This window comes from Petromyzon marinus, chromosome 10 (assembly GCF_048934315.1).
Source record: "Petromyzon marinus isolate PM22_M1 ecotype Great Lakes invasive population chromosome 10, UKy_Petmar_22M1.pri1.0, whole genome shotgun sequence".
NCBI classification, from domain to species: Eukaryota; Metazoa; Chordata; class Hyperoartia; order Petromyzontiformes; family Petromyzontidae; genus Petromyzon; species Petromyzon marinus.
Genome location: NC_133676.1, coordinates 7,388,683 through 7,444,005, shown reverse-complemented (window position 1 = coordinate 7,444,005; position 55,323 = coordinate 7,388,683). Strand labels below are relative to the sequence as shown.

General features: G+C 43.3%; 2 protein-coding genes across 3 annotated transcripts; one reads left to right on the top strand and one right to left on the bottom strand.

Moving 5' to 3' along the window:
• Positions 1-10,822: 10,822 nt before the first annotated feature.
• Positions 10,823-34,603, bottom strand: LOC116941011 (ATP-citrate synthase-like). 2 transcript variants are annotated; one of them, XM_032951546.2, is made up of 28 exons: positions 34,462-34,603; positions 30,882-31,072; positions 30,164-30,286; positions 29,588-29,650; positions 28,029-28,219; positions 27,228-27,307; positions 26,815-26,945; positions 22,813-22,931; positions 22,296-22,432; positions 21,903-21,964; positions 20,848-20,965; positions 20,316-20,470; positions 18,805-18,910; positions 18,395-18,539; positions 17,664-17,832; positions 17,415-17,519; positions 17,118-17,314; positions 16,553-16,634; positions 16,022-16,132; positions 15,714-15,841; positions 14,411-14,504; positions 14,060-14,214; positions 13,744-13,894; positions 13,105-13,248; positions 12,869-12,982; positions 12,533-12,615; positions 12,057-12,133; positions 10,823-11,876 (listed from the first exon to the last, which is right to left on the bottom strand). In XM_032951546.2, exons 2-28 carry the CDS (start codon positions 31,038-31,040, stop codon positions 11,782-11,784), a joined length of 3,294 nt encoding a protein of 1,097 aa, XP_032807437.1. In that variant the 5' UTR covers positions 31,041-31,072; positions 34,462-34,603; the 3' UTR covers positions 10,823-11,781. The 2 variants fall into 2 exon arrangements, with proteins under 2 accessions (XP_032807437.1, XP_032807436.1); XM_032951545.2 differs by having other exon boundaries at positions 34,406-34,564.
• Positions 34,604-36,651: 2,048 nt separating this feature from the next.
• LOC116941012 (uncharacterized) lies at positions 36,652-49,093 on the top strand. The gene is made up of 8 exons (XM_032951547.2): positions 36,652-38,990; positions 44,044-44,252; positions 44,476-45,410; positions 45,544-45,608; positions 45,703-45,770; positions 46,085-46,209; positions 46,606-46,678; positions 47,050-49,093. The coding sequence occupies exons 1-8, from the start codon at positions 38,241-38,243 to the stop codon at positions 47,138-47,140; spliced, it is 2,316 nt and encodes a 771-aa protein (XP_032807438.2). The 5' UTR covers positions 36,652-38,240; the 3' UTR covers positions 47,141-49,093.
• The last annotated feature ends 6,230 nt before the right edge of the window (positions 49,094-55,323 follow it).

Sequence of the window (55,323 nt, the reverse complement as noted above, 5' to 3'; positions counted from 1 at the left end):
GTAAATATATAAATGTGTCGTTAAAACCCGCCATCACAAACCCGACACATTTGTATATTTATGCAATCTAACCCCAAAAAAACCCTCTATTATGAATGATATTGGTCGCGAAAGCCCACGTGTTAAAATGTGCCTAGTATCTGGGCACAAGTTAATTTTGTCACGCCGTATTTTGGCTGGAAGTCCTCTCGGATGCATTCCCTCCCTTGACTGCCACTCCATCATTATTCTCGATCACCCGCCATCGTCCCTTCTCTTCAAGTGTTCTTAACAAGCCCACTTTATACATATTCAACACAAAATGAGCTATAGGTGACTATCATTTACATATACTAAGTATTTTTTTTGTAACGTATAAAAGTCAGAGAAAAAAATGCAAAACTCTAGTTGGTCAACTATTTCTGTTGGCAGATATTTTTTTTTAGATTTGATGCTTTCGTGACTGCAAGGATTCAATTGAGCAACCATTGGAAAGATGTTATCAACCAAGTCAAACTTTAGCTGCCTTATAATTGTACAGCCATTTCCATTTCTACCAGTGGGTTGTACTCGCTCTCGTGCAGCGTGCAGAGCGCCACCGCTTCCCCCGAACCCCCTGCAGCATAACAAAAGGCGGCTTAACTTAGCCCTCCCCCCCCACCCTTAACCTGTATATAATCTCGGGTGTCTCAGAGCTCTTCACTTGATACAGCTATTTTGCTGTGACTGTTCCACCTGAAGACGGAAGCTTGTGTTGCCTCCGAAACGTCGTGATTTAATTCAGTTGTTTTCATTTGTTTTATTTTACCTACGTCGTGACTTTACCGAAACAACCAAAGAGTATAGATATTTTCTTGTGCGGAAAATATAAAAACTTCGATCGGATCAGCTCAGCCTTTGGACAAGATCGCTGCAGCTGCCCTATGCCTGCAGATCTCATCGAACGGACGACACTGTGACCGTAGCAAGCGAGAGAAGGCCGTCTGCGAGCGTGAGTCTTACCTTCTCACCCTGGGAACCCTGGGGTCCATCTTCGCCTGGGATTCCCTGCAAAAGACATGCCCTCTTGATGAGATGGGTGTGTGTGAATCCAAACTGGTCTCACGACAGTGGCACTATGTGTAGGTGTGGAACAGAATAATCTTGATCAAAGAATGTCGGTTGATTTGTGGCTCTTTGTAACACACGCATGCAGTGTATATGAATCAACACGGACACGGGCAAATTGTAGCATTTATCACTCAATTTTCAGCCCATTGTCAATACAACCCAGCCTGTTGCCTATGATGAAATCGCTCAACAGGGATCGGATCTCATTGATTTGAGAAGCTAAATAGGGTTGAGCCCGATTAGTACTTGGATTGAAAACTGTATGGGATTACCAGTTGTTGTCGGCTTGGGCTGGTAAATGACTGGAAGATGGCAGGATAACAACACATTTTTAAATGTAACTGTGCAGGTCTTGGAAGTGTTTTACCTTTGCATGTTTGTGATTAATCTAGATACTCTAGATTCCTCCCACATGCTAAACACTCATGAAAATGCAGCAGGATCCTACTAAACATTGTAAGACTTGGTGAGGCTTTCCTGAGTAGAGGGCATTATTGTTGTTATTATAATGAACAAGATGTCTACACTTTGAACATAACTCACCTTCTGTCCCATGACACCAGAAACTCCGAGAGGACCTCTTTGCCCATCAATTCCCTGAAACGGTTTTGAGTAAAGTGAGATTTACGGTTGAAAAACCAATGATAAAGACCGCAAAATAAGCCGTCCATTTACACGCACACTATTTTCATTGAGCAGTGTAAGGTCAAGCGATGGGTGAATTGATCTTACAGGCTCCCCGATGCCTCCACGTATCCCAATCTCCCCACGTGGAGGCTGTCGATGACAAAAATGAAAATTACTTTTACGGATGACAAGGGATTCGAAACGTGTTCAAAAATATAAATTACCATGAACCGTAACATTCATCTTGCTGTACATATGTTATAGTAGCATGCTTTAAAACATTACATAAATTGTCCACACAGATTACATGTGATAATTATATTTTCCTCCCGACGAACAACACTAACTTGTCAGGAGGACATGCTCTGTGTGTTTATGGTTTTTAATAGAAAGGTACGCACCTCACATTCAAATGAGCAACACTGTTGGGAAGAGAATAACGACATTAAGATTTAATTTAGAGCACTCTTTGCTAAGTGTGATTTTTTTAAGTAATATGAAAATATAAACTTAGGTAATTTATTTTTCTCCTTACACATAGCCTCCATATCTTCGTACTAAAAAGGAAGAGAGAAAACATGTATTGACAATTTTGCAATGAAGCCATGTAATGTGTGGGTTGCTTCTGAATCCAGCTCTCGTCGTGTTTTGGTGCTCAGCTGATAGACTGCGCACGGATCTCGTGTATCAGGTCGGCCTCCCTTACGATGATGTCCACGATCTCTTCTATTGTCTTCACATTCTCGGACTCTCTGCTGCTTGTGGCTGTGAAGTTGCTCCTGTACCTGGGCCCCGACACGATGGCACTCAGCCGCTCCTCCTATTCGGGTGGCATCCAACAAAGGTATACATGGACCTGTGTTTATATATTTGGGCAATGTACATGTACGAGGTGCTGTACGATTTTTTTTTATTTCCCCTTCATGATAGCCCTGTGCTATAATAAATGTCTTTCGCACCATTTATTATAGCACGTAGCTATCACAAAGGCACGACGTTTCACAGGCTTTTTTTACCTGCAGTAGTTTTACAACAGGGAGTTAAATTTGCCATGCGACTTTACCCAATTTGGTAATTTACAAATACATTTTCAACCTTCCTTGTGATTATATATTTATAATATATTTTCGAATGAGTTTTCCTGTGTGGGCTCTGGCCAACCTGGTGGCCAGGAGAGATGGCGACAGCGAAGAGCTTGATGCCTTGGTCCTTGGCCATCGTGGCCGCGTGGTCAAGGCCCCCGCATGGCTCCCGGTATCCGTCCAGCGGGTGCCCATCCATCACCACCACCACCAGAAACTGACCGCTCTGTCCCTCGTCACGGCTGTGCCGGGTACACCAAAATTTAATGCCAAAAAAGTTTATTTGGATGACAGTGAGTGCTGTTTAATGACAATAATGTCGGGGTGTTTTGTTTTCTTCCATTTCCATTAAAATTGTTGCTATTGGCGTCAGGTCATAGGATGTTTCTCTTAGGAACTCGTGCAGAGTGGTGCATCATGCCACATGTTGGAGAATAGTCTGTGGAAGCAGAAATCATATAACTATTTCTGAGAGTTGATTCAAGAAACCTCTTGTATCAACATTTTAACAGTGTATTTTCCCACATGCTGTGCATTGATTCGTGTTATTTGCATGGCAATTACATTGAAAACAATTTTTTTTTGAATTGCTTTTTGTGTTTAGTTTATCCTTCCCACACCTCCGATTAGCACAGTTGGCTACGTACGTTACGAAATAAGTTCTATATAAATACAAAGCAATGTTTCGAATTCTCAGAGTTATATTGGCAACATATTATTTTGTGCAGTTAGATCGAGAACCTGAACTCTCTACGCATGAGAACGTGGTTAAATCATGGATGTCTGCACATATTTAAATTTCAGGGATTTCAGCAGTGCTGGCTCAGTATTCTGATCCCTGAGCCACATCAAGTGGAGATTTATTTTTGTTAACTCATTACAGCATTACTATGCGATGTGGAACGCGAAAATGGGCACAAAGGGGACACTGGATCTCTCAGACTCGTACAGATGCACACTTGCGTTTTGGTGGCATTAACGGTACAAGAGCAAGCAAGCAAGCAAGCGGGAGCTTAAAGGTCTTTTGCTGGCACAGACCTGAGCATGAGCTGCTGGCTCGCTGTGGACAGAGCACAGTCGGTGTTAGTGCCCCGCCCGATGTAGGTGGTGGTAGCGAGGTAAGACAGCAGCTGCGAGCGGTGCGCTGGTAGCGCAGCGAGCTCGCTGATGACGTGCACCTCGTCGCTGTACTACAGCGTGCCCACGCTCCACGTGAGGATGCGGTCGCACGGGTACGTTCTGCCAGGGAGAGGATGGGTTGCTCAAGGAGGCTCGCTTGCAAATTGGACAGCTTCACAGTCAAAATTTCCATAACATCATCAGCATAATACGCATAGGGTGTAATTTTGAAGCAAATTATCTAGGTTTGGAAAACGTGGCTTATTTATGCAATGTCCAATGTCACCGGCTTGCCTCAAACATCATCTCAGCATGAATGAAAAAGTTGGTTTATGTACAAGTTTCAAATGTATTTTGTATAACCAGGTAATAACTCATATGATCAGAAGAGTCTCATTTTCGAGAGTGACCTGGGTCATTAGGCTGTCAGTAACGGACGATGATTTCTACGTATAATTCCTCTTGAGCAATTTGCAGACAATTTTCGAAATTGGAGATGATGGACCCTGATGTCGACACACCATAAAACAGACAGCATGTGGTGTTCGGGTTATTCTACCCATCGTAATAATCAGGAGAGTCACTGGATTCCAGAAGGGAACCTCTGCAATTAGTGTAAAATGCGCTACCGGTGGGCCACGGTCACATCACTGAATCTGACACCACGGTATTTTATGAGCGTTTGTATCTGAATTACCAACCTCAACTGGTTGCCCAACTATGCCCGTCTAAAACACCATTTTGGGTTAAAGTCATGATCATCCACACCTTTTACATTTCCTGAAATGTATGCCCAATATTGGAAGAGCCAATAAACAGTGCACACCTGTTTCTGAGGGTCTCGATAAACTTGGCCGCAAGGCTCTTGCTCTTTTCCACCAGATGACCGGAGGGCATTACACGCAGCGCCACGCTCTCCGAGGTGTCCAGAGCCAGCAGCACATGGGCAGGGCATTCTGTGGTCGAAACATGTCAGTTTAACTAAATTCAAATTACATTTAATAACCCATCCTGGCAAACGTATGCTACCTTGATGTAATATCTAGCACACTTAAAATTGGCAACTTTCTTAACCCCCCACCCCCTTCTCCACCTCCGGTCTCCAAACAGTATAAATTGGGAGGCCAATGTTTGTCAACCTACAGGCTGCATGTGGTGGGGTAGTGTGGGTGCTCCAACCAATTGCAAGACGCTTGGCCACCATGGAAGAATAGGCCAAAATGCCATTGAGGGGCTGCCTACAACTTCCTCGAGCAGAGGCAAGTCTACCAGCAGGGCATGGGCAAAGTAATTGCACAGCTGCACCCTGACCTTTAACCACCGACGTGACCTGTAATAATGGAAACAAAACGCTGGCTGTGTGATGGGTTGACAGCAGCGTGGGTAAAAAGTCACATTTTGCAGTCTGTGCTCACCGACAGGGATGGACCTCACCGGCAGGGAGTGGCCAGGAGGCTGAGCCAGGATGCCCGATGGCCCCAGAGACAGCAGAAGGAATCGTACCCACACAGCAAACATCGGCAGCGGCAGTCGGAACATCCACTCCTACGTGCCCTTCCTGCAGCAGCATCAGCAGAGTACACGACGCCACAGTGTTCGCACAACAAAGCCCCCTTGTGCTCACACTGGCCCAGACCGATTACATTAACATTTTGTTTCAAAATAAATGCAATGCTTGGATTATCTGACCTGCGGTCATGAATGACAACAAGAAGTTCAAAGAAGGTGTGCTGACAGACAATGAGTCCACAGGGATTGTTGAGAAGGCTGAGTTTGAGTTTATTTGATTCGTTGCACGGATGATTTCGTTTAGCCGGTTTCCCGGCTTTATTACAAGGGAGATCTCTAGTGCGTAAACACACCACTAACAACAGAACAAAGACAAAAACATCACTATTGCAGAGAACGAGTACAGAATCCTTAGGGAATATTGATGGGACGTAAGGTAGTGTATGCAGGAGATATACTTAGAGGGTCGTCTAAAAATGTAATGAAGATGATTCCGCAAGGGGAAATGGAGAGCAAGAGCAAGGAACCCGATCAGTTGGTGGGACAATGTGAGCATTTGGATGGCACTTTCCATGAGAGACCCCAATTGTTGCAAAAGATAGAGCACTGGCATTTGCCGCTCCGTAATGAGACATTGTTGCTTGTACGCATTTGACTGGCCAACATTAACCATTGACTTGCGTAAGGAATTAAGAGTGGCGTTGGACAATAACTCTTGTTTTAGAGGACTAGTTTCTACAGTTAAGGCAAACAGCACAATGCGTGTTTGTAACGAAATGAATCTGTTTAACACGTAGGCTTTCGCGACCGATATGACCCATAATGCAGGTGTTTTGGGTTAGATCGCGTAAATATATAAATGTGTCATAAAACACACAAATCTGGCTGTCGCCTGATGAAGCTAGTTGTAATTACTGGCGAAACGTCGTACTCAGATTGTAAATGTTGTGGCTTGGCTCTCCAACACACCGGTGTGCTGTACCCATAACGAATTGGCATGTTCTGTTTACGTGACAACCCTTACTAGTTGGCTTTGTCGGGTGGTGGCGGGTTTAACAACACATTTATATATTTACGCGATCTAACCCAAAAACCTGTATTATGGAAAATAATATGAACTCCCTTTAGATTCCCTACTTGTAAACGTCCGCTCAGCCTGCGTCACCCGATAGCAGTGAATGCGCCCTCTGCTGTATAACAATAACAAAGCATGCACCAAACAAGGCATATGCATTGACAGCCAAGTATTGAGGATACGTTAGCAGCGCACACGTACACGTAACACAACTCAACACATTCGTCAATAACACTGTGGCCTTAAAAGGAACAGATATAAGACGCCGATTTAGGCGGTTGTCCTTCATAGTACATACATGGAGAAGTCAGAGATTGTTTTTTTTATCAAGCCCAGAGTGCAGTCTCCAACTCTTACCCACGCTGAGCTCTCGAGCCTCTTATGTATGTGCGATGAATAATGGTCATTGCCTGAAACGTCGACTGTTATACATTTTTCCTTTTAAGGCCAGTGTTATTGACAAATGTTTTGGCATTAAAAGCAGCTTAGCTGACTACTGTATATCATATAAAAAATAAGGGGAAACAGCCGATATGTATAAGGCCGCAGCTAATGTAGAATAGGACAAGCTGTTGTGGTACACAAGTAATACAAGCAAACACAAAATCATGAACGACATTCACATCTGTACAACTTACATTTTACCTCGGGGTAGAGAAGCACACAGCACGGTCCCTACAACGTAACAGTGTCTGAGATAGGAACCCTGCAGAGGTGCACGGATGAATGTGGATGTCATAAGCTCAGTTGGTCATGGTCAAACATGCGGCAATGATGGTGAAATATAATACCGTTCCAGGGTTCCTCATAGGCTGACACAAGTTTCTGTTAAAATGCTGGGCGGGAAGAAATGTTGAACATCTAATAGATATCATACATATGTTTTAAATAGTGGCACGGCTTGGGCTCTTGAGCTCTTACATCTGGGCGAATCCACTAACGGGATATTAATGGTTTGTAGGCACTTAAAGATTACACGAAAATGATGTGAAATGTGCAATTGCTTGTGCACGTCTATGCTGGCTTAGAATTATAGTGAAAGAATGTGAGACATCTCAGCATTGTATAGGAATGAAGTCAGTCGTGTGAATTTAAAACTACGTATTTTTCTCAAAATTATGCAATGATTCCAAATTAATGTTTACTAAAATAGTGTGCATATAAATAATTGTTTTATCACCAGTCTTGCCCCAGGGCTACCATCCCTTCGACAACGCCTCCGCTCAATATTTTTCCAAGCGAACAAAATGTCTATAACCTGAATTTGTTCTCGGGTCCCCTTTTTCCCCTCCGTGTACAATAACTCCCAGCATGCATCTCTTATCCGCTCATTTGTATTCGTTTTAGTTTGGTTACATTCGATTTGGCAGTGTCCACGTTTATGATTGAACACGTTCCCTTTACGCACATTGGTATGTTGCTTTTCATTGTGAAAAATCGATATTACAAAAGCACTCCAACCTGCTGGCTTACCTATGTTATCACATTCATCCTGGTCCACCATCAATAGCCCTAGATATGCATATCTTGTTGTGTTTTTCCACTTGTATCTTCAATTTCATGCTCAGAAAACCTGTATATGCATTTTGTTTCGCTCACATTTATCTTTGCAGACTTTTTTGTACAGTTATTCAATAATTCCACGTAATGAATTGCCATCGATTGTAATAAAGACCGATATGAGCAAATCGTATGGCTAATCTTGACCCATGTATGGTCATATGCTTAGTTCTCCAATCCAGTTTTCGGAATATTTAGAAATACCCTATTTTGTAATGATTAAGTGCTCAATATACAGTATGTGTAAACGCACACACTTTTTTCAGGCTGAGATTGTTTGAAAGCTGACCGCACTTTAAACTTCACATCTTTCTACGGTTATGAGAAACAGCCTTGGGCCACCTGCCACCACTTTACGAGTACTGTATTGATCACATTGAATGATTATAGCTTAAGTTCTGTACATTAAGAATAATTATAATGCAAAGAATGCAGTTATGGTGGACATCACTATCAGGGAGGTTTTTTGTCATCATAACAGTTGGTGTATGACCATGCCTATTTAACCTGTATTTAGAAAAAAAATATACGTCAGATGCCCTTGTGTCATTTGGAGAAAGAAAGGTCTTCAATCTTATTTTCAGATGACAGATGTGATTGTCAGGTCAGCAGAACTGACAGACATAATTTGTAGACTTTATAGGGCGGCTACATAATACGGAATTTAAATTGACGGCAAGAACACCAAAGTGGTGATTACTGGGAAAAGTGATGACATGGCAGGGCAGGACATACGTGTAAAGGGAGAAAAACTGCAAACAATGAGCTCTTAAATATCTTGAGGCAAACATGACAGAAAACAGATCAGAGAACGAGATTGATGAGATTGGCCAGTACAACAGCAATGTTAATAAAATAAGGGTATTATGTAAAAAATGAATCAAACTGTAAACAATAAGATTGCACTCCTTGGTTCTTTCGGTAAAGTCACGTAGAAACACAAGCAACCGGTACAAATGAATGAGAAAACAAACCTCAAACTTGGAAATATAATGCAATACAACACAGAGAGTCGGCCAACACAACAGTCAACACTCCACCTGGTTGATTACATTCTTCCAAAGATTGCTCAATTTTAGAGAGAGACAAAACATAGACATGGAGACAGACAGACACACAAGCAGAGAGAGACTCACACACATAGGCACACAGAAAGACAACGTCTCTGTGTCGAGGCCTTAAATAGAGAGAGGAGGGGGGGGGGGCAGAGGGGGAGTTGTGTGGAATTCCTGCCCATAGCGGCCAGAGGAGATAATGGACTTATAAACAAGCACGGTTGAAAGCAAATTTAGTAAAATTAGGAAGTGTAATGCAATGCAACACAGAGAGTCGGTTAGCACACAGTTAACGCATAGCCTGGTTGATTACGTTCTTCCAACGATTGTTAAATTGGAAGTTAAGTGTGAAACAAACAAGCACGGCAAACCCTCCCCGTAGAGGTGGTTCAAACTAGATTCGAAGCTTACTACGTGGGTGTCTCTCTGGAAATATAATGCAATACAACACAACACATAGTAGTAGTGTGTGTCTCTATTTGTCTCTGTGTGAGTCTCTCTCTGCTTGTCTGTGTCTCCGTGTCTTTGTTTTGTCTCTCTCTAAAATATAGCAATCTTTGATTAACGTAATCAACCAGGTGGGGTGTTGACTGTTGTGTTGGCCGACTCTGTGTTGTATTGCATTATATCTCCAAGTTAACTATGTTTGTTTTCTCATTCATTTGTACCTGATGATGGTTTCTTGTGTTGCAATCGAAACGTCGTATTCTATTATTATTTAATTTATTTCTACGTGACTTTGCCGAAAGAACCAAAGAGTAATTCCTGCAGTCACGAAAGCTTCGAATCTAATAATGCAGCTTTTTCTTTATCTCTAAATCTTGAAATGAAGAGACACCAAGAAGCGTATCCAAGTGATTAGGATGTGGTGCTTTATAAGACGGCTTCGAATTCCGTACTCTGCCCATCAATACAAACGATTAAATCCATGGAGGGGACTCAAACTATCGGGGGACATGACCAACTACTTTGCAGTAGCAAAAATAATACAGCCGCAATGGTTTGGCAATGTCACTCAAAGATCAGAATTTTTTTTCTAACACCATCCTGCGAGACCAAGCTGAAAAAATTCGAGACCGGTCAGCCAACGAGCAGATGGATGACAAACATAGCACCTTGGATAAGGAGATCAGCGGCCGACATTGTGCAGATCGCAGAAAAAAAAACCACAAGGTGGAGAGTTGATTGCCAAAGCGTCACCGGTACCCACATGACCCCCACGACCCCCACGTTTTTGAGACTAATGATGATTATAGATCAAGCAGAAACGACGTCCTGTACTTAAGGGAGACTTCTCTCAACACAGATTGGTGGAACCATTTTCTATTACGAAATCGTACCTACACAAGGTAAATAGGTGCAATTGGCAGCTTTTTGGCGAGTGCGAATACGCCGATAACCAGGCTACATTTCTCATTTAATATTTTCTGGGTCGCTGGTAGGCCGCAAATGGCACGTGGCTAACATCCACGGACATAGTTCGAGGTATATTGTATTTGACGTGCAAAGTGCAGAATGCTATTTGGGGGTCGCCCCATCTATAACCTTTAAAAGGTCTCATCCCGAAATGTTTTCAGAGAACAGAATGGCCCACTTATATTGTTTGTATGAAACGTGTCCTGTTAACTCTCTCCTCTTCAAACAAATGTAAACATTTAGACTTACGAAGACACAAGTTGGACACAAATACAAAGAAAACCAAAGTATTATTTGTGACAGTACAGTATTTAATGTGTATTGGCACATTAGTTTGCCCCAATCAAGCTTTAAGCACAGGCATTTTCTAGTTCACACACTCACGGACAAGAAACAAGACATGGACAATTTAAGTCACGGTTGCTATATTGGTACATATTTCAGTTTAACGTCGATATGGCAGTCAGTTGTTACACATAAACAACGATGTAAATTAGTGTTAAACTTTTTAAATCACAATATTAAAAGCTGAGTGTTAACCTTTTAAATGACAATATTAAAAGCAGCTTTGTTTGGATATGTGTAGTATCAGTGTTTTAAAGAAGCAAATGATCACATTTATGTAGTGTACTGCATACTATACACAATACAAACTACAATATGATTACACAAATGGCAAAGGGATCTGTAAATACGACAGTTAATGAACATAGCAGTAGTTGGTGCCATGCAGTACAAGGGAATCATGTAAACAGAGTTCACCAAACTACTGTTTTTTCCCTGCAGTGCACAGCATTATACTCCAAATAATATTCTCCATTTCACAATGTGGACAACTTCACATTACACGATCTATACGTTACATAATTTACGCACTAACATGTATTCCTTGATCACCATGGTGATACTACAGCACACCAACAGGTTGAAGACAAAACTATAAAAAATTATATTATAAACACTGTAACTCACAAGGTACACTGTATCGTAGCACTTGTTTAATGTCAGAATGTTCGCGAAGATTTTAATTGTTACTAAAACCTCACAATAGTTCCTTGCGCAAAACTGTACTCGCACGAAAGGTTATTTGATGCGTTTAATATTCAGATTGGCGAGTGGAAGAGTTAAAATTGGTAAGCGTGCAATGTTGCACGAAACTTTGGCACAAACATATTTATGTCAGACGTCACAGGAAAAGGCTTGACAATACACTTTAGACTGCTGCAGCGCTTGTTAAGCACCAGGACTTTCACATGGTCATGTGTTCAGGCAGCACGTAGGAGATATCGTCCCAGGGGTGGCGGTACAGTCCTTGCTTCATCCTCTTCTGATCCAGAAAGTGACCTAAGTCACAACAAAAACAAAACATTTTCAATAAAGTAGTTTTTAAATATGCTGCCATTTTTGTCAAGTTATCTACAATGTATATCTCATTAGAAATTTTACACAAAGCTATGCAACACTATTGAACGAACTAAATATTATTTAACAAAAACTGTAATAACGCTTTGATGAAGACATTACCAATGAATCCCATGCTTCTGCCCAACACAAAGATTCCATTGAGAGCACCGATTTCCACGTATTCATCGGCCTCTTCCCTACAACGAGAGAGATCATGAACCACAACATGCCAAATCAAGATAAAAACATTTAAAACAAAATTAACTTTCAAACACTGCTGGTATATAAAAGTACCACACTATGAATGACATTAAAACAAATGGAAAAACAATTGGCTAACAAAACAGGTGTGTAAAACAGAATGCAAGGGGCTGTCTTAGAAAAACGTAGAATGAGATGTTAAGGATGAGAGTGGAGAGTGGTGGAGGAAGAGAATAGATGGGAGGATAAATTAAGCAGAAGCTTTCTACATCATCCAACCAGGTGGACTGGAGCACAGGAAGGACGACTAAGAATTACATTTTTATGAATTGCACTTCTATGCACAATATTTTACGTTCATGGTTTAGTACAGAGCCCCATGTTTGCAGATTTACCTTGTGAAGCTGTCACAGTTCCTCAACAGGTCGACAAAGACTACACCGATGAGACCATCCACATTCAGGATCAGGTTTGGTTTCTGCAGGGTGAAGACACAATTATGGATCATGTCGTTAATAAAAAAATATACGACTTACGGCATGTGGTAAAACACATTAATGTAAACTTATTAAAATAACGCATTGTTACTATAACTTAGAGTTTCTACATTTCAGAGTTACTTCCAAATGAACACCTGACACAAGTGCCACCACTGCTGCTGCTACTCGCTATTGGTGCACAGCAGTGGAGAAGAGAAAGGAGCGTTGGTAGCAGAAGTGGCGGAGACTCACCTTGGATGTCGTTATCTTTTCCACCTGCAGGGCGTAGTCCAACAGCGGCGTAGCCGGGAAGTGCTGCTGGGCGAACTCCTTCAGGATTTGAACTCGTGTGTCTGGGTTATTGATCTGAAAAAATTATTCATCAAATTATGAAAAAAAAGTGCTTGCATGTATTAGACAAATAACTGAAATACTATACAGCAAATGTAATATTGTAGAACCAAAAAGGATGTTGACAAAGTGCTTACAGATTTGACACGGTGGCCAATGCCCATGATGAGTTGTCCTTCCTTCTTCATTTTATTGACAAACTCCATGGGGATGAGGCCACTGTCAAATGCGTGGCTGAACTGCTTAGCTGCTGCGTCAAGTGCCCCTCCAAACCGGTCACCCTGTCAGACACAGGATGTGTGCACCACACCATTTATCAGCATTATTTTCTAACGATTTTTTTTTATTAACTTAAAATTCATAATGCTGCGTTATACATTTTGAAGAACATTTCATCACGTCCACTATCTATGAGAGCTTAATCAAATCTCACGACTTTTTCAGGAGGATCCTGCATTCATATTGGTTCTATTTGGTAAAGTCACGTAGGTAAAAAATTAAAAAACCTACGTGACTTTACCGAATAGAACCAAAGAGTATGGATCCTTGCAGTCACGAAAGCTTCAAATCTAGAAAAGTATGAGCCCTGCTTGGTTTCCAAGATACGATGATATCGGTGCATCCAGGATAAATTAGTTGTAGACACGAAGAAAACATGAGAAAAACACAACACTAATATACGTCGAAAATGTAAATTAAATAAAAAAATCGTACTTGTTGGCGTTGAACACATGGCACCACAAAGTGAATCTCAAAAGAATCTGCGCCTTGCTTACGATGGTGAGTAGGCCTGATGTGAGGCTGGACACCAGGTCCTTCCCAGCACGTGCACACACTATCGTGTTGTGGGCTCCAGAAACAGCAGGTCCGTGGTCAGCCGTCACCATCAGGCACATCTCAATAAATTTGCTGGCGTACTTTGGCAGCCTGTACGATGAAAGAAAACGCAGAAAAAACACTACCGCTTACGTCAAGGACAATGTAATGTTAAACTGTTGTGCAACAAAGGTTTTGTCCTGTACAATTAGTCCACATAAAACTGTGAATTTTTTTATAAACGAATCTTTGACAAAGGTTATTAAGGTGCATCACCTTCGCTGGAACCATAGCAGACCCAGGACGCCGCCCAGACCCATATCTTCTTTGAACACCTCGGTGATGGCCATGCCAGCATAAAGAAGCTCCGGTCCACGCTCGTCACTGATACTCGTCATGAAGGATGCTGGTTTACGAATGAGACCCAGCTCCTGCATAAAGTAAACACGTAAGCACGGACATGTGAACATGTGTGCTGCTTGGAACGTGAGCGTGGTTGCATTAAATTATTTTGCTTGTTTTCTGTCCGAACTCAAAACTAAGTTGTACAAGATTGACAAGATCAACACTATTTTGTGAGCCACTCCATTCCTGTAAGGTATTGTAACGGTTTCACATGCAACTGACCCGGGCCCAGGAGAAGTCCATGGGGACGGTGGGAGGGGGCACCTCTGGCACCGGCACAATCACGCCTTGAGACACCAAGTCGTTATACACAGCACTGAAAGAGCAATGATCATCATGTTAAAATCTGCTAAAATCCAGTGCCTATGGTGTGGTTCAAGTGTTTACAACTATAAAAGGTTTATTCCACTCTTAACACTGAATTACGATGGCGATTCTTCAATAGTATATAGAAACAATAATTTGCATTAAACTAAAATTCGGTATTAATAAAATGGTGGTGTTTTTAGATATACACATTGATTGATTCTATAGCAGCTGCGATGTTGGAAAAAATGCCACTTGTGTGTGTTCAACTGTAAACAGGTTAGCCAGCCTTGCCTTCAGCCAACACTACGATGTGCTCTAAAATCACTTGTCTGCAGCTGCAAGTCCAGGTAAGTGTGCTTATGAACCCAAAACAAAATTCCGTTGGCATGAGAGGAGCTGCTAGAATACACAGTGATTACCGTGTTTTGTCATTTCTGAAAGTACATTTTGCTCGTGAAAGCCCCCTGCTGAATTAACCCTCGTATCAAGATGTCCTCATAGCCCAAGCTGTTGATAGCACCATGCCTTGCCAATGCTTTCTACCCTCTGCCAAATCCTGCAGCTGTTGCACAGTAGACACACGACCTCCAAAATCTGCCCTGTATCTCCATAGGGCCCTTCCCACCATCCTGAACATACACCACACCCAGCCCAGTAAATTTTACCCAAATCACATCTACAAAACCTACGTGCTATGTTCTCTTCTCTCGATGTCTGCATTGCTTATTTTGCCTTGCCACAATTCCTAGCATCTGTCTTGGACACCTCAATTTCCAGCAACTTATTTTTGAAATGCTTAATGAGGGTCCACCTCTCTGATACACAGTAATTTAGATAGCAAGCCCATCTCAAATATCCTTTATTTCACATTCAGACTTATCCCTCTTCTCTTCGAAAGTGGTGTCATAGCCTATCAAATACCAGGCCTGCTAAAGCAATGTGCCCCTTCGCCTTCTTCTCAGAGGCCTCTATATTATGGATATCCTAAGTACACAGTACTCTACCATCTCAACTGTCTCTTATCTAAGTGGGACTTTTAATCATAATACAGGAGTCCGGTTTATAACTACCGCCATCATTGTTATCTTCAGAAAGCTTTAACTTGAAACCCTAAAGTCCAGTCTCATTGTCTCAGACCACCAACAACTGAATGGCTCCAGCCAATGTTCGAATCAAACTTCCGTTTTCAAAGTTACAAAATAACCACATTTCTCACCCAATTTTCTCCCCTAGCTCGTCAAAGTTGCGGGGTAAGAAGGCTCCAGCTTCAGCGAGAGCCTTGTTCTTGGCAACGGCCGTCTCAGAGTCCTGATTCGCGCAGGCGCCCGCGTGGCCAAACTGGACCTGCACATGTGCACCATGAACAAACAACGAGATTTTCGAGCAATGCAGAAAATAAAATTACACTCAAAAGGATACAAGTCATTACTGACAGCAAAAAATATACGTATGGCCATGCATATTCTGGACGTGTTTATCTTTGAGAAATAAGAAACCAGACAGGTATGAAAGCTGTGGCCTTGCCTCAGAGGAAAACATTGTGGCACATGTGCCAATGCACCAGGCTACGATGGGTTTTGTCACCCGGCCCTCCTTGATAGCGTGACAGATTTTGTACTCCTCCATGCCTCCCACCTGGAGAAAAGAGAAAAGAAAGGAAACATTCATCACTGCATAGCTAAAATGCATGCCCTGTGGGTGGTTATCATTTTAGGACTTTCTGAAATAACATTACTTCCTCTAGAGCGGTGGTAAAGTGTTTAGTGTACAGCACTCTAACTGGCTATCAGAGTTAAATTCCTAAATGTGGCCAACATCAGTGGCAAGTGATCTCTCTGAACTAGTTCTGGACCCCCATTACAAACCTACACTGACTGGTATGGTGAAGTATGGTCAATCTCCATGAGTGACAGTGTGTGGGGAGGCCATCATTCAACAGTAGATTGACAAGAGGCTGTAAATTATCATTAATTATTAATAAACTGAAAACCTAATATTGAACGTAAAAACAGTGGAAAATAATTTGCTTAATAGGAGAATGTAAAATTTCCATACCTCCCCAAGAACAACCATCATCTTGACTTCTGGGGTATCTTGGTAGCGCAAAACATGATCCAAAAAGGTTGACCCAGGATACCTGTTAGTCACAATATGATGAAAGCATATTTTGGCACCTTAACTTCATTCCGTTTTTAAAACATAGATTTGAAAAAGTGAGCACAAATGACTCGGCATGTACAAAAACAATGCGTACTTAAAGAGTAAAGGTAAAATTTACTGGGCAGACAAAACCTGAAGAGAAGCCCTTCAGGTTGTATGAAGAATCATAACAGATATTCGCTGTGTAAGTAAATCAAAGGCATACAATATTCAACCTAAAATTTTACATATAGCAACGACATTCACAGCTTTAACTTTTAATGTGACTTGAAATCATTAACATGAGCGAGTACTTTAGGAAGGGCATAAAAAAGTCTGTTAGGGCAGTCGAGACGAATGACAGAAATAAATAATTATGCAGATGAATCTTTGCTGCAGCATTTCCCATTTTAAAGAGCGAATGTGTTCAATCATATTCCAGCGCGTCCAGCCACGACCAGCCTTGACTGCCAGTGCTCACCGGTCTCCGCCGATGGCGACGCCCTCGTAGACGCCGTCTGTGGTGCGCGACACTATGTTGTTGAGCTCGTTAGACATGCCGCCGGACCGCGACACGTATGCCACGCTGCCCGGGCGGTACAGCTTGGAGGCGAGAATATTGTCGAGCATTCCACCGGTGTTGCCAATCTTGAAGCAGCCAGGCTTGATGCCTCCCACCTGTCAAAATGAAAGCCACAGTGCACGAAGAGTGATAACCTAAAGCATAGAACGAAAGAGCTGCATGTGTGGTTTTGCGATTGCGTGGTGCTGCTCGTACAGTGGCAGGCCCGATGACGGTCACCCCCTTGGCATCTGCCATCTTAATCAGTCTCCGGGTGAGAGCCTCTGGTATGCCTTCAGCTATGATGGCAATTGTGTGGATCTGTGGGAAAGAATAAGGTATTTTATTCATCGACAACAGTTTTCATAGCCATCAGCTTCTAAATGGTGCTATATGTAATTCTGGAAATAAGACCTTGTGATGATTTTAGGAAAAACTACTCAACACACGTGCACACTCAAGTACCTGTGGGAAGCTCATGGTCTCCACGGTACTATCGTAGGCCGAGCGAAGGGATGCAAAGTTTATGAGCACATCCACCTCCGAGTGTCGCCTCATGGCTTCTGCCATATTCTTGTAGACAGGGATCAGAATTTCCTTGTGGCCCCAGTAGAACTTCTGTTTGTGGTCACCACTGTTGGAACCAGCAAAAAACTCATTTAAAAAAAGACATTACCTTCAAAATAATTAATTTCTACTTAAACTATACCACACAGTATTCACTCACTCTCGTAGACTCAAGGGCCGCGAGGAACCACAGACAAGCAGGTAGGCAGCCACGCGATGAACCGGAGCCAACAATTTGCCCAGGCTCTGCGGTCCTCGATATATTAAGAGTTTAGCATCCAATTAATGAGCGTTTCCATGTTGGATAAAAATAGAGCACCTGGAGAAAACCCACGCATTCAAGCGAGAAACCCTCTATCCCATACAGGTGGAACAGGTGGAGACCGTATTTTTGCTGTACCTCTCCTGCCAAGCAGGGGTATGGCATCTCAACACCCATCTGTGTGATCAACAAACACACACCTCTACAGTGCTGGATTACAGGCATGCATAGCCATTACCACCTAGATATTTTAAATGCCATACTATATTGCGTTCAAAATATTTTTTTTAAAGTTATATATTTGATATAGCTCCTAGAGGATGATGCCATCTATATACAAACTGTGCAAGGAGGGAATTTAACGTACGTAAAAGGGTACACAATGGCAGCGACAGAATGCTCTTTGCGTGAGCACACATAGTCGAAGTCCAGCATGCCCTGCACCGCACGTGTTTGCATTCCCCACACAATTGACTTGGTTTGATTTCCAAAGAGTGTGGTCAGCTTGCCGGCTGCATATCAGACAACGCACAAAAAAAAATAGCAAGATAAGTAAATAAGTAATCATTCACAATCCGTTTCCATTAATCTCACTGCTATTAACCACTATCGTTCTTTCACTTGTGTTTTTTTGTTCAAAACATACAATACGAATAATCAAGAGATGATAATGCAAATACATTCGATCAATATGCAATCGAACAACTCCAACATGCATTTAAGTGACATGTGTGGGTCTTGCATGCTGTTTAAGTGCATCTGTCTGTGCGTCCTCACGTGGTGCAGCTGACCCAGGGTGGTCGCCGGCCTTGCCTTTGCGACTGCTCTCCACGCTCTGGTTGCCCTCTGATGCGGAGCTCTTTCGACTCGTGTCTGGTGTGTACTGCAAATGGCAAAGAACTGTCAAGCCAGAAGGCTGTGATGCATTAAACAACACAAGCTGTCACAGCTCTGAAATCTAACATATATGAATTTAATGTACAGGCCAGGCGGTATGCTACTTGTTAACTCTCAGTTATCAACATTATGGATTAACTGTGAGTGCAAAAATAAAATCTCTATTCCCTCTGGTTTGTTAGCTGCTCCTCCCTTGATAAAGGTCAGTCACTCAGTGCAAACATGTCGGCAAGAACACCGATGACTTTTCAAGTTGTTTAAAAAATATTATGCAAGCTATTTTCACCTTCCAAATAAGGGAAAGAATAAATATAATTATATTTTGATTTAAAGCTTCGTCACTACAGGGATTCATATACTTGGTTCTTTCGGTAAAGTCACGTATAAGGGAAACAATAAAAAGAATAAAAATATAAAACAATAAAATGATCACGACGTTTCGACTTCAACACAAGCAATCATCATCAGGTATGAAAACCACAGGAAGAAAATTTGAAAAAAGTGGCGGTTATTTTTTACGTTAGCACCACGGAGAGCGATTTGGCAGTTATTCAGATGGACTAGTCCATCTATGTTTGGAAAAGAGGAGGGGGGAGACGAAAATAATGGATGCGGTCTGAAAGCCCACGTAAGCGTGAACAATCAATTAAGACCCGAAATCGTTTATCAAATCCTTCCAATGATTGCTAAGCCAGAATCCATCTTCTGGGTTGAAATTGTCTCTGTGTTTGTATATGTGGATAGCCTCACCTCTGAGGTTCTCTGCAAGCCATCTGGCTACCATGAGAGATTCGTTCATGAGGATATCCACATATACAAACACAGAGACAATTTCAACCGAGAAGATGGATTCTGGCTTAGCAATCATTGGAAGGATTTGATAAACCATTTCGTGTTTTAATTGATTGTTCACGCTTACGGTGGCTTTCAGACCGCATCCATTATTTTCGTCTCCCCCCCTCCTCTTTTCCGAACAAAGATGGACTCGTCCATCTGAATAACTACCAAACCGCTCTCCGTGGAGCTAACGTTAAAAAACCTCCACTTTTTTCAAATTTTCTTGCTGTGGTTTTCACACCTGATGATGATTGCTTGTGTTGCAGTCGAAACGTCGTGATAATTTTATTGTTTTATATTTTTTATTATTTTATTGTTTCCCTTCTACGTTATTTTACCTAAAGAACAAAGAATATAATTATATTGCCTAATTTACAAGTTTTTCTTCATGGATATTTTTGCTTTATCCAGGTCACCCCTCTACCCCCATTATCCCAGATAATTGAGAGTTTACTGTACTAAACTTTCCTACATATTTTTTCTCGATAAATTAAAAAGCATTTATTTTACAGTACATTTATAGCGCCAAACAGAACCACCGGGGTACTGCTTACACTGGTACTTGTGCTTGTGTTGAGGAGGAAGTTGGCAGTGTGTGCATCAGCCGGCAGCATGTCTGGGATGGGTTTGAGTCCCAGAGCCATGCCTACAATAGCAGTCATGTGCGTCTCTGTGCCAAACACGTGGATGGGGATCCCTGTTGTACGCCCTGTAACATCAACAACACGTGCCCATTATTTAAGATTCCATCCAACAAATCCATCAGTTAAAATACAAATCCTGTAACAGTTTTGATTCACGGTTGGGGTGAAGTGCACAGCACCAGAAACCACTCAAGCTTACAAAACCATTCACAATTATGGCATTGCTGCATTATATCCCAACTTACCAAATGCTTAAAATGCTTATGGAGCCATATATTACATACAGTGGCATGCACGAGGGATGCGCTGCAAATACATGATACCCTTGACAACATATTAAATCTATTAGACACATACCAATACAAGACACCGGAATTAACCCAATTTTCATATATTAAATCCCAATGTATTGTGGAAAAAGTATTCGTTTGAGATCACGAACCAACTTCTCGCATGACACGCAGGCCCTCTTGGAAGTTGGGGCCTCCACGGCGTACAAACACACTGACGCTGTGCTCCTTCAAACGTGTCTGGAAGTCCGTAATTGCTCGCACAATGCCCTATGCAGATGCACGAATTCAAACGCCAGGTACCAATTTTAAGAACATTTCACAGTCTTTAAAAGCACGTCCGTGCTAATCAGCATTTATTTTCAGATTCAAAGACCTAGGCAAGTACATTAACATGTTTCTTTGTACAAGTCATGCAGAATTACATATAAGATACGTACAATGAATCTTTAGTATTTGTGATATCGTTTTTATTTCCGTGTAATGTAATTGGAAAATTACAATACATTACACAAAATGCAGCCAAATCGGCACGCTATTTGAACACGTAAAAAAATGGGAATAATGACATGTGCAGCTAACCTTTAGCAGCTACCGTTGAATAAAGAAGTGTTTTAAACCATAAATAATTCATGAACCTGGCACACAGGACAACAAACTGGACAGAGATTTAACCCGTAATGTGTGCCAACGATTCTTTAAGGTTTTACTTTCCCATGTCATTTCATGCCAAATTTTAAGGCAGCCAATATATGCATGTTTCAATAAATTTGCTATAAAACATGATTAAATGTGCCTCCAGCCGTTGGCAAGTGACTAGACGATTTAAAAGGTTTGATCACTTTCCAAAGTAGAGTCCTGTAAATATTTGTAGATTCATAAGCATTTTGTCCATTTGACAGCTGTAAAAGGCTATATCAATTTCTTCAGGATGAGCACTTGACAAGTGAAGTGCCGAGGTTAAATCTCGTCGGCACCTCCTACTGCCTGAGACTGTTTCCTTTAAGGCATGTCAAAAATATTGCAATATTAACCGTAGAGATTGTCCTTCACTCCATACCCATACATTTATTGTGACAGCTCTGAATATGATTTACGGTTCAACTTTCCAATTGTTATTCAGTTGAAACTGGGCATCACAGAACTGGTTGACATTTTTTCCCAAATCAAACAATTTTTTTATAAATTTTAAAGAAAATTGCAATACCTTGAATGTTGCAGCAACGTTTGTGAAGTTTGCAATTCCTCCTCCGATAATCAAAACTTTTCCTGCAAGAAAAAAACCGATATACATTTTTATAAAATCACAGCTGCTGAACACAGGCCCCAAGGGCAAAATCGCCAAGCAGCCAGCAACAAACAATACGACTGAGGGTGTAAAAAGATTAGAGTTTATACGTTTCTTGATTGAGCAAGGAAATGAGAATCAAAATAAGCTATGCTTTAACATGTCAAATAAATTCACCGCATTGTAATAAAAAATTTCAGTTAACAAATTCTCAAAAATTACAAAAGTAAGGACATCATGATGCTTACAAATACAGTACAGACATTAAACAGTGGTGCATGTCAACAAGCGCGAACCCAGGGGCAAAGCTACCATCGTCATGCCTCTCGCGGGTCATGAGGGAGAGGATGGTCTTGGCGTAGTCGTAGGTTTGCTGCTCGCTGGGCGCTCCTGAGTACTCGCCATAGTTTGCTAGCTCCTGCACCCCTCCCAGGTCACAGATGGTGTCGCTGGCACAAATGAGAAAACTATAGTCAGCATCATCAGTTTAGTGGGGTTTTTTTATCAATGTAAAGGAATAATCTAAGCATATGTTGTCGAAATAATATTCATATTTTAAAACGTGCGCACTTAAAATAAAGTGCAATAAACTGACTGTTATGCACATTAGTGCCAAATAAAAATGTGGTACTGTAATTATATTGATATTTTTCACCGTTATATTTTGTATTGCACACCTACATTGAAACGCCCAAACTGACGACCGTGAAGTACGGTCAAATTACCTGCTATAACTGTCACTGTGTGGGGAGGCCCTCATTCAGCGATGGATTAACAAAAGAGCCGTACATGTACAATTATGGGATCTCCATGGATGTATCGTGGCTACCTGTAAACAACCGAGGCCCCGCCGCCAGCAACCATGGTCCAAATACGCCCCTTGGGGTTCAGAATGGTTAACTTGAGGCTCGCTCCACTCTTGGCATCCAGCTCGGCAATATAAGCTTCCTGCAGAATTGTAATAAAGATATACCTTTAACACGAAAACAAATTGCAATGGGTACAAAGCAATATAATTTTATCCTGAAAGAGATGTATGCTGTTCTGTAGATTATCCAACATAATTCATAATAAAGGTTTTTGGGTTAGATCGCGTTTATTTATAAATGTGTCGTAACCCTCCACCACCCGACACGGCCAATCAGCAAAAAAAGTGTCACGTTGACAAAAAGACAAATAATTCACTACTTCAGCCCACCGGTGTGTTGAAGAGTTAATCCACATTTACAGAAAGCAAATGCACACTGATGCCTATCTGAATGCAGAATCACATCATCATCCAGCTCAAAAATCCTCTCTTATCAAGACGCTCGTACATCGGGCGAAAACAGTGTCAGATGGTGAGAGTCTAGTGAGAGAGATTAAACACGTTAAAGACGCACTACGACAGAATGGCTACAATAATGCTCAAATTAACAGAGCACTGAATGCCAAATCACGATCGCAAAGCAATACTACTGAAAGCGACCAGATTGTTAAAACAATAAAAATTCCATATATCTCAGGAGTAACTGACAAATTAGCCCGCGTTTTGCAAAAGCAAAACATTACAGTAAGATTTGGTACAGTACACAAAATTCAAAAACTAGTATCTTGCACTAAAGACGCATTACCTAAACTATCAACAGAAGGTGTATATCGGATTAATTGTTCATGTGGCAGCTGCTACATTGGGCAGACGGGACGTAACATCAGCGTAAGACTAAAAGAACATCAGAGAAATATTAAATTATCTCAAACACAACTGTCGGCAGTGGCAGAACATGCTTGTCAACAAGGACACTCAATTGATTTTGACAATGTTGCAGTGGTGTGTAAAACTAATTATTACTGGCAAAGACTAATTAGAGAATCAATAGAAATTGAGAGGAACAAGAATAACTTTAATCGCTCTGACAGCTACCGGCTTAGTGCGGCCTGGAAGCGTATTATTAAATAATACACATTACATTTTTGATTTAAAGAATTACTAATCTACAACTCATTACTAATCATAACCAATGACTGATTACTAATCGATTATATAATTACATTACCCCCCCCCCCTCCGCCTCTAATCACTGCACCTGATGAGTTAAGTGATGACGTCACCCTGCTGCTCTATATAAAACCGGGAGCAAGCGAGGGCTTTACCATTCTGGCGAATTGCCCGATGATGCTGGAAGTATTTACCAGCGAAACGTCGTACTCAAACTGTAAATGTGGATTAACTCTTCAACACACCGGTGGGCTGAAGTAGTGAATTATTTGTCTTTTTGTCAACGTGACACTTTTTTTGCTGATTGGCCGTGTCGGGTGGTGGAGGGTTACGACACATTTATAAATAAACGCGACCTAACCCAAAAACCTTTATTATGAATAATATTGGTCGCGAAAGCCTACGTGTTAAACTATCCAACATAATGCATGCCTAATGTCTTCACGGAAAAATAAAAAATAACGACAGAAGACTATAACCAATATATTTCATTTTAAATCAACAACTGCAATATACAGTGAGGAAAAAAAAGTATTTGATCCCCTGCTGATTTTGTACGTTTGCCCACTGACTAATAAATGATCAGTCTATAATTTTAATGGTAGGTTTATTTGAACAGTGAGAGACAGAATAACAACAAAACAATCCAGAAAAACGCATGTCAAAAATGTTATAAATTGATTTGCATTTTAATCAGGGAAATAAGTATTTGACCCTTCTGCAAAACATGACTTAGTACTTGGTGGCAAAACCCTTGTTGGCAATCACAGAGGTCAGACGTTTCTTGTAGTTGGCCACCAGGTTTGCACACATCTCAGGAGGGATTTTGTCCCACTCTTTGCAGATCTTCTCCAAGTCATTAAGGTTGAGGCTGACGTTTGGCAACTCGAACCTTCAGCTCCCTCCACAGATTTTCTATGGGATTAAGGTCTGGAGACTGGCTAGGCCACTCTAGGACCTTAATGTGCTTCTTCTTGAGCCACTCCTTTGTTGCCTTGGCCGTGTGTTTTGGGTCATTGTCATGCTGGAATACCCATCCACAACCCATTTTCAATGCCCTGGCTGAGGGAAGAAGGTTCTCACCCAAGATTTGACGGTACATGGCCCCGTCCATCGTCCCTTTGATGCGGTGAAGTTGTCCTGTCCCCTTAGCAGAAAAACACCCCCAAAGCATAATGTTTCCACCTCCATGTTTGACAGTGGGGATGGTGTTCTTGGGGTCATAGGCAGCATTCCTCCTCCTCCAAACACGGCGAGTTGAGTTGATGCCAAAGAGCTCCATTTTGGTCTCATCTGACCACAACACTTTCACCCAGTTGTCCTCTGAATCATTCAGATGTTCATTGGCAAACTTCAGACGGGCATGTATATGTGTTTTCTTGAGCAGGGGGACCTTGCGGGCGCTGCAGGATTTCAGTCCTTCACGGCGTAGTGTTACCAATTGTTTTCTTGGTGACTATGGTCCCAGCTGCCTTGAGATCATTGACAAGATCCTCCCGTGTAGTTCTGGGCTGATTCCTCACCGTTCTCATGATCATTGCAACTCCACGAGGTGATATCTTGCATGAAGCCCCAGGCCGAGGGAGCTTGACAGTTCTTTTGTGTTTCTTCCATTTGCGAATAATCACACCAACTGTTGTCACCTTCTCACCAAGCTGCTTGGCAATGGTCTTGTAGCCCATTCCAGCCTTGTGTAGGTCTACAATCTTGTCCCTGACATCCTTGGAGAGCTCTTTGGTCTTGGCCATGGTGGAGAGTTTGGAATCTGATTGATTGATTGCTTCTGTGGACAGGTGTCTTTTATACAGGTAACAAGCTGAGATTAGGAGCACTCCCTTTAAGAGTGTGCTCCTAATTTCAGCTTGTTACCTGTATAAAAGACACCTGGGAGCCAGAAATCTTTCTGATTGAGAGGGGGTCAAATACTTATTTCCCTCATTAAAATGCAAATCAATTTATAACATTTTTGACATGCGTTTTTCTGGATTTTGTTGTTGTTATTCTGTCTCTCACTGTTCAAATAAACCTACCATTAAAATTATAGACCGATCATTTCTTTGTCAGTGGGCAAACGTACAAAATCAGCAGGGGATCAAAAACTTTTTTCCCTCACTGTATTCAGTTAAATAACACGTGTTCTAAAGCATTTTGTGTTGCCCAATCTCCTGCACATCCTGAGGTTAAAATGCCAAATCCGACTGACCGCAGGAAAGCAATTTTTCACATATTAGCAAGATTACATTCCATGTTTGCTGAATGGAAGGCTGCAGCATGTTATTATGTCTGTAATGAGTTTACAAATTACAACAAAATAGTTGTCAGACCATGTTTCTAAATGTACATGTAAACATATACATTGTACTCCGTTTTTATAATTGTTATATGGTATCATTATTCCAATACAAAAGGCAAATTATTTGCATGAGGGAATTAGAGAAAAAATGCCATTAATATCCAAATCTGTTTCATGACGGATCGATTTATAGATCTATATATATAAAAACCCTCACCAGAACCTGAAAACTAAGCAGACTTGAGCCTGTACAATGCTTGGATGGGGGACACAATGCACGTTTGGAGGGCAGTGCAGCAAATTCCATTGTTCTGTGAAATTACAATTCTCGTGCTTTCATTTCTATGGTTCCCCATCTTCAACTCTAACTCACTGAGCATGGTGAAGTATGGTCAGATAACCCCATGACAAGCACGGAACAAGGAGCGACCTCGCCAGCAGTGTTACCTATTATGTAATGTGTTTTGTCATAGTGGCTTTAAAAACGATGCATACAATGAATTAAATCTAGGGACCAAGGTACAAGGTCTTCGTGTAGATAAAAGCAACGTATACTACACCTCTGGGTAGGCTTCTCGGCCAAAGGGAGGAGGGAAATCAATGTCTCCCCACTTGGTCTTGCAGAGGTAGTCAGCGGTGGCATCAATCTTCGCAGCCATGTCCAGCACATACACTCCATTGTCCGTCACAACTGCGTGATGGTATCACAGAATAAGCATCACTCCGCAATTGTTTCGCAAGAAAAGCGTGAATCTAGTTTTAATGGCAAAAATCAACAAAGGCTACATTGATCAAATATTTTATTTAACACACAATGGAGAAAATGTAGATGAACGATGTGAAATTCAAATGTAAACGCAAAAATAATGAATGTAACTTTAAAACTTGCTTGACATTTGGAAACAGTTGTACTTTAAAATAATTTCGAAGAATGTATTAGAGAGAGCACAACGTGCCAATGATCATACATTACCTAAAGGATTGATTTCCAGGTAGGTGAAAAAAAGATCTTCATAAACCTTAAAAAGTCCAGCTATAAATTTTGCCAAAAGCCTAACAAAAAACAAACAAAATTAAATTCATGAAAACATCATTTACATGGATCAAGACGAGATTTATCAATTAAATATATTGCATTCTACTGTAATGGTATCGGACAGAAGTTTTGGGTGCATCAGATAATCCTGAGAATAAAGTAGGTGATTCTTCTCTAAGTAATCTGCCCAAGGGCAGGTCCATGGCTCAAACTCCTTCCATCACATTCATTCAATTTCCCCTAATTCTCAAAGAAACACCAATATTTACACGAGGGTTCTTGAGCCATAACTATGGCATAATAGTGGAGGTGGTTCCCTTGCCTTTCTCATCTGTGTTTGTAGGTGACATCACCAGATGTAATTTAACATTATACAGAGGATGAACAATATAGATGTACATGTACACACCATTTGTCATTCCACTGTTGTATAATAGCTTCCCCATGTCATGTGGGTCGTAGGGGCTATATGACCACACTTCACCATCACGGTCAGTGCAGGTTGGTGAAGGCAGGAGCATAGAAGTACAGTACAAGGATATATTGTGTTGCAGTTCTCTCTGCTTCCGAGCATGTAGACATCAAACATGAGGGTCAAAATTTTTACAAGATGAAGTGGGGGAGCATTCCAGGCGATTTGGTTATAGGCTTGGATATAGGTATAATGACAAAAATTAAAGATAAAAGTGTGTAACTGAATGCATTTTTAAGCACCGAGCAACAGCAACACATACTCACTCTTTGCGCTTTGCAGGTACATTTTGCAAGAGTCGCGCCTTGACACTGTCAGCAGTGAGGCCACCCTCCACCCCCACTAGCAAACGCAGAGCCTTGGTATCCACGTCGCCGACATCTACCCCGCCCTCGTGGTGAAACAGCACCACGTCACCCTCCCGAGTTGCATACACACAAACATAGAACTCTTCCTCCTGCAGCGGACACATATTAGACACATATTACAACATGACTCCGTGTTTTTACATTCGGTGAATGCATTAGGTCTGTCCATCTGTATATCTGCAATGGGGGACCCAATAACTTTCGTAAAAATAACCAATATAATAAAAAAATGTGCATAAAGTCGTGCTGTTATTGGGGAGTTACACCATTAAAAACAGCCAAATCGAAATCCGAGCTATATTTTGAGATGACATCATTACGTATGAATTCATTTCATTGTGCGCCTTGAAAAGAAACATCATTATCGCTCGTGAAATAATTTCAGGAACACGCACATCTAAGAAATCTTTAAAGATTCCATGCATATGCATGATTTTCCATTCTTGTAATTATATTCATAATCAAGAACTCCAGCAACAAACAAAATTATAAAATATTATACTCTTTAGGTCTTTCGGTAAAGTCACGTGATTTTACCAAAAGAGCCAGAGTATGAATTCGTGCAGTCACGAAAGCTTTAAGTCCAGATAAAAAATATTACTTATAAAACTGGTAATTTTTTTTTACTTCACATCCATATCACATGTATAAATTACACGGGGATTGCTGAAGGAACTATATCGTTCTTAATGAATTTGTAATTTGAAAGACAAAAAAAAATATTTGGGCAAACATTTTTTTTAACATCAATAGATCAGAAAAAATAGCAAGAATGGCATTTTAAATAGCGTAAATATACCCGCACGCAATTAATTTGCTTGCTCTGCACACAGCACATGAATGCCGTTCAATCTATTTAAGAGCCCACCCTGCACACGGTGATTTGAAAGATGGCTTGATGTCCTGCCACCAAAACCTGATTGCTACATTCCTGCCTGGTCAGGAAATATTGCTCATCTCGTAAATGGATTGCACTAGGGGAAATGAAGGTTACATTCGTGGTAGCCTAACATTGAATCAACCGTTTGGTAACAGTGGACCTTTACTTACACAAGGTCTATCACTAAAATGTTACTTTAACATGTACATTTACTTTTTCTATAAGCTCACATCATTACCGAAACAAATTAAGCTGGCACATACAGTAAGCATTATTGAAAAATTTATTTACAGCCCCATTGACAGCCACTGCTGGATAAATGAACCCCCCCCCTCCCATTCCATATTGGTTGTGGGGGATGTTTGACTATACTTCACCACGCTGATCAGTGTAGGTTGATGCAAAGGAGCCCTGGACAGATTCAGATCACTTGCTACTCATTTCAGCTGGTTAGCTGGGAACTGAAACCAGGTTAGGTGGGTCCATAGCTCAATGGGCATTCCATGTGACGATGCGCTTCTGTATCCCTTATCTGGCTAGAAACATTATCAGGATAAAGTAATGACAACCCACGTACCTGCTTATGTGGTACAAATGGTTCAATGACAAAATTCTTCAAAATTCCTTTTGCTGCGCCAACCTAGAAATAATATAACAGGCACATGTTAAAATGGGCAACTTTATTTTGAACACAGGATTGTTGACATGTTACAGGTCTCTGATACATAAGTAATTTGCAAAACTAGACAAACATTCGCTGGAGTCGTATATTATCAAACATATTGCAGTGAAGACAAAAAATAAAAATTCCCATGCTGTCAATGACCACAGAGCACATCATGGGTGTGTTTGGTATTATTTTTACGTCCGCATGCCACTTACCACACCCATTGCACGTTTTTACCTGTAAATATTCACATAGCCGATTTGATTTTTTCCAGTAATTATCATTTTTCAATCTTAATATTTTCCATAACTTGCAAAGGAAACAAATACGATACTTTATTTATTCTGAAAATCTTTTTCATGAAACTCAGATCAAAATCATCTGTGTACCAATATATATTTTTGATTTGCATACTATAATTTGCGAAAAGCCGTTTTTAACTAATTAAGTCCATAGACGATGAGCCTATTCATATGTGAAACAAACCTGCACTTCCTTGCCCATGCGTGGTTTCAGCCAATCCCGCACGCCCTTCAGGTCCAGGTTGACCCCAACGAGCCCAAGCTTCCCACGCCGCTTGATGAGCTGATCTGGCTTCACCACCAGCCGCTGATGTAAGAATACAAAAATAAAAATTATCAGACACTTAATTGGAAAATACTCTTAACCTTCCAGATTTCTTGCACAATTACGTAATAACATGGTTCTGTGTACCACTAGCCAGAGATTACAACTCTCAAGTTCAAATTTAACCCTCTCACATACCCCACATACAGTTAAAATTTGTGTGCTTGAAATATTAGGCAAATTCAGGGGTGAGTGCCCTGGTAAAATTTTTTTAAGGAAAATAAATATAAGCAATATAAAAGAAAAGTAATACAACTCCAAATGAAACTACCAAAAATCATAAGCCAATTACAAATCACACTATCCAATGCTACAACAGTTACCGAATAGTGCTAACATAAATTACCTGGCAGGTAATAGCACTTCATGGAGTGGAGAGGAAGCGAACAACAATTTAGAATTGATTTGGATGCCGGTCAATTTTGTGGGCTTCAAGAGTGTGATTTTTCATTTATTTTGAAGGTCGCCCAAAACCCCCTCCCCTCCTATATACGCAAGACATAGTATATCCGAAAATGTTATTTCAAGGACGTACTATTTAAATTGTACAGGTTTAACACAATACATAAAAACGTACCTGTGTGATTAGCCAAGAGTGCTGCTGGATCAGCTTATCCCAGTTCGTATCTGGGCAAACCGTTGCATAGCGAAATTTATTTTGCACCGAGGCCACACTGTCGAGGTGTTTGTACAGCAGCTCCTTGCCGGTCACCTCCAGCACTGCTTTTGCAGACATGGTTGCGTGGGCTTTGCAGTCAGCACAATATCCTGTTAAAAAAAACCCAGCGATTTTAAATAACAGAAGTGGAAATCATTATTATGAAACACTGTTACTCATTCCTCAAAATGCAAATTGAAAATTTCAGTACATTACATTAACTCCGTGTGACATTTACATCAATCCAATTACCAAAAAGCATGCGTTTTTAACAGAAAATATCGATAGAAGGGGGCTGTAGCTCATTTAAAAAATGGAGTATGCATGCAAATGTCACGTCCCGTGCCAATGGTTAACACAAACCAAAAGCACAAAGTCAATAATAGAGGGGTCTTCATGAATGAAAATAGCTTCCAGATACATAAATTCATACCTCCAGCCAGGAAAAAATGCCAAGCCATTTTAATACTAAGACTTTACAGGTCTATATTTTAATGACGCTCTGTATTTACTGGTACTGCTGTTTGATGTTGGCAAAGTACAGACAAACTGCTATACAATGAAGACATGAACAAAATACAAATGCAGAAATGCATTAGATACACGGAATCTGAACATTATATTATTAAATTACCAACAAAGATAGTAAATTACAATGCAAGTGGTATAAAGTGCAGTTGATTGTTTTATTTAAATGGATGACGTCGATTATTTTGATAGGTAAAATAAAGCAAACGGGAATGTTTAACACAGACACATTCTCCTTCCCTAGAATAAGAAATGTGATAAGCTTGCCATGAAATAAAAACACTTATGATTTTAGATTTTAAAAAATACCTTGGTTGAACCATTTTAACGTGAAATGGCAGAGTTAATACTTTTGCAAATACCCGAGCAGTCCTGGAAAAGCATTGCTCTCTCATCCCTCGGGTATGCAAGAGGATAAAAGCTTCATGCTTTTGTGATGCCCATTCATGTGTAACTTGAATAATAGCTTACGGTAAAAAAGCATTAGTTATTGTTCTCTACGCTCCATTATCGAGATGGCACCGTGCCACAGGCTAGGAAAGTACTCAAACTAAAAACATCATATGATTAAATCACATTTCCCTATAAGTCATTACATCAGTCATGAAAATTAGTTGTGTACAAGATTAAGAATATGTGCATGGTGCTATGGAAAGTTAGGTTTGTCTTTGCATGTCGGATTCAAATCAGTGTACAGAGTATAATGTGTTTGCATAGTAAGTTTCTAGTGTTGAACCTATGACCCACGTCGCTCGTTTGTCTATAACCTTTGCCTAAGGCTGGCTACTGCCACATCACTGATTCCTCTCTGTCTGTGTATTGCCTCATACCTTGGCTGATGATATAGGTCTGCCTATTCTTAGTTGCATTGCAACACATGCAAATTCAAATTACATGAATCCCTTACAGCTCGTCGATGGAGTGGGCCAACAGCTAATTCAATGATTTCCCATGAGGGTGACCTGGGTTCTATTCCAGATTCCAATATGCAAATCTTCAACAAGACTTCTTTGTTCTAGGTTTGGCCTTTGCTGTCGTGGCTAAGCATGGAATGTCCACCCAATAGGAAGAGGGCCCTGTGAGAGGCAATGCCCATTCGCTGGAACCTGTCTGTGCTCATGCCCTGCAATACCATACAGTATTTTACATTTGAATTTAGTTGTTGCCGTGCTCACACACCACGGATCTCCCTTTTAAAATAGGCGGACAACTGGCTAAACGGGATTAACCGTGTAACAAATACAATAATAAACCTAAACATTCGTGGTCATCAACACTACCAAGATGGTCTATGGGACCCAGCCAGGCATCCCTTTCGTCAACATCTCTTATGTTGCAAAACTTTCACCACCATCACCACCATCATCCTCATGAGCTCTGATCTATAAAGTGCTGGATGAAGGCCTCCTTTACCCGTCACCATCTCAGTCCTGCGATGTAACAATCCATCCGGCTCTGGCAAAGAGCGGATCTATTAGCTTTATCACCTCGGTGGACACAATCTCGGCGTGATGCAACCTTTGGCTGACACTCCGTCGTTAGTCTTAATCTACTGGAGATGTGTGAAAAAGAGCTTTATAGCTCATCCGATTCCTTCAGTATAAATATTGATTCCGATTAACCGGCCTTTGAGCGACGCATCCTGTCCATAAACCCAGTTTTCGTCACTTTAGGTGTATCAATTTTTTCATGACCAATACAAGTGCATTATATGCATGACCTTTTAAAATGAGATTAGCACATTAACTTTCATTGGTCATTAATATCTTCTCTGGCTAACGCTTTGCCACTTCAGGTGCCATAGATTCTTGTACTCGGGCCCATGGAATGATCATATATGTGGCCAGAAGAAGTCATTGTCCCTAGACAAAGTTAATTTCCACATACAGTAATACAGAAAATATACCCTGGCAGCTCTTGCTTAATGAGCCGAAAACAACTCCTGTAGAATGTCAAGTGCACACCTTTGATACAATTTCAAGTCGGTCTTTGCTCGCAAGTGATTATCTTTTGACAAGTCTAAGCCCAGGCACGTAATGCAAATATAAAACTGAGGAATACATTATTACAGTGTTATAAACCCTGCCCTGCGCAACATCCAGGCTTTTTCCACCAGCATTGTCATCAATTTATAACGCAGACTGCAATGAAAGCGCAGCAAACAACGAACATCGATCCATCTGTCTCGAGATAACACCCACTGGCATCAATCACTCCCCCTTTAAAGTGGGCGACAACCTATCACACAACACAGTTCAATGACAACATTACGCATCACGCGCGCTACACATTGTCTACATACTTTACAACACGCGTGAATGCGTGCGTGCGTGCATGGTAAAAGTAATTCATGCAAAAAAGCGGCAGTAAAGTACAGCAAACAACGCGACCCCAAGCTGGTTAAGACTTTACACATGACGGCGGCAGCAGCAGCATCAGTGAGGGCCCAGCAATTATTGCACGCAGCGTTGAACGCAGTTGCACCCAAGTTCGCTGAACGTCACCAACTCTCTCTCTCTCACATTATTGACCAGCGTGGCGAAGTGTGCCCAAGAACAACTGCTGCCTTCGTCCAGCAGTGGATTGATACACGGAGCTGTGCATGAGCTAGTACAGTCGTAGCAGTGTTAGATGGAACGTGAGCATTGGTAAGCAAGGGCTTCATTTCTCACGGAACGCTGCGATAGTTGGCTTGAAAGCAAGGATTGTCGGCGTAAGACACTACCACTTAGAATATAAGCTCCACAAGTGCAATCATACGTAACATGAGTTTTACCCCATAGTGCGCGAATACCAAATGCACTAAATTCCTATTCATTAAATCCCGACAATTCCCTGAGCAGAATTATACAACTTAAGATGCGCAATATACGGCCGGATGGAACAATTTTCCGGTGAAACGAGGCACCCATTACCGGCTGGAATGAAGCACCGATTAAGTTCTGTAGGTTTAGCTGGCGTTGAGACTCACGGGGATCGACTGTCGGCTGCAAGAGCGGAGCGGAGGTCGGGGACTCGGCACGGCGGAGGCGGTGGAGGCGGTGGGGCTAGTAGCGGGGCGGCTCCACGCACTCGCTCCTTATTTGCCTGCTCCCCCACTGGCCCTCCCCCTAGCCACTCCCCCCCGAGCCCCTCCCCCCCTGGCTCCTCCCCCACTGACCCTCCCCCTAGCCCCTTCCCCACTAATTCCTGTCCTCCCAACCCAGCCACCCCCACCAACCCCTCCGCCTGACTCCCCCAAACCCCCCCTGTCCATATCACGGCACCAGCCCCTCCCCTCACCAGCCCCTCCCCTCACCAACCCCTCCCCCTGACTAACCCCTCACCAACCCCTCCCCTCACAGCCCCTCCCCTCACCAGCCCCTCCCCTCACCAACCCCTCCCCTCACCAACCCCTCCCCTCACCAACCCCTCCACTCACCAGCCCCTCCCCTCACCAACCCCTCACCAACCCCTCCCCTCACCAACCCCTCACCAACCCCTCCTCTCACCAACCCCTCCCCTCACCAACCCCTCACCAGCCCCTCACCAACCCCTCACCAGCCCCTCCCCTCACCAACCCCTCCCCTCACCAACCCCTCACCAACCCCTCCCCTCACCAACCCCTCACCAGCCCCTCCCCCTGACTCCCCAACAACCCCTCCCCTCACCAGCCCCTCCCCCTGACTCCCCAACAACCCCTCTTCTCACCAGCCCCTCCCCCTGACTCCCCAACAACCCCTCCCCTCACCAGCCCCTCCCCCTGACTCCCCAACAACCCCTCTTCTCACCAGCCCCTCCCCCTGACTCCCCAACAACCCCTCTTCTCACCAGCCCCTCCCCCTGACTCCCCAACAACCCCTCTTCTCACCAACCCCTCCCTCCCCTCACCAACCCCTCCCCCTGACTCCCCAACAACCCCTCCCCTCACCAGCCCCTCCCCTCACCAACCCCTCCCCTCACCAACCCCCCCCCCTCACCAACCCCCCCCTCACCAACCCCTCCCCTCACCAGCCCCTCCCCTCACCAACCCCTCCCCTCAACAACCCCTCCCCTCACCAGCCCCTCCCCCTGACTCCCCAACAACCCCTCCCCTCACCAGCCCCTCCCCTCACCAGCCCCTCCCCTCACCAACCCCTCCCCTCACCAGCCCCTCCCCCTGACTCCCCAACAACCCCTCCCCTCACCAGCCCCTCCCCCTGACTCCCCAACAACCCCTCCCCTCACCAGCCCCTCCCCCTGACTCCCCAACAACCCCTCCCCTCACCAGCCCCTCCCCCTGACTCCCCAACAACCCCTCCCCTCACCAGCCCCTCCCCCTGACTCCCCAACAACCCCTCCCCTCACCAGCCCCTCCCCCTGACTCCCCAACAACCCCTCTTCTCACGCCCACCAAACCCCCCTACCCATAACCCCCCCCGCTCCACGTGTCCCCGCCCAAACGCGCGAGCTCACGCCGGCCCCTCGCGCGAGGCTTGCGCGCCGCCGCGCCATTGGTCAGCGGGACCGCACGGCCCCGCCTACTCGCGCGCGGATTGGTTGGCGCTCGCAAGAGAGACGGGGCTAGAATGCGGGCGGGGCGTGGCTTCTCGCGCTGGCGGCGCGCGGATTGCGCGGGAGAATCGCACGTGGGTCCCGTGGGTGGAAGTGGAGGGGATGCGCTCATTATGTATTGTGGTGGTGGCGGTAGTGGGGGATTTGTAAGTGGGGTTTTTTGTGGCCTCCAGAAGCCCAAGGCAAGGAGGCGCGGCCTCGGCCACAGGTCGGCCGATCATGAATTGGTCCACGCATTTTTGGCGTGGAGCAGGGGGTTACAAACGGGCGTTTGATTCCCTTTTATAATTCTGAAATTGCGCAATGCATTTACAAACGTCTCTCTTGTCTGCTGTGTATACAATTGTGAAATTGCATTTTTGCCACATGCTGTTGCATTGTCTGCCCCCCTCTTTGTATTCAATTTGAGGCATTATCTGGCCATTGTACTGTATCCATCACCACTCATGAAGAAATTTCACAATTCCCAACTGGTGCATGTGCAATCCGATTGACAGTCCACTGCTGAATGATGACCTCGTCGTGGGGGTTATTTTAACATACTTCACGATTAGTTGCGCACCTCCAATTAGCACTGGTTGGTTCCGTACTGTGCGAAAGAAGTTTAACATACAGTACATACGCTGGTCAGTGTTGGGATAATGTATGGATAACTTAAGATAATTTGCTGTACTGTCCTCCACTAGTGCTCACGACGCCTACTACGCATGTTTTTGTGTGTCCAGGCTGAAAACCGCTGAGCTTCCCAGGTCCCATATCGGGCGTATTCCAGATTTGGACAGATGCAGGCATAATAGTGCAGAGCCTGTACGCACTCTTTATTTTTCAGGTATTTTTGCATACAAGGGGAACAGATGAAATCAAGTTTCAATGCAGCGTATCTCGTAGACATTAATGCGTAACTATATTTTCCTTAACGCAGTTGCGTATTTGCATTCGTACGCAATTAAATCGCGTTGCGTTTTTTTGGTTCGCACGGGCCACCGTAGTCCAAGCAGTTGCAGGGGGGGGGGTCAAAGGAGCCGGAAGCCAAGCCGCCTCTATTCCGCCTGAACCATTTCAAGACACGGTGGGGGTGGCGGCATTCGAGTGATTGCATCGCATTAAAGAATCGACCTAAATATTTTCACCGCGGGACAAAAAAAACCCCAACAGCTATTTATTGGACACATTTAACAACGTGCTACGTGCCGTGTACTCACCTCGAGATCGTAATACGGTAACAAGTTTACAGAGTGGTCCGCGCGCGGCCCCTCGTGCCTCGCCCGCCCGTGGGGAGATCCCAGCTCGACGTCTGCAGCTCGCGATCCGAGTTGTTGGGAGCGAAAATAAATAATAAAAATACCCGCGTCAACAACGAGGATCACAACAACGACGCGGCAACATAAACTCACCGTCGCACACGTTCACCAAATAACCCCGCAGTCGCCGGGCGGTAGGGCCCCCCACGCTTTGAGCGAGGCTCCGCTCGAGTGTTATTTTACTCGTGAGTAAATTCTAGAGCGCCGCGCCGGGCATTTCCCTCTTTTTTTTCGCCCCCCCCCCTCCTCCTCCTCCTTGCAAAGCGAGGGATGCGAGCGGGCGCCTCCGTGCATGGGAGCGGCGAGGGGACGAGCGCCTCTTGCCCTCGCTGCCTCTCATCTTGCTCCCTCTACTGCCGCTCCCGCCCAGACTGAAGCGGGAAACACGCGGAGTCGCTTTCATCCCCACCCCACCCCACTTCCCTCCCTTCCCACTGATCCTTCTTCTTCCTCTCTTTCCCTTCTTCTGCCGCTGCTTGCTCCGGTTCCTACCTGGACTGAACAGGGAGATGCATTGAGTAGTTCCACCCCCCCCCTCCCCTCCTTGCCTGTTCACTCCGTCTCCACTTCCTCTTGCTGCTCCCGCTCGGACTGGAGAAAAAAAAGAGATCATCCTTGCTGCATCTCTTCCCCTCCCGTCCGTCTCCCCCCTCCGCCAACCCTTGCATCCCCGTCGCTCACCCAAACCGCACCGACAACAATTACAGTATCACAACTGTAAATAACGCAGTGCGCCGGTAGCGGTTAAAACAACGACGACGACGACGGCCGGGGAACGACGGCGGCGTGGCGGCAGCGGCCAACAATTTATTTCAATCGCCGCCGCCACCATCATCACCATCGCTACCACCATCGCTGTCGTCGCTGTAAATAATCACAAGGACAACACCACGAAGGCGAGCACGACGACCACAAGATGTCTGCCGCCGCGGCGCGGGCGGCGAGCGGCGGGCGAGACGTGGAGGGGGAGCCCCGCGCCCCGGCCACGGCCCCGCAACCTCCCGCGCACCGAGCCCTCGCGCCGCCGGGCGACGCCGCCGCGTTGCCCGCCGCCGGCAAAGCCGCCCGGGCGTGCGGGGTCGGCCTGGGCGGCGGAGGCGGCGGCGGCGGAGTGGGTAGCCTCGTCGTAGTGAGCGGAGTGGCCCGGTGCCCCGTGAAGACCGCCCCGTCGAGGCCCGAGCAGCAACAGTTACTGCTTCAGCAGCAGCAGCAGAGGCCTGCGGCGGCTGCGACTGCGGCGACCGCTGCCCAGCTCGGCCCGGCCAAGGCACTATCGGACTCCTCCTCCGCGCCGCCCTTCATCGCAGAGAGCGCAGCGAACAGCAGCAGCAACAACAACAGTGGCGGAGGCGGTCTCGGCATCGTGGTTGGCGGTGCCACCGTCACGGCGGCCCCGGCGGTAGCTGCCGAGGGCGGCCAGGGCAGAACCCGTGGCAGGAAGACGCGGCGCAAGAAGTCGGGCGGCCGTGCCAAGAGCGGCGGTAGCCGGAGCGGCAGGGGCCGCGGCGGGGACGATGGCGGCGATGGTGATGGCGGTGGTGGCGGTTCGCAGGTCGACCACGTGAAGCAGCTGCTGTTGCTTCACCTGGACATGATGGAGGAGCAGCAGCATCAGCTGCAGAGCAAGGAGAAGGAAATACAGGCGCTGAAGACGGAGAAGGAAGCGGTATGTCGGGGCCATTACAATGCGGGACGGGAGGTTGTGCTGGGGATGTTGAGGTTCCGTAGATACATAGCCATGGGCTCTCATCGCTCGTGTTGTGTACCCCCCCCCCTTCCCTTCTTACTGGCTGTGCTTATGTTGTGGATTGACGTGTGTAACTATAAATGTACTGTTATGTGCCCAGCTGTGCGTTTGACTCTGTGGTTTGTGTTTATTCGTGATTGTCCATCTGTGACATGCAGTCGAGTGTCTTGTTTTTACGTGCGTTTCATGTTAACGTCTTGCGTACTTTTAGAAATGTGCAAATTGGACGGGGAAGTACTTTTATAACCATTTCACCTCCGTGACTAAATACGATAATTAGAGCCTTCCAACCCTTTGCAAATACACGCGTGCGCCTGCGTTCACACGCCTCCACAATATACTCCGGACGTTCGTGTGTGAATACACACGAACGCACGAATGCACGTGTCCTGGGATATGAAAGAGATACGCGGGACCACTGGTGCAGCCCAGCCGCACAGGGGTTTCCCTCCCTGTCGTCGCCGCCGCCGCCATGCTGCCTGCCAGGCTTTAATATCTGTGGGACCTTGGTCATTGCGGCCGCAAGCAAAAGCCCCCTGCCGAGCAACAACATAAAAAAAAACATCGAGCGGGGACGGGGGAGAGGCGAGTTTCTGCCTCGCCCGGCGGGAATCCGGTTATGGGAGTAGGAGGGGGAAGAAGCCCCATGGGCAGGTGGGCGGGCTTGGTGGGGAAGGCCCCCTGGGATGTGTAAAAAAAAAGAGACGCATTCCTTCGTCGCTGGGTTCTTGTGTCTCCATCATCAATCTTCGTATGACGCCATCATGATTAGCCCCTTTTATGATGTATGGCCGCGTGTTTGGGAGGGTAAGGGTGGGTGATGTTCGACGCTTTGTCTCCACGCGGCCCGGGCAGCTTCTTCAAGAAACTCAATCCAGCACGTGGACGAAGCTGCCGGGTTATTGTCGACAGGCAAACCATACATAGCCCTCCTTGAAAGTTATCTCCCGGCACACACGGAAAGGGGACACATGCCGTGCGAGTCACTTGGAGTCGTCCGGAAAGGGGGTTACGATGAGTTAACTAAGCAAAGATGAACCACAACTTAACTTGAGCGAAACGAGCGACATGTCGAACGAGAAACACATCTCGAGGGCTTTACGAACACAACCCCCGAGCAACTTGTATAGTCGTCGCCTCTTTATAAATGACCAAGCTTCATGCTTATGCTGCTGCTGGCACGACCCTGAACTGACGGCGACGCTGGGGTTCTTATCCCTCTACCCCGAGAAGTAGAGAATGACGTCTTGCACTGCTCCTCGACACTGTTACCACATCAGAGGGTTTAAAAAAACAATTCTTCCACCAAGGGTCTTGAAACGTCAATGTTTTGTCAGTTCTGGTACAGTATTGCTGTACCATTTTTGAAACTTACAGGGCCTTGTTTTAAAAAAAAAAACTATTATTTTTTGAAGGCTGCGTTTAAGTTGAGTTTTGTTTTAATCGAATCTCCGTCGACCCCAGTGACTCACAGCTGATGTATTTTTTTTTGTGTGTGTATGTTTGAGCTTTTAAGGAAGACTAGTACAGTTTGTCGATAACGATCGGGTCGTTTCGTAATATAAAGGCGGTGGTCTAGAAACTAGCGGGGGTTTTTTTTGTTGTTGCGCGTTTGCATCGTTTACCTTTTTTTAACCTTGAAGAAAGCTGTCAACAACCGGCAGGCGTTGTTGCTATCAACCCACCCAGCAGCCAACGTTGCCGTGCTGCCGCTCACAAACACACGTGCAACTTAAAGGCCAGAAACCTGCGCCACCGTTGCACTGACTTGGTAGGACACGGAGATGGTGGAGGGTGGGCATGGTGGTTAGTGGCGGTAGGAGCAGCATAACACGGTACGAACGACACTGTTAACAACACCAACAACGACGACGATAGGGACTTCGCTGCTGTGCTAACGAGCGTGTGCGCCGGTTCGGACATTTCACAATATCGTCCCCCTACCCCCATCATCGGCACTTGTAATTCTGTCACGTACGGGAACCCTCACTGCGGGTCCACGCACGGCCCGGGTTGGGGGGGGGGCGTGGGTCATGGGGCCCGAAGCAAAATTAACCCGGGAGAATGATTGTGCGTGTGTCTGTGTGTGATGCTGGTGCTTGTTGTTTGTATGGTTATGGGGGGCAGCGGGTTTTGCGCTACTTAAAAGGAGGATACCCAGTGCAAGGTACACACGTATGATGTCGTACACGTACCTGAGGTCGTTTGTGTCATTGTAAGATCGCGGTGAAGAGCACAGTTACTCTGGAAGCCTGTATAGCCCCGCGTTACGCGATTAGAATGCGTGCGTTCTATTTATGTTGTGGATGTTGGCACAGTATGTTATATATATACACACCGCATGCTGTGTATAATCACGTGTGGTCATTCGGTAGTGTGGTGATTTATTATGTAAAGCACAAGTACCTGTACTTTATTTCAGTGTGTATACTGTACGTATGTAAACTTGTGTACTGTACGATATACAGGCATTGTTACAGTACATGTACGTGTATACAGAAAATGTGTCGTTCGCACTTAGTATAGTAGTGTACAATATATACTACTACAATGAAGTATTCTCACTGTACATGAAGCAACGTGCTGTGGAGCAGTCCGTGTACTGTAGTATTACTGTATTTATACTGTCCGCATGTCCATGCAGTACGAGTACTGTACATGTAAAAATACGGTCTGAACACGCAAAGTCTATACAAGTGTGTTGTGGTAAGCATTGCCAATGTTTACAGTACATGTAATTATGTGTATACGCCACATGGTATGCATACTTTTGAAAGAGTACTCCATAGTTTAATGCACGTTCAATAATAAATATAACATCGATGTGTACTGTTCTAAGGGCGTTGTTTACATTATACGTAAGCACGTGTAAACAGTACGGGGGTTTACTTTAGTTGTGTACTATACAAATGCGGTAGAGTTGTATTATAGTAAGAATATTTAATGTAACGGGCATATTCAATTATCTGTAAACAGCACGTCTATATCCTGAAATAAATGTTGTGTTTTTATTTCTAGACGAGTGTGCACTGCCCATAGGACAAGAAAATTGCCAGCGCTGCTTGTGCAAAGCGTATTGCGTCAAAGATTCTGTCATGTGTACACTATATAGGTAGGTAGTGTTCAGAGCGAGTACTGCATCCCTGTCTGCACATACGGTAGCACGTAATCACATACTGTGGGAAGGATGTAAATGTGCAGAGTACTGTAAGTATACAGTTTATGTTGGCGTGTGTACGTGGATTGCAGCGAGTAACGTGTAATCGTGTGTAAATCGAATGTGCGTGACCTAGATGGTGAAAGAGTTGTGTATTAATACTGCGTACGTGCGTTATGCTTCTAAGTAGGGGCCATGCTAATTGCGTGCGCCACGCGTATTGCAATGCTGTCTCTGCTGCCGTTTCATGCGGTGGCCGCGCGGGCCTCCCTCTGCTCCTGCTCTGCTCTCGTTAACTGAAAAGTCCGCGCGTTTCGTTCCTCCGTCATGCTCTGGGCGTATTTAATAGTACGCGTGCTTGTATGCTGCACTCATGCCCGTGCGTGGCCTCGCTCTCTTGCTCGCGTTTCGTTGCCGTCCTACCCTTGCATTTGCGCTATCTTGCACGTAGTATTATCCAACTGTGTGCTGTCGCTTTTCACGCCGATTGGCCTCGTGTGTTTTCCATACGCTCCCTCCTTTGCGTTGACCGTGTGTTCTTTTAGCGCGTGTCCCTTATTCCGTAAACGCTCGTGATGTTCGTGCTCTCATGCTCGTGCAAATTTTAACGTCCGTGGCTCCCGCATGAATTCGTCGTACATTCTCATGCACGTGGTTCTGTGCGCGCGCATTTATACCCCGCCCCTCTAGCTACGCCCCCTACTTCCTAGCCACGCCTTTTTCCTCCTAACCACGCCCATGACTCCTCCCACCCACCCCCGTCTTTCTCCCTCTCCCACCACCACACCTCGCCCATTGCTTTGACGTGCCCGCGTACGCACGTGACCGCGTGTTTTCGCGGGAGTGCGCGTGCTCGCACACGTGCCCGCCCTCTTCCGGGTGCCGGCGATGACGGGAATGCGCGACACGTGGTTCCCCCACAGCTCTTACACTCCCTCCCACCCTTACCCCACCGCCCCCAAAAAAGTGGCATAGTTATTCCTTGCCCTATAAACTCTGGCTTGCAGTAAGCGTCACGGTCAAATATATTAACGAGCCCCGTAACTTACAAACTATTTAAAATCTAATATATTTGACCAGTTACGACCCAGTGAGCTATATAGCTCTTTTTCAGAAGCGACCTGGCCACAAATGATAACGAAGTGGCTTATGTGGAAATTGATAGCCAAATACTCCAAACGCACGTTTCTAAATATGTCTGATACCCTTACACAGAAGTGTGTGTATTAGACTTGTGCCACTTGACCTTTCAGAAACCCACGTGTTTAGTGCTTTGTGGTTGTACTGGCCTGGATAATTATCGTCCGTGTGTACACATTGTAAATGAGCCCCTTTTGTGTTCGTGGTCGCTCTCCCAATTTTAAAGGTGACTTATGTAAGTTGAACTTCTTTTGCACCATACGTACCCAACTGCTAATGTGATCCAGTCTGCCTTTGTTTTTCGTGGAACATTGATATGATTAGAGTTATGTTAACCCCAATGCACAAACCATTTGGTTATCCACGTGTGCATATGGAGGTGCACTCATTACAATAGACTGTTAAAATTTAAAGCATAAAAAAGAGTGATGAACTTGCAAAAATGTAAATGTAACAAAAATACATTTAAAATTTCTATCAGAAAATGCATTCCTCAATTGGAATCATGGCTTTTCAGTGGTCTGTACAAATATTGCTTTCAGGTCACCTGTTACCGTAATTGCATAGTTTGCACAATAGCTTCTCATTGTTGCACTTCATCGTGCCATATTAAATAATTAAGGCAATCGTTTCCCTTGAGGTGCCCCAGTCAATATGTTTTTGTTTGTGGGGCAGCTGCTGTCTCGGTTGGAGCGCATGGAGAGGCGAATGCTGCTGGCACGGAGAGATGGTGAAAAGAATGACCAGCAGATTCGGAGGGACCGCAAGGAGCAGCTCAAGGAGAGGAACGAGGAAAATGATGGCCTGGAGGGTTCTCCGCCAGAACAGCCTCCACGGTCGCCCCTGTCACCACAAAAAGCTACAGATCAGCATGGCCACAAAAGGTGATACATGCTAAAGTTTGGCCAAAATCAATGTCAATGTGGTGCTGTTATATTCTGTAAAATTGGCGCTATATGTTAATTGACATTTAAAACCCAGCGTAAAAATGATCAATGCTGTTGGCTAACATAATTGCAACATATTTTTTGCATATTCAGCGACTTTGTTTTTCTCGATAATCGTTCCAACTTTACAATGATGTAAAACACTTTCACTTTCTCTTAGGGCTCAGAGCCCCGGCGAACATGACCCCGGGCCCACTGCAAAGAAGCTGGCAATGGAGAGTGAGAATGAGAGCAGCCAGTCAGAGGCACTTACGCGAACTCCAAGCAAGCCTGCCAAGGGCAGGACTTATCACGGAAAGAATGGGAGAAAGTTCTCGAGGCGCAAAGGCTGGGCCCGATGCAAAGCATTGACTGCCTTGAACAGTGCGGCAGAGACGACAAATGCTGATTCACTGTCCACAGTTTGCCGCCTGAAAAACAAAACGGACAAGAAAGAGGATTCAAGCCCTGTGCGGGAATCGCCAGAGCCATGTGAAACCCCGGAAATTGTGCGACCGTGGGAACGGAGTAAGGGAGTGAATCGTAAAAAGAATTCATGCGTAAAATCTGCTTTGCCTGCGACACCAGAATTAACAGAAACAGATATTGGCAGCCCACGAACACCTTGGCATAAAAACAAGAAGAAGGTAAACTCAAATCACCTGTCACATTCCCCTGCTGAGTTGAGCTCAAAAAACAGCAAAGCCAAGGGTGGCAATAGGGCAGCATTGGAGCTTGACACGCCAAGGCCCTCACAGTGGTCAAAGGGCAAAAAAGGTTCGAACTCGGCGAATCATTCCCCCAGCTCACCTGCCGAGACCAGCACACCTCAAAGCTCGCGGACAAAGGGTGGCAAGGCCTCATTGCCGGTTTGCCCCAAACGTTCGGGCTGGTCCAAGGGTGGCAGGGCACGGGGGAAATGGAGGCAGGCGCATGCCAGCCCGGCACCCGGAGGCTCGTGCTCGCCTCTGCGCGCGTGCACAGCAGACGATGGACGGGACGAGGAAGAGGACCCTGTTTTACGGACGAGTGAAATGTACTGGTGTTACCAATTTCAGCCACCTGCCGTCTCCATGGATGAGCCCATCCTCACAGAGAAGGACGACACTGTCGCAAGTCAGTGTTTTTAGCTTTGTAATGCAGTTATTTTTTCAAGTAACCTGATATGGAATGTTACCTGTTATTAGATACAAATGTGAGAGCAAATGAACCTGTATACTAAAGCAAACGTGTTTGTAATTTTTTACAGTTCCCTCATGGAGAGAAATTAAACTGGAGCCTTTAGACAAAATCCAGTCTGAATATTTGTTGGAGGTAAGCTACTCACTCAACATTTTTAATTTATTCATTTCTTTTTATGAAATGCCATGACCATCATTGATTGTTTTATTGAATTGATTTTTAACAGAATACTGAAGATGAAGCCTTCAATAAGAGACACACCAAACATGAGCTGGATGAAAAAAGGAGGAAACGGTAAGCCTATCAATAATCACTATATTTAGGTTTGGCTAACTATTGTTTTTCAAACTTTTCAGCCACTAATATGCTATACAGTTTGTGGCTTCATCAGTGTTTTACAATTAAAATGGTTAAGTGTTTTAAGAAGTTGCTTTAACACGTACCCGCCATTGTATATATTTTCCTGGAAAATATGCTTAACACTGTAGTGTGTGTAAAATCATGATCCAAGCAGCAAGAAAATAGCCTACATTCACAAAACGCAAGTTGTGCGTTGGTGTCTATATGTTGGGAAGTGCTTGTGATCTGACACAAAAAAACTTGAACAGGTGGGACATCCAGCGAATTCGGGAGCAGAGGCAGCTGCAACGGCTGCGGGAAAGGGCCTTTCGCAAAGAAGGAATACCTGAACCTGAGCCAGAGATGTTATCCTTCTTCCCTGAGCCTGAGGATGGTGGGAGACTGCACCTGTACACACATGTTCAAGCAAAACTCATTAATTATGGCTTTGTAAGGCTAGTTTTCATAGCTTCCAGCATTTAATATTTTTATTTTGTCATGTTATGAGATGGGCAATGGATTGCATACTTTTTACATCTTGTTCTTTCAATTTGTATACAAACATGTCCATTCTGTATTTATTTCAATAAATACAGTGGTTGAGTAAAGTATTTTAGTGCTGGTGTTTCCTGAAATGTGTTGATTCTGCAAAAATAAAATTAAACACTAGCTATTAAAGGACTATATTGCACTGGTGAAGTATTGTGTTTTTAATCTATATAATTTAGCAGTTTGACAAAATGTTTTAATATTTCTCTTATTTTGGGGTTTTCTGCTATATTTTTTACAGTGGAGGAGTTGGAGGTAACACCATTGCTACCTGTCATTGCTTTTGGAAGGGCTTTACCAAGATTATTGCCACAGTATGTACCACATGAACATCATCTTGTATTTTGTCTCAAATGATATATTTTTTAAATTGTCTAGAAAGTCTAGCAATGGCTGTTGTAGCTTGCTTTAATAACGGTAAACCAGGCTTCACTTTATTACCTTTCTCAATTTTAAATGCAGTATATTCTGCTGAAGGAGTAAAGTTAGCCGTTAACTTTGCTCATTTGTTGCTGTGCTGGGGTCAAGAAACATGAGCAGCCCATCATCATTTGGACTTTGCGATCTATCCATAGCATTGATGAAACAATACGCGTTTTCCTTTAAATATGAACACTTAACGGAACATTTGAGATGGATCGAATATGTTGCATGATCAAAACAACATTTTTTTCTGCATTCGAAGGGACTTTGAGCTACCGTGGCTCGATGACAGAACGAGGCAGAGGTTGGAAACCCCCAAGAAAACGTCACATGGCCGAGGGCGGTGCAGGTGAGGTCTGCTTATCGGCGGGCCCTCAATCTGTCCAGCTGCCAAGGCAAAACTCTGCGATTCTGCACACTCCAGCTCGCTCACTGGCGTGGACGAGTGCTGCCGATCACAAGATTGCCCAGGAACTGGGGAGGGGGGACGGCTTTTGGAAATGCTGCCGACATGCCGGACTTGAAATTTTATGAGACTCGTAAAGAGATTTTGTGATGATGTTTACACGTTAAGGTCCAACGAGGAGACCTCCACATTTGTTTGCTCAGGCTGTTTTTTTTACGTTTTTTATTTTCTGTTTATGAAGGTTGCACCTCATAGTTGTGCAAAACTGAATGATGTGAACCAAGATTTTTTATCTAATGGCAAGTTTTGTTGTTTTGGTTTGTTGCTCTGTTGGCTCCACTTTCTACGTGGTTTGCCTTTTGTCATTCCTTTGTAAGATCTCTTAAAACTGTTTTTATTCGTATAAGCACATTTGCACTTGAGCATGCATACAAACAGCATTCATTTATTTTAACAGTTGGCAATTTAAAATACGGGGTAAAGATGTTGTGTTGACTTAAAAAAAGGCAAGTCTATCTAACAAATCACAAAAGAATCTGTGCAAATGTTATTGCCATCATTTTTTTGTAAGCATTCAAATAATTTGTCCAAATGACTGCATCCATGGTACTGTAACTGCTTTAATTGTGCTGACATGCTTGGTGCTTTGTATTGCCATTGGAACGCAGTGTGATGTAGATAAAAACGCTCCATCTTATAATCTTCTGTAGACATTGGTGCTTTGTGCACAGTGTACCTGACATTAAACTGCACTATGTAAGCTTCTCTATGTTTTAAAGCAGTTCTGGAACATGTGCTTTGCATCCCAAGTAGATCTGTAAAATAGGAATATCAATTATGGTAAGCATACTTTTTTGACCTCTTATTTGCATACCATTTTCGAGCAGTGCTTGAGGATTTGCGTCGTTTAAGTGTTTACAAAAAGGAAGGTAATGTATGTGATTTTTTTTGATGCACTGAGTAAAGAATTTGACAATGTGCAGAGGGAGAACTTACACAAGATAATTGACTTGATGCACTTAAATAGTCGAAAGACCAACACTTACTGTATTGTTGCAAAATATTGTTTAGTACTAATACTACATATGCACAAAATTACCTATTCTCCAGCCAATTTATTGGCCACTTGTTGGTGTGGATCATTTGTAGAGTTTTGTAATCTAAAAGCCATGAAGGTTGATGTTTGGGCATTTAAACGATGACACTTGGTTGTATTTACCAGTTTATTTTTGGCTATTTTTTTGCTATAGAGTCTGGGATGAGCGTCCGAGCAATTTGGTGCATCCAAAATGTCTGATCATTCGCAAATAGTAACATGGTCCATACCATTGCTAAATTAAAGTCTCGGAAAAATCTTATCCATTTATAAGAGGATATGTTTCTCTCGTGTGATATGGTGTACAATACAATTAGTGTCCATCGCCCCCTTCGAGGTGAACAATGCTGAATTATTTTTGACTGCAAGATTTTCTTGTCACCGATTAATTTAAAAGATCCTCTTGTGTTCAAAGCACATGATTCTGATGCATAGATTAAAGAAAAGCCCTAATGTTAACATACATCCATTCTATTCAAGTACCTTGCTTTTTTAGCCTGTGCTTACTGTTTCAAGTGTATGGTGTGTACTGCACCATGGGACGTGGTAAATGTCAATATTGTATTCAGTATATTGTGACCACTGGTTTAACTGAATATTGTCTTCGTATGGAGACGGCTTAGATAATACAGTGTATATATTGTTTAAAACAGTGACGGATTCTGTACAGTAAAAACTGCCATTTAATGCTGAAAGATGTTGCTGGGATGGGCTGTAAAATGTAAACTAAGGAATTTGTTTTGTACTGACAAGTTTGTCATGAATGTAGATAATAAACCGTAAAATGTTTCTTGTTAAAAGCTATTTCATGGCGTTTTTGATATTGTCTTTGAGGAGAGGAGCTACGAGCACTCACAGCATGCCCAGAGAACTTGACCGGAGCACATCGTGGGCAGCAGAGTGAAGTACAATAAAACATTATTGTACTGTATTTGTACGCTGCCATGTCTTTGCTCCCACCTTCAACAATCCACATTGACCGGTGGTGATCAAATAAACTCCACAACCTGCACGGCGTGGAGGTAGTCTTCACCTCGCAGTGGATTGACACGAGGATTGTAGAAGTATGGCACAGTGCCTCATCAGCACTTGGGACGAAGTGTGATTTTTTTAACAGTTTGGATGGGTCGCCATTGAAAAAAACAGAATCTTACGTTAATGTGCATCACTCGAAATAAACTGCAGCTTTTGTACGATGGCATGACTTTAATGTACCGATCATCACAGCGTGTATCGGAGGAAGATGGGTTGCACACTCTCCCATGAACTCAAAAGTTCGCATTAACGAGTTTGCACAGAAGGTGGCAGCATAGGCACTTAAGTTTGTCACCATGAAGACAGACAGGCACGCACGTCTTGAACTGCAGCGTAAAGTCACTTTGTTCGGATACAAATAATACATTGCAGAAGTGTGAAAAAAACGAGCGAAATTAACACGTTGAGGATAGAAACATTTACAAAATGCATCCCGTAACTTAAACAGACGATACGCCTTCACATATCCCTGTCCCTCCACGTAAAATAATATATTGAAGTACATTTGACCCATCCCATCAACAACACAGCCTTGTGGGAGTGCATAATTTTAGCAGCAATTCATTCAATGTGGCAAATGTTTATAGGCAAGGACCCTCTTCCACCAAGCTTGGGTTCCAGCTCGACAAACCCATATATACACAGCCACATTATATGAAGTCTATAACTTCGTGTATGTCCTCAGAAGTGACTAATACAGAATAACTTGTCCGTGGTGATGCGGAGGACCAATACCGTGCTTCCTATTATCCGCGAGGTTATCCGCAAAGAATTACTGTGGATAATTTTGGATAATAGGATTTATAGGGCTGGATAATAATAGGACCTCTGGATTGCAAGTCGAATGTCCGTACCATCTAAAGTGCTGTGCAGTATACGTTTGTGAAAGAGGATAAAATACGCTTCCACGTATGATATGTAATTAAACAGAGTTCCCAACACGACACAGCAGGTACGTTCGATAAGCGCTCAACTGTATGTAATTGCCTCAACAAAGGTCGTTCCAGAGTGTGTATGAAGTGTTAATTAAATGCGTCCTGTGGTGAAGACTGACCGGTGGCTCTCCCGTGTCGTGTCACTTGGCATTACAATTGTGGCAAAAGGGACAAAAAAAATCAAAGCTATTGCTGTTTCACTTGTCTATTTTAAAATACCCAACCCCCACAAGACTCCCAGAGCCTTTAGCCAAGTGGTTAAATTGAAAGGACATGGCAGCGGAAGATCTTCATTCACTGACCAATAAACTGTTTGCATTGCATAGGAAAATGTGACAGCACAATATATGTAAAACGATCTTTAAAACATTAACTCGCAATTATATTGGGTGCTCTATTGATTATATAACAATGTTATGTTTCAGTACCCATTTAAATACAAATAATGTATGAAGTAGATCATTCGTGCAAAAGATAACTTAAAAGACAAAAACAAGCCTACAGGGAGTGATTGCTATCTGCCATGTGATGACTGAAAGGAGAGAGAGGGAGATTTAATAATTATAATTATTCAAATTTGTATTTACCCAAAAATACCTCATTGAGTCTCAAAACTTTTCCAGGAAGGTCCTACATTCGAATATTTGGCTAACACGATTGACGAGTGGCATGTCGGAAGAAACCGGAGTATATTTGAAGAAAACCCATGCACAGGAGGGGGTAACATTGAGCACGATCATCTCCTGGTTACTTTGCGGCCCCTATTTACAACAGCTGACTGGGGCCAGGTGGTCAGCCATCAAAATGCTAACCAGGATTAAACCTTAACTTAAAGCTTTCGTGACTGCAGGAATTCATACTCTTTGGGTCTTTTGGTAAAGTCACGTATCTACGTATCTACGTGACTTTACCAAAAGACCCAAAGAGCAGGATTAAACCTGTTTAGTGTCTAAGATTCTTAAAAATTAGGTGCATTTATGGTCATTTGATGTTAGGCTAAAGCTGAAAATATGAACAATAAAGCTTAAGTTGTCAAATGGAACACCATGGATAAAATGGTAATGTTAGGCATAATTGAAACATGCCTTAGGAGTACCAAAATAATGCACTTTCCTGTTCTTTGGCAGCCCATTTAATGAAATATCAGCATTCAACAAGAAATCCCCATCAATCATGTGTTTTTATTTAAAACATGAGATTGAATTCGCTAGTGTTTAAATATGTTATTCTTCACGTACCATATTAAATCAATCTCTAGAAATACTGGGTTTGGAGAATGGCAAATGGAGACAGTTCATTACATGTTTTTTGCACTAGGGGTCAGCAACACACTGCAATCACATTTTTTTAACATTCCGATTGCAATGAAGTTGAAAATCTGTTTGCAAGAAATTTGCAGCCATCTGTAGTGCAACATTTTTGTGACTCACCCACGCTTCGCTAACTGGTCATCTACAATAAACAGCTACAATATATCTTACTCAACTTTACTTCAAACAGACTGACTTCATTTCTCAAATCAGGCAAAACTCAAGGAAAAAAAGAATAATCCACTTTGTTGCATTTTAAAAAGGCTTGCATTAACAACTGTCAACGCCACAGTACAATGAAGTGGTAATAATGTATTATGTATATGTAATATGTCCTTTGAGTGCATTCTGGCACTGGATGCAATTTGTAAAGCATGTATGGTATGTGAGCTATTTGGTAATACCGCATTGGCAGCGATGCACAAGCACACACAACAGAAAATCTCAACACGTGCGTCAATGACACTGCCTTTAAAGGTGAAAGATATCATAGTAAACGTTTTGGGAACTGGCCCTTCTTCATAGCACATTGATCGTAATTAGTAGAAGCAAGTGTTGCACTTCAGGTAGCAACCAGCGTGCGTGCTTTTTACCCCTCTGCTCTTGCCACCTCTGCCATACACGTGGCAGCACATTTATGTGGCGTACTGGCTTTTTTAACATTAAAATCATCAGTGCATTTTAGGGTTAGTCGTCTTAAGAACGGTTTTAAAAGAAGGAACTTTGAAAAATAAGTTGAAAAACGTGGGAAATGGTAGCAAAGGTATTGTAGCCACAGAATTATGGTCTACTTTTCAAACGTTACTTTGCTGACATATAGAGCATATGATGCAGTTTTGAGACTTATGATCGATACTATGTTGTGAATTCTAACATGTATTTTAAGTACAGTATGTCGGCTGGAATATCACTTTTACACAACGTAATTACTGGATTGTAAAATTATGTATTTAGTGGTACACTCCACAATTTTGGTATTGTGCTATATTATATCACACATGTACAGAGCCATAACTGCACTCATGACCTACCCTGGTATGAAGCTTTCATAGAAGAATGTAATATTTAATTCAGGAGCTGTTCCATAATTATACCGTATTATAATAAAGCCCTTTAATTACGAAAGAAAACTTTAGTGAGTCTCAGGTCTCTTATTTTCATTTGGGTTCTGCATCTGGATCTTGAATTTTTTACTTTAATGAGTAGTTGGCATGTGGGAGGAAATCAGAGTACGCAGAGAAAAGTCCATATATATACAATGTGGTGACACTTAAAGTTCCACACAATGAGATTCAAGAAGCCAATGTCATCCATTCATAAGCACATCATGGCCACCTAGCAGCCCAAGCCAACAGTATTTAATATTTCCAGGCAGTCCCCCATCCACGTCCTCGCGGGGTTTCACCTTTCTTAACTTCAGAGATTTTACAAGATCGGTCGCATTCATGCATGCGGGCTGACAGTTTTTTCCCATGCATTGTGGAATGCATGAGTGTAATGTTAAAATATACGGCAGAGGATAGCTATGATTTTTTCAACGCCATTGTACAGAAAGTATATTCAGTTTAGGCAGAGGCTTTTAACCCAATATTAAAAACTTTGGTTGTTAAATTTCTGCACATAGAAAGCTTAAAAAGGTCTCACAGATAGGCATTGCCCATGTTTTATACATTAAAATGATGTTAGCTTTGATTAGAGCAACCACACACGTACTTGGTACCAAACCTTTTGTAATATTTTAAAGTCTTCTTCCATATGTCGATATAACAATAATACATTTTTGCCACGGACTGCAAGGTGGTCATTGAGTTTGGCATGGCCTTGCTTTATCATCACTGTTCAGTAGTGCACCGGCCTTTGTGTATGCTCATAGCTACTTTTCACCTGGCTAGACCTGCCCATCCAGAAATGGTAACCCAGGAAAATTGGGTGATTCTTTGAAAAGGGGAGTCGTAGTCAGTGTAAGGCCTCAAGGGTGATTGATTTGCCTCAGGAGACAGCATTCCTTTCTCCGGCGTAATCCCCTATCTTCAACACCCCAATCGAGCGGCTCACCTGGTGCGTAGCGTACAGTACGCTCAGGCACTACATTTTCAGGTCCCACTAAAGCATTGGGATTTTACTTTCTTCTCGAGGCTCCGCAGTCGAAAACAATGGCGCAAGTTTCCTAAATCCCACTGCCTCTGTCGGCTCTGCCAGTGCCTACACCACAGTTAGTTGATCAGCAGGTTGTGCGCGGTGGGGTAAAGTGTGGGTACTCTCACTTCTTCCAACACGTTCAGCTTGCGTGGAAGCGTAGGCCAAATACCCTATATAGGGGCTCTGTCTAATCGAGGTCCCTCTGACAGCATTGGCCTAAAACATAAATGTAAGTGCTGTATTTTCTTAAAATCCTTTATCTTTTTAATCTTGAGCGTTGGTTTTTAAACCATCGGCGTTGTTTTTGCCCCATTTTATCTTCAACTATCACTTAAGCTTAAATTCCAACCCAATCTAAATAATCTCTTTGTATGACTTTGTCTGACGATTTGAGATTGCGTAACAAAGAGTAAATCTTAAATAAAAGTTTAGCTCATAAATGAAGTGATTTAATTAAAATTGTCAGAGAAAGCTGAAATATGTTTTTCTTATAAAGGTGCCACGCATTTGAAACTATCTGCTCTCAAAGGTGCCCAATAGTTAGACAATTATTGTTTATAAAAAACAAATTAGGTATTGCACAATTTATTTTTTAAGAACAGAGGGATGCTACTGTCAATAATGATCTCTTGAAGATGAGGGATGGGATTAAGCAGGTAGGCAAGCCCCACATTAGGTAAACTCGAGGAGGGTCAGTTGGAAGGTCTGTGGACATCATCACCCAGAGCCTGGGTCTGTGGACATCATCACCCAGAGCCTGGGGCTGTTCCCAGCCAGACTGGATGATCGGGGCAGCTCGTGTGTCTTGAAGAGACCATGCTAGCGGATAATGTCATGCTGGCATGTCTTGCAAAAAACACCTTCTTCTAATGAGTTTGTCGTTTGGACCGTAGAGTCATTCTACTACCTATGGAGAGGTCTTCATGTTTAATGGAGCCAATGGTATTTTCTGCACTTTGATGACCTTTTCTTTATCCATTTTAGTTATCCTCCATTGATAGATGATACTCCCTCAAATAGTGTTTTTAGCTGTCATTCAATGGAAGGTAACGCTCTCCGTGACACTTTGCATTTTCCTTCTTCGAATTAAAAATTTCATGAAATCGACTTTATCCAAATTACCTCAACCAGTCTCCAATTGACAGGAAGGGTCACGCGTTTGAGCATTTGCACAAGGCAATTGAGTTTAAAAGGCGTGAACTCATGGTCACAGCAATTTTAAATGAGAATAAAATATCTGAAAAATTGCACCCTTGGTGATTATGAATGATTAAAGTGGATTATAAAAACACTGGCCAAACGCAAACAACCGAATGCCAACATTTTGTTTATTTTCATTTTTCTTAGCTGTTTTATTGCTATAACATTTTTCTTAGCTGTTTTATTGCTTTGAAATACATTTTTAAAAATACCTCGAACATATTTAGGTGCATTCAACGACTTCGGTCATGTTGATATCATGATGTTGGCGCTTTTTAAGATTTGCTTTAAACAAGGGACTATAAAGAAATATATAAATTAAGCAGTATGTTGTGGAGTTGTTTTATGTACAGTATTAGAAGGGATTTCATTATGGCTGTGAAGTATTGTATGACACCGAGCTGCCCATTCACAC

What these genes read in the sequence shown, in the direction of transcription:
- LOC116941011 (XM_032951546.2), bottom strand. Translation starts at nt 31,040, where the DNA reads ATGTCTGCAAAAGCAGTGCTGGAGGTGACCGGCAAGGAGCTGCTGTAC. An exon ending in GTACCTGCAAAGCGCAAAGA is followed by an intron (nt 27,308 to 28,028) that starts GTGAGTATGTGT and finishes GTTTTTTGTTAG; the next exon opens with GCTTTTGGCAAAATTTATAG. An exon ending in CAGAAGCATGGGATTCATTG is followed by an intron (nt 11,877 to 12,056) that starts GTAATGTCTTCA and finishes GTTGTGACTTAG; the next exon opens with GTCACTTTCTGGATCAGAAG.
- LOC116941012 (XM_032951547.2), top strand. Translation starts at nt 38,241, where the DNA reads ATGTCTGCCGCCGCGGCGCGGGCGGCGAGCGGCGGGCGAGACGTGGAG. An exon ending in GATGAAAAAAGGAGGAAACG is followed by an intron (nt 45,771 to 46,084) that starts GTAAGCCTATCA and finishes AAACTTGAACAG; the next exon opens with GTGGGACATCCAGCGAATTC. An exon ending in CTTCCCTGAGCCTGAGGATG is followed by an intron (nt 46,210 to 46,605) that starts GTGGGAGACTGC and finishes TATTTTTTACAG; the next exon opens with TGGAGGAGTTGGAGGTAACA.